This window comes from Aegilops tauschii, chromosome 5 (genome assembly GCF_002575655.3).
Source record: "Aegilops tauschii subsp. strangulata cultivar AL8/78 chromosome 5, Aet v6.0, whole genome shotgun sequence".
Taxonomy (NCBI): domain Eukaryota; kingdom Viridiplantae; phylum Streptophyta; class Magnoliopsida; order Poales; family Poaceae; genus Aegilops; species Aegilops tauschii.
Window position 1 is genome coordinate 276583239 of NC_053039.3, and position 72089 is coordinate 276655327.

Consider the following 72089-nt stretch of genomic DNA (forward strand, 5'->3'; position numbering starts at 1 on the left):
TTCCATCAGCGCAACCCATATCGCCGTCCTCAGGACACATCTCTTGTCAGTCGTCCCTTCTGGACCAAGGAGCAATCTCTCATCTACGTGAAAATTCTCAAGGCAAAGAAGAACCTTTATGTGGATATGAAGACCATTGATATTTCACATATGCAGCGGGATCCAGACTACTTCGGGGAGGACCTTGCACTTTGTGATTAGTTTGGCATCACCAACATCATCTCTTTCAACAAGGACTTTGCCCCTGAACTTGTGGCCCAATTCTATGCCACGGTTCACTTTCATTCTGATGAGGAAATGACTATGACCTGGATGACTCATGGGCGGAGAGTCGAAGACAAGTGGAAGCAGTTTATGAACATTCTGGGATATGCTGATGAGGGGCTGGATAACCCTCTTGGTCTCCGGTCTCACAAGGACGCTATTGCCACTCACAAGTCCAAGTTGATTCGTTATAAGAGGACGAGGAAGACCACCAGGGGAGGGTCACCAAGCTGACATCATTCTTGGACATCATGCACCGTATCTTCCGGAACACTATGTTTCCTCGTATTGGGAACATGGATCAGGTTCACTCCTACCTAGTGGACTTGCTTCTGTTGTGCACGAAGAAGAGGGGCACGAATGGCGTGTTGGATGTGTCCCACATCATGTGGTGTGAGCTCGGGTCTGTCGTGCTTGACTGGAAGGTGCCCATCTATGGGCCCTATCTTTCTTTGCTGATTGAGAACTCCTGGGCAGCTTAGTTCTGGGGGGAGTATCTGGTGACTGGAGAGATGGTCTCTCATGGGATATTAAGCTCTAACAAAAGAAGAATTGGGCTGCTGCTAATGCACCTGGGATTGAGATTGCTCCCACCAACTCTGACGATGAGGTTGAGCACGACTATGACTTTGTTCCGTCTACTAAGTAGCCATCTTGGGCTACTACGCTCAAGAAGAAGGTGAAGAAACTTTTCTGCATCCAGAAAGATGTGCAGCACAGGATGTACCAGGCTCATGTTGCTGAGAAGATTGCCCATTAGCGTTAGATTCAGATGATGATACAGATGAGTATTTCAGTGCAAACTGGCTCAGAAAAGAAGATTTGAGACTGAGGAGGAGTGGATCTCCAAGCACAACAAGTGGACCGACTCAGATGATTCCACTGGAGCCACGTCTGCTCACATGCTGCTTCTAGAGACCACAAAGAGGATCATGAGTCTGAGGAGGAGCCCATGGACACAGACTCGGAGTAGTCTACCACCTGTTACTATAGTCACCCTTTGCCCTTTTGGTGTCTCAATGCCAAAGGGGGGAGTGGTTAGGACCGGGGGATTTGCCTTTGTTTTCTTAGGGGTTTGCCGAGTCACTGATGTCTGCTAGACTACGTCGGTATTTCCCCAAAGAGGAAGGGATGATGCAACACAGCGATAGTAGGTATTTCCCTCAGTGATGAGAAAGTTATCGAACCAAGCAACACTATGTAAACAACACCTGCACACAAATAACAAATACTCGCAAACCTGATGTGTTAAAGGAGTTATCAATCTCTTTCGGGTAACGGCGCCAAGAATTGGCAAACGGACGTGATAAAGTTGTAATAAGTTGATAGATCAAACGCCAAATAAAATAAAGTGCATCAAGGTATTTTTTATTTTTGGTTTAATAGATCTGAAAATAAAAGCAAATAAAATAGATCGCAAAGGCAAATATATTAAAGAAGAGACCCGGGGGCCGTAGATTTCAGTAGTGGCTTCTCTCGAGAAAAATAGCAAGCGGTGGGTAAACAAATTATTGTTGGGCAATTGATAGAACTTCAAATAATCATGATGATATCCAGGCAATGATCATTATATAGGCATCACGTCCAAGATTAGTAGACCGACTCCTGCCTGCATCTACTACTATTACTCCACACATCGACCGCTATCCAGCATGCATCTAGTGTATTAAGTTCATGGAGAAACAGAGTAATGCAATAAGAATGATGGCATGATGTAGACAAGGTCTATTTATGTAGAAATAGACCCCATCTTGTTATCCTTAATAGCAACGATACATACGTGTCGGTTCCCCTTCTGTCACTGGGATCAAGCACCGTAAGATCGAACCCATCACAAAGCACCTGTTCCCATTACAAGATAAATAGATCAAGTTGGCAACCCAATATCGGAGAAGAAATACGAGGCTATAAGCAATCATGCATATAATATATTCAAAGAAGACTCCAATAACTTTCATGGATAAAAAGATAGATCTGATCTTAAACTCAAAGTTCATCTGATCCCAACAAACACACCGCAAAAAGAGTTACATCATATGGATCTCCAAGAGGCCATTGTATTGAGAATCAAAAGAGAGAGAGGAAGCCATCTAGCTACTAACTACGGACCCGTAGGTCTACAAAGAACTACTCACGCATCATCGAAGAGGCACCAATGGACATGATGACCCCCTCTGTGATGGTGTCTAGATTGGATCTGGTGGTTCTGGAACTTGCGGCGGCTGGAATTGATTTTCGTTGACTCCCCTAGGGTTTCTGGAATATTGGGGTACTTATAGAGTAAAGAGGCGGTTCGGGAGGCAACCGAGGTGGGCACAACCCACCAGGGCGCGCCTGGGCCTCCAGGCGCGCCCTCGTGGGTTGTGCTCCCCTCTGAGCACCCCCCAGGTGCTTCTTCGGCCCACTGGATGTCTTTTGGTCCAAAAAATTCACAAAAAGTTTCGCTGTGTTTGGACTCCATTTGGTATTAATTTCCTGCGATGTAAAAAAAGGCAAAAAACAGCAACCGACACTTGGCACTATGTCAATGGGTTAGTACCAAAAACTGATATAAAATGATTATAAAACATCCAAGAATGATAATATAACAGCATGGAACAATCAAAAATTATCGATACGTTGGAGACATATCACTCACAAGCTTGCCTTATTTGCTCGTGTGTTTATGCTTGTGAACTCTTTATCTTAGTTTTCTTCAGTTGGTGTGAGGCCTTGTCATATGGTGTGATACATATGCTACCTATGCTATCTTATTTATGTCTTACTGCGTATGAGACTATGCTTCTCTGTGCTCTGTATATTATCTTTGCTCACATGCCTATTACTTGCACCATGCTTTGTTTTCTTACTATGTTTGTCCCTAGTATTGCTTCGTCTCTAAAATATAGGGGGAGTGGTGATCCTAGTGTGTGCACTTTGCATTCCAAAAGCATACTCAAATAGTGCACACATCTAGGGGGAGTCCGTCTATATTTTGTAGATGATGGGTTTGCATATTATTTTTTGATATCCCGTGTGCAAATCCCGTGTTGTCATCAATCCACCAAAAAGGGGAAGATTGTTAGGGCATATTTTACCCTTAGCAGTTTTGCTGGTTGATGAAAATGTGTTTTGCGGACTAACCATGTGCATTGAGTTTTCAGAGATTATTAGATGTGATACTTCTCCAATGTATCTATAATTTATGAAGTATTCATGCCATGTTTACAACATTTTTATATGGTTTTGGTATGATTTGATTATAACTAACCCGGACTGGCGTTGTTTTCAGCAGAACTACCGTGGTGTCGTTTTTTGTGCAGAAATAAAAGTTCTCGGAATGAGCTGAGAATTTACGGTTATTTTTTATGGACCAAAAGGGACCCCTTGAAGCACCGGAGCTGGACCAGGAAGTGGACGGGGAAGCCACAAGCTCGCTAGGTGCACCCTACCCCCAGGGTGCTAGCTGCGAGCTTGTGGGCCCCTCGGACACCCCCTTGACGTGAGACCAATGCCAAAAATTCCTATAAATACCCAAACCCTCAGAAAGAACCCTCGATGAGAAATTCCACCGCCGCAAGTCTCTGTAGCCACGAAAAACCAATTGGGACCCTGTTCCGGCACCCTGCCGGACGGGGAAATCATCACCGGGGGACCTCTTCATCATCCCGATGGCCACCATGATGAGCAGGGAGTAGTTCATCCTCGGGGCTGAGGGTATGTACTAGTACCTATGTGTTTGATCTCTCTCTCTCATTGAAAGTGCAACTATCCCCGATGGGCCATGCAAGAATACCCTAGAACACACGCAACACCGGATAACATACCAACACACAGCCTTAGAGCATGTTGGATACTCCGGCAAGTGGCCAAGAGCGGCGAGGACATCCTCATCAAGAATACCCTAGAACAACACCCCATAGAAGACGACGACCCCAAAGTACTAACGGTCTTTGAGACATTCGCCTCAAACAATAGGCGCAAAAGGGCACTCCGCGAACTCGCCGAAGTCTGTCAAATAGCAGCAATAAACCCTTGGAACGACACGGCTATAATTTTAATGTCGGGGACGAACCAAAACACAAGACAGTCCGAGCACCAGCCGCCTTGGTCCTCAGTCCAATCGTGGACGGCTTTCGGCTCACCAAGGTTCTCATGGACGGCGAAAACGGAATAAACCTCATCTATGAAGACACACTCCACAAAATGGAAATAGACAGGAGCCGCATCGAGCAAAGCAGCACGACCTTTCGAGGAATCATTCCCAGTCGGGAGGCGCGGTGTGCGGGAAAAACAACACTCGACGTGGTATTCGGCACGCCGGAGAATTATCGGTCCGAAGAGATAACCTTCCAAGTGGCCCCTTTCAACAGCGGATATCACGCCCTCTTGGGGCGAGAGGCATTCACACGCTTCCAAGTTGTACCTCATTACGGGTACATGAAGCCTAAGATGCCCGAGCCCAATGGTATAATCACTCTCGCCAGCGATCCGGACGTAGCACTCCGCGCCGAAAATAAAACTGCATCCCTGGCCCTAGAAGCATTATCTGAAGCCCTCGCGGCCGAAGAATTAACCGCACTGCACTCCACGATGGACAAGGACGATGTGATCTTAGACAAATGCCCCAAATCCACCTCCTTCAAGTCAGCCGAAGAAATAGTCAAATTCCAGGTCCATCCAACGGACCCCAAGAAGGCAGCATCTATTGGGGCACAATTAGACCCAACGGTCGACGCCGCGCTACGGGATGTTCTTCGCGAAAACTGGGATATATTCGCCTTGCACCCTTCGGACATGTCAGGAATCCCGCGCAAGCTGGCCGAACACAGCCTCAACATATTAAAGGGATATAAACCGGTCAAACAAACACTGCGGCGCTTTTCCGAACCCAAACGCCAAGCCATGGGAGAGGAGCTAGCCAAGCTAATCGAGGCCGGATTCATTAGAGAAATAAAACATCCGGACTGGCTGGCAAACCTGGTAATGGTACCAAAGAATGATAAATCCTGGCGCCTGTGCGTCGATTTTAAAGACCTCAATAAGGCTTGCCCTAAGGATCCCTTCCCCCTCCCCCCGCATTGATCAAATCATTAATGCTACCGAAGGACATGACTCACTGTGTTTCCTCGATGCATATTCTAGATACCATCAAATCAATATGAAGGAATCCGATCAAGCTGCAACAGCATCCTTCACCCCATATGGGCCATTCTGCTTCAACACCATGCCCTTCGGGCTCAAGAACAACGGCGTCACCTACCAACGCATGATCCAAACATGCCTGGAGAAACAGATCGGAAAGAGAGTCGAAGCTTATGTGGACGACGTCGTAATCAAGACAAGGCACGTCGAAACACTAATAGACGACCTACGTCTCACATTTGACAACCTCCGCGCATATGACATTAAGCTCAACCCAAAAAAGTGTGTTTTTGGCGTCCCCGCAGGAAAGCTGCTGGGCTTCATCGTTTCCAATAGAGGAATTGAAGCAAATCCAGCCAAAATCCGAGCTCTGTCACAATTGGCTACACCAACAGACCTTAAACAAGTCCAAAAACTCGCTGGTTGCGTGGCAGCTCTAAGCCGCTTTATCTCCAGATTGGGAGAAAAGGCACTGCCACTCTATCGCCTTCTACGGCGAACCGATCACTTCGAGTGGACGGACGCGGCAACAGCCGAACTGGAAGAAATAAAAACCCTTCTAGCAAGCAACCCAATCCTGGCCGCGCCAAACGCCGGCGAACCCATGTTGCTATACATATCGGCAACACATCAGGTGGTGAGCGCCGTGCTCGTCATTGAACGAGAACAGGTCGGACACAAATTCCCGCTTCAGAAGCTAGTATACTACGTATCCACTGTCCTCACACCATGCAAATCCCGGTACCCCCCATTATCAAAAGATAGCATACGCGGTCTTCATGGCATCCCGAAAGCTACGACACTACTTCCAGGAGTGTTCGATCACGGTGGCTTCCAAAGTACCACTCAACGACATAATAAACAACCGCGATGCCACGGGTCGAATTGCCAAATGGGCCATTGAGCTCCTTCCATTTGATATTACATACAAACCATGTCGAGCTATTAAATCCCAAGTACTGGCTGACTTCGTCGCTGAATGGACAGAGTCCGAACTCCCTAAAGAGTACGACACATATTCCAATTGGGTTATGTATTTTGATGGCTCCAAAATGCTGGCAAGGCTAGGAGAGGGCGTCATTTTAACGTCCCCACTGGAGACGTCGTTCGGTACGTACTCCAAATACTATATACAGACTCCAATAACACAGGCGAATACGAGGCCTTATTGCATGGTCTCCGAATGGCTGTCTCCATGGGCATACAGCGCCTGGAAGTGCGCGGGGACTCAAACCTCGCAATATCTCAAATAAATGGAGATTTTGATGCCAAAGATCCGAAGATGTCAGCTTATCGTAATGTCGTCCTAAAATTGTTGGCTCGATTCGAGGGACTCGAGTTCCATCACGTGGCCCGAGAAAGTAATCAAGCGGCGGACGTCCTTGCTCGCATCGGCGCCAAGCGCGACCTCGTCCCACCTAACATCTTTCTAGAAAGGCTTTTTAAGCCATCCGTGGTGTGGCAGGGGGAAAGCGGCAACACTAGTCCGGATCCGAACACAACCCAAGATTCCGAACACACCGATATCATTGGAGGCTCAGCCACCAAAATAACACCGTCGGCCCATCTCATTATGGCAGTCATTGCCCCATGGACCGAACCCTTTTTGGCCTACCTTAATAGGAAGAACTTCCTGAGGATCATAACGAGGCCTGCCGCATTGTCCGGCATTCAAAGGCCTATAGGGTTCACGACGGAGAGCTCTACAAGAAAAGCGCTACCGGAGTCCTTCAAAGATGTATCTCCGGGTGAAAGTGCAACTATCCCTGGGTGGTTTTGGTAATTCCTAACAACATATAGCTCATTGAGCTAATGCTATTTCAAGTAAGATATTTCAGGAAAGCTCAATGATTAGCATGGCATGGATTAGAAAGTGGACCCTTCAAAATGCTAAGGACAAAAGATTGGCTCAAGCTCAAAGCACAAGACTCTACATTTTCTATTTTAGTGATCCAAGATCACATTGAGTCTATAGGAAAAGCCAATACTATTAAGAAGGGATGAGGTGTTGCTTAATGAGGTGCTTGCTCAAAATGCTTAGTGATATGCTCCAAAACCCTCCACTACTTTCTCATATCCACATATGTCCCCCACCAAATATCCAACTCAGCCCCACCGATTCTTTCTATCCGGCGCCACCGAGTTCAGTTGACATAGCCAATACCAGAAACCCTAGTATTTTCGGTCTCACTGATAGGGATCTCGGTCTCACCGAGATGGGATTGTAATCTCTCTGTTTCCCTTCGTAATGTTTCGGTCAAACCGAGATGAGCGATCGGTCCCACCGAGATTGCAATGCAAACACTCTGTTTCATTTTCGTAATGTTTCGGTCCAACCGAGATGAGCGAATCGGTCCCACCGAGTTTGCCTGACCAACTCTCTGTTTGACTATTACCAAAATCGGTCCCACCAAGTTTGTGTAATCGGTCTCACCAAGATTACGTTATGCCCTAACCCTAATGATATCGGTCCCACCGAGTTGACATGTTGGTCCCACCGAGAATCCTAACGTTCACATTTTGAACTAAATCGGTCTGACCGAATTCTCTGAATCGGTCCCACCGAGTTTGGTAATTTGTGTGTAATGGTTAGATTTTGTGTGGAGGCTATATATACCCCTCCACCCACTCTTCATTCGTGGAGAGAGCCATCAGAACATGCCTACACTTCCAATACATATTTTCTAAGAGAGAACCACCTACACTTGTGTTGAGGTCAAGATATTCCATTCCAACCACATAAATCTTGATCTCTAGCCTTCCCCAAGTTGCTTTCCACTCAAATCTTCTTTCTACCAAATCCAATCCTATGAGAGAGAGTTGAGTGTTGGGGAGACTATCATTTGAAGCACAAGAGCAAGGAGTTCATCATCAACACACCATTTGTTACTTCTTGGAGAGTGGTGTCTCCTAGATTTGCTAGGTGTCACTTGGGAGCCTCCGACAAGATTATGGAGTTGAACCAAGGAGTTTGTAAGGGCAAGGAGATCACCTACTTCGTGAAGATCTACCCTAGTGAGGCAAGTCCTTCGTGGGCGATGGCCATGGTGGGATAGACAAGGTTGCTTCTTCGTGGACCCTTCATGGGTGGAGCCCTCCGTGGACTCGCGCAACCGTTACCCTTCGTGGGTTGAAGTCTCCATCAACGTGGATGTACGATAGCACCACCTATCGGAACCACGGATAAAAAATCTCCGTGTCAACATTGCGTTTGCTCTCTCAAACTCCTCCCTTTACCTTCATATGCAATTGTTTTACATTCCGCTGCTATACTCTTAGAATTGCATGTGTAGGTTGATTGCTTGACTTGTGCTAAGTTGTTAAAATCTGCCAAGAACTAAAATTGGGAAAAGGCTAGATTTTTATTTGGTCAAGTAGTCTAATCACCCCCCCCCCTCTATACATACTTTCGATCCTACACTCATGTTCTTGGTTTGGCACGATCTTGATGTACCGTGAGCTTTGTTAATATATTTGGATCTTATGGTGTTCTTCCCTCTCTACCTTCTTGCGATGAATTGAATATTTTCCTTTGAGGTTTTCTTATGTCGGATTGAATCTTTTGGATGTGAGAGCACTTGATGTATGTTTTGCGATGGGATATCTGTGGTGGCAATGGGATGTTCTATTGATTCACTTGATGTATGTTTCGGTTATCAACTTGCGGATTCCCGTGGTGATGTTGGGGTAATCTATGCATAGGGGTTGATACGCGTTTTCATATTCATTTCTCTCATAGAAATGTTGCGGTACTCTTTCAAGTTCTTTGTGTTGGATTGAATATTATGAATCTGAAGTTGTTTGATGCATATCGTATAATCAACTCACAGATACTTGTGGTGACATTGGAGTATCTAGGTGACATTAGAGTTGGTTGATGTGTATCATATGGTGTTATTTTAGTACGAACTCTAGGGCTGTTTGTGACACTTATAGGAATAGCTCAATGGATTGATCGGAAAGAATAACTTTGAGGTGGTTTCATACCCTACAAAAAATTTCATCTTATGTTCTCCGCGATAGGAACTTTGGAGTGATTCTTTGTTGCACATTGAGGGATTGTTAGATGATCCAATTATGTTATCATTGTTGAGAGATTTTGCACTAGTGAAAGTATGAACCCTAGGCCTTGTTTTCAAGCATTGCAATACCATTTCTGCTCACTTTTGTTACTTGCTATCTTACTGTTTTTATTTATTCAGATTATAAAAATATATTTCTACCATCCATACTACACTTGTATCATCATCTCTTCGCCGAACTAGTGCACCTATACAATTTGCCATTGTAGTTGGTGTGTTGGGGACACAAGAGACTCTTTGTTATTTGATTGCAGGGTTGTTTGAGAGAGACCATCTTCATCCTACGCCTCCCACGGATTGATAAACCTTACGTCGTCCACTTGAGGGAAATTTGCTACTGTCCTACTAAACTTTGCGCTTGGAGGCCCAACATGAGTCTACAAGAAGAAAGGTTCCGTAGTAGACATCAAGATGGCACGAGATGGTTTGTTTCCCCTCGGTGATTAAGAGTGATTTCTTTTCGATGGATTTGAGTCAGAGGAAATCTATACTATTAAGAGGGGGTCCGCAGTCGGAAAGGTTAGGGTGGAATCAACATGTACACATGCACCCTCTTTCCTTCTCGGCAACTCGGAGCTTCATCCTTATTCTATTTTGGAGGCCCTAGAAGCAGGTAAATGGCTGTATCACTCCAGCGGTACTGCCGTCCTCTAGTGCTATTGCCACTACCGCTTTTTTTTCGTGCTCCGTAAATGAGCGGTAGCAGGGTGGTAGTTCCAAGCGGTAGTACCACTCGTGCGGTAGTGCGGCTCGTGCTACTACCCCACCATCGCAGGTTTACTGGGCTCTAAGGAGCTAAGCGAAAGTACTGCTTGTGTGGTACTACCAGCCTCTTTGACCACTTGCACTACCGCTTAGTTTCTGCTTCTGTTGCCCTTCACTACAAGAAATATGTCAACTAGTGACCTTCTGTCAGTGACCCTAGAAGAATTGGTCATAGATCTACGCCATTTGAGACCAATTGGTCAAAAGCTGTTCAGGGGGCTCCAAACACTAAACTATATCGACCATTTTGGTCAGAAAGGTCGTAATTTCCTTACACGAAAAGGTCACAAAGCAGACAGCACTGATCCGCTGCCTTATTTCTAGCTGGTCATGACCAATATAGATGGTCATAACCTTGTAAGTTGTGGTGGATTGCTATGACTAGGTGCCACCTCATCAGTTTTGCCTATGTGTCATGTCCATGTGTCAATTTTTGCCCTAGGTTGTGAAGCAACGTATATTTCTATCATTCCCAAAATTCCCAAAAAAAATTGGGCATTCTTTACTATCCAAATCATTGCCTCATGACAATCTTCAACTCCATTTGCCTGGTAAATATTCCTCGGCAAATTTCCAAAGTTTTTGTTCAACTCGAACTATTGTGAATTAAGTATTAGCTAGGCATGTCCTAATGAGCTAAATTTTTGCCACATCTTCTATATTCCCAAATCATAGCTCTCCACAAAATTTGAGCCACATCTAACAATACATGTGAGTGTGGCTTCAACATTCATATTTTTGTCCAGTGTGGTACGTTGCAAAGCAAGTGACACCTAGGCTCCTCCATTTGAGCTGCAAATTTTCCAAGATAGTGTCCTTTGTAGATGATCATCCTCGGCCAAAACTCAGGCCCATTGGCCATGTGCATTTACCGTACCACTAACCAAACACTTGGGTGCTAATTCATGTTTGAGCATTGTTCGGTCTCCTCGTGAGATTCTTCTGTTGTTATTTTCCTCCAAGCATCTACGTGGGGAGTGCCAAACCTACTAGACATGCCTAGGCTTCCCAGAACGCATGGCAACGCCACGGTCACGTGGTGACCACGCGGCGGGCATGCGAGTCTACACGCTTTGGAGTTGGGGCCCTGGGCCACCGTCCAAACCTCAACATATCACCACCAAACCATGTATTTAGGCTTAAATAGATACTTATGTACCTAGAAATGATTTTTGAAAAAAAATAAAGAGCAAACTATAAGGCAGCTGCAGTTCAAATTTGACCCGCTTCCTACTGAATCGGCGGAAATTTGTCTTTTTCACCAGAGGTGGATAAAAAAAATTACACCCGCCATTTTTTAAATTGTGCATTAAACATGGCCTACTATTTTATAAAATTGATTTGGTCCATTTTTGCAACAATTATTTGGTAGTTCCTTCACAAAAAAACCTCATTTCGGGCACTCAAAAAATGGAAAATGAATTTTTCGTGCAAAGAAAATGAAAACTCCCTTAGGCAACATTGTTAGGAATTCCAAGATGCACCCTTGTGCACAATATGAGATCATTTGAACAAACTATGCCATGAATGTGGCCATAAGATTGATCATTTGGCTTGAAAGCCATGAATCTTCACGCATGATAGCTCATTTCTAAGAACACTTTTTTAAAATAATTGCCGTATTACAAGTTTATTATTTTCCTAGTAACTTGGTCACGTATAATGACACAATGCGAAGGTTTTCCAATTTTTTGATTTTTTTGAATTTTTTATGCCCGTTTCAAAATGCGGTCAAAACGGCAGGCTTGACCGTTCCTAGCTAGTTGTTGAATCTTGGAATTTTTTGATGTTTCTCTGATTAAATAGATAGTTATGTACCTAGAAATGATTTTTGGAAAAAATAAATAGCAAACTATGAGGCAACCGCAGTTCAAATTTGACCCGCTTCCAACTGAAATGACAGAAATTTGTCTTTTTCACCAGAGGTGGATCAAAACTTTTTACACCCAACCATTTGGTCATTTGTGCATTAAATATGGCCTAGTATTTTATAATAATTATTTGGTCCAATTTTGCAACAATTATTTGGTAGGTTCTTCACAAAAAACCTCATTTGGGGCACTCGAAAAATGGAAAATGATTTTTTCGTCCAAAGAAAATGAAAGTTTCCTTAGGCAACATTGGTTGCCATCCCAATATGCACCATTGTGCACAATATGAGGTCATTTGAACAAACTATGCCATGAATGTGGCCATAAGATTGATCATTTGACTTGAAAGCCATGAATCTTCACACATGATAGCTCATTTCTGAGAACACTTTTTTCAAAGAATTGCCGTATTACAAGTTTATTGTTTTTCCTGGTAACTTGGTCACATATAATGACACAATGCGAAGGTTTTCCAATTTTTTTATTTTTTTAAATTTTTTATGCCCGTTTCAAAATGCGGTCAAAACGGCGGGACTGACCGTTCCTAGCTAGTGGTTGAATCTTGAAATTTTTTTGGTGTTTCTCTGATTAAATAGATACTTTTTTACCTAGAAATGATTTTTGGAAAAAATAAATAGCAAACTATGAGGCAGCCGCAGTTCAAATTTGACCCGCTTCCAACTGAAACGGCGGAAATTTGTCTTTTTCACCAGAGGTGGATCAAAACTTTTTACACCCAACCATTTGGTCAATTGTGCATTAAATATGGCCTAGTATTTTATAAAAATGATTTGTTCCAATTTTGAAACAATTATTTGGTAGGTTCTTCACAAAAAAACCTCATTTGGGGCACTCGAAAAATGGAAAATGATTTCTTCGTCCAAAGAAAATGAAAGTTTCCTTAGGCAACATTGTTTGCCATTCCAATATGCACCCTTGTGCACAATATGAGATCATTTGAACAAACTATGCCATGAATGTTAAGGTAGATTCTTTTTTGAAACATAATTTGTCTTTTTGATGAGAGGTGGATCGAAAGCATTTTACATGTTAAGATTTGGTCCACTGTACATAAAATGCAGTCTTATAGTTTTGGAAAATGGTGTGGTGCCATTTTCAAACAAATATTTGGTAGATTCTTCACAAAAAAAGAAGTTTGTCACTCCGAAAATAGAAAATGATTTTTTCCTAGAACTCATTTCTCAAAACACTTTTTAAAGATATTTGTCTTATTCCAATTCCAAGTTTGTGTTTTACTAAAAACTATGTCACATTTGGTGACACAATGAGAATTTTTTTTTGAATTTCTCATATCAGAAAACTGTTTATATGATTTAACACCTTTTTTGAAACAACATGATTCAACACCTTATTTTTAGTCGATTACGACCAATTTAGAAGGTCATAACGTGTACTGAGTTCTGATTGGTCCATGGGCATGTCACGCGGATCGTGCCTCAAACGCCGTCGGATGCTCCCGGATCCGACGACAGCCCTTTCTCCCCCACCCCCCCTCTTTGTCTAAAAAAAGAAAAGAAAAAGAAAACTACCTCACCCTCTCACCCCACGAACCCTAGCGCTCTAGATCCGCACCCCGCCGCTCTCACCCTCGTCTCCCACATCGCCGCCGTCACCCCCGCCGATCCCATCCCTCCCCTTGTCTCCCTCCCTCCCCCCTCCTCTCCGCTCCCCCCACCTATCCATCTCTCTCCATCGACCCCTCTATCTCCCCCGGGACTCATCTTCGCCGCTAGGGTTTACGGTGGCTTTGCCCCACGCTCGCCACGGCTCTTCGGCAACCAGGACGCAACGGCGTCGACAGGATCCGACGGGCGCGTTGCTCCGGCGATCCGGTGACTCAGGTGAGTCCCTCCAGTCCTCCTCGTCGCATCCCTCCCTCTCTTCCTCACCACGTTCCCTCTCCCTCTCAGATCCGTCGTCGCTCGAGGAATGGAACGCCATGGACGGGATGGCCACTTCCTCCCCTGCTCCGACGCCATAGAGGTCGCCTTCTCGCTGCAGCGTCTCCTCACCGCCGAGTCTCTCTGGGGTGGTCTGGTGGCTGTGATCTCGACCCGCCCCAATGGATTGTCCGGCGTTGGCGTACACAGCGGAGGTGCTGCTGTTCTGCTATGCCAACCCCATCTTCCAGCCCTCCGTCGCCCCACTAGCAAGCTGCAAGGTGACCGTCTGGGATTCTGTTGTGTGCATTTGTGCACACTTGTTCATTTAGCTGATCTGGGATTCTGTAAGGAAGATCATCACAATTATAGATTTGTAGTTTCTTTGGTTGAAGCATCTGTTCTAGTTTCGTCGGCTGTAGTGTGTGTTAAGAAAATGTAGTGATGGTTTAGTTCTTATGTTTCAAAAAATTATTTATCTGTGATGTGATGAAAACATTTAGACATTGCATTGTTGCATTCTGAATTAGACAATGAATAATGTTTTTATGTTGCTAACTTTTTATTGTTGGGCCTCGAGGATGACAACGCCTCGCAGCACTCGCGCAAAGGGGTGCCCAACTCCAGTCTGTGTTCCAGCCAGAGTTTCACTAATTCTTGTGCAACTCACTGTAAGTCAGAGGGCAGTTACAACATAATTTTCAGAGCAATTTTGTTTGGTTTGTCTTTGTTGGGTAACATCAGTTTTCTAGATAGTTTTAGGGGTTTGTCAACGTTAGGTGATACTGTGAAAACTGCAAATCTACAGATTTATAATGTAATTCAACTGCGCATTTACACTCTAACTCCGTTGTAGAACTATAAATATACTAGTGCAATTCAACCGATTCACTACTGTAAATTACAAATGAGGTTCACAAACTTACACTCATTTATAGTGGTATAATCTACAGTTCTTACAGTGGTTATATGCAGCAGTTTTTTTTTCATAATTTTCAAGATGTACTCATGTTAATCACATTGCAATTTTTGTTCTACTGCTCATCTACTTTGTTCTCATGTACACCACCCTCTTTGTTCTGTTGGTTTGGCAGCGGGTCTAGTTGAGTGCAATCCATTTGGCCACTGTAATATTTACACAGTATTTTTTTTTGAAGTCCTAGTAGTAATGCCACTGTAATATTTACACAGTGTCAGTGTAAGTTCTATGTAAATACAATCACCGATTATCTATAAGTTCCTGTCACGATGTCACTGTAATTTTCAAACAGTGTGTATGTAAGTACTGTGTAAATACACTGTAATTTTTAGAAGTTCTAGTGCTAATTTTGACTTAAGTTGCGTGTATGTAGATTGTAACTCTTAAGATATCATTGTAAGCACACTACAAGTAGACTCTTAAGTAGACTATAATGACTGTAATTATCACTATAATTTTCTCTCTCTCAAATGACAGTGTAAGTTCCGTGTGAATCCACTGTGATCATTGTTTTCATACTTTCTATAAGTTCTGGTCATAATGTCACTGTAATAATCACACGGTATGAGTGTAAGTTCTGTGTAAATGCACTTTAATTTTAGAAGTTCCAGTGGTAATTTGACTGCAAGTTTTGTGTATTTAGATTGTAACTCTTAAGATATCACTGTAGCTGTAAAGTAGACTGCAAGTTACCAGCAGATTATAATGGCAGTCTAATTATCACTTTAATTTTCTCCCAAATGACTGTAAGTGGACTGTACGTTGACACCACTGATGTCAGACCTACAAACAGTAGTTTGATGGATCTGTAGGTTTTTTTGGGGGCTGTGGTATTGCGATAGTTGTAGCTCACATGTTTGAAACCACAGGTCCAGCTCCAACCCGATTAGGATTGGCCTTTTAGCAGCATATATTTACCAAGTTAGGATGTTGGGATAGTTGGATTCCCATTGTCTCTTGTAGCACCGAATGCTAGTATGTGTTTTACTAAAGTCATCAGATAGTTAACTCACTGTGAGATGTCCACTCTTGTTTTGTTAACAAACATGAACTGTTAAGTCATCTATTCCTGGCTGTTGCTTTTGTTCAATATATATGTGTGCTTTCTGTTCTTTTGCAATGTCCACAAACTACTCTGTTTTGTTAATTATATGTTCGATGAGCAACCAGAGCTTATAGTGTTGATTCTGATGATTATGTATGTTCGTAGGGATATGAAAGAGAGGTTGCAAAGGCTGCAGCCGAGGAACATAAGAAGAAGCCAGTGGTACTGCACCCAGCCCTGTGCTCCTGCTTGGAATCTCTGCGGCACGTGTGATCTGACTGGGTTGGGTTGGTGTCTGGTTGCAGGACAAGGTGGTGAACTCGCTGTTCGAGAAGAGGCCGAAGCAGTTCGGCATCGGCGGCGCGCTACCGCTCATGCCCCCTACCATTGACCTGAACAGTGGCATTTGAACATGTAGCGACCAGACCACAAATAGTCTAGTCTCTGTGCATCAGTGTCATCCCTGGATCGGTAATGCTGACACGCACAGTACTTGAAGGATTTATAACAGAGTAGCAATCACACACTTATTACATCGAATAGTTCAAGAGAGAACTCATTACAAATAAATATGGCTTAAGGCCATCTAAAAACGATAACAGCGGAAGGCTTGGAAGATAAAGTGAGTCCATCAACTCCAACGGCATCACTGAGTATAAGACCACGACCTATGGCACCTTACTCGTCGTTTGAAAAGTCTGCAACATGATACGTTGCAGCCCGAAAACGGGTCAGCACATGGAATATGCTGGCAATGTAACACATAGAGAGTAATGAACAGAATAATGCTATCACTACATGCATATATGGCTGGTGGAAAGCTCTATGGTTACAGTTTTGAGAAAAGCCAATTTTCCCTACCACAAAGGAATAAATTTTGTTTAACTATCATGGTGGTTGTTAAACATTGAGAAGGTACCTCCAACTCAATCCCAATTAAGAACGTGATTAACCCAATCAAATTAAATTAAGTAACATGATGATGAGATTCACATGATAATCCAAGAACTAGATACTCAAGATGTCCATAACCGGGGACACGGCTAACCATGATTAGTTTGTACACTATGCAGAGGTTTGTGCACTTTTCCCCACAAGACTCGATCGCCTCCGCTTGATTTCTCGCACTACATGGTGTTTGAGAAACGGATGACCGAGACACAGTCTTTCAGAAACAATACTCTTTACTCCGGGTGGACAGTTACACCTACTTTCCCCTACATCTGCTAGCCCACCTCTTCAAGAGGTCATGTAACCTACTCAACTATGCTAGAGCCCATAATAGCTTGTGGCTGCACACGGAAGGTTCTAGCATGAATAATCTCATGATCCCTTTGAGCCTGGGTGGCGGTCCATAGGATGATCACACGGGTACTCCGGGATATCCAAAAATATAGGCAACACTGGGTTCTCTAGGTGCCTCAATCCACCCAGATGTAAATTAAAGTAGCCACCTTAAGTTGATCCATTAATTAACAATCTCACATCTGTCATGAAATACACTCAAACCCAATCCACGTCTACGAGCATAGCATAGCAATATAAGCAAACGTAGAAGTAACTCCCAAAGGTTTGATAGTAAACAGGGCAATAGCTACTACCTCATCTACTTCCCAAAACCCACATATTAATTAGATCCTAATCATGCAATAGTTTGAGCATTGATCTAATGCAATAAAACTGGGTGGTAAAGAGGTATGATCAAAGTGTTACTTGCCTTGCTGATGTTCCGTGAAACCTAGAGACTCGTAGTAGCACGCTTCGCACTCCGGGTACTCTATCGCAAACAAGCAATACATACATAAGCAATCAAGCAAGGGTGCACGAATAAAACTCAAAATAAGAGATCTAACCAGAAAGTTCAACTTAAGAACTCCGGTTTGCAAAAAGAATCAAATCGAACGAAGCAACGAAACTCAAACGGCGAAAGAAACAAGCTTCGTTTACTAATCTGGACCTAAGTCAAATTTTACAGTAGCAAAAACTTGTTTGAGTTGGTTAAACAGAAAGAGGGTTTCAAGATGAAACTCTAGGCGCTTGAATCGCCTGATTCCGATAAATGAGCGAAAAGTTATACTAAAACGAAAAACAGATCGGAAATCGCGATAAAAAATAATCGCGAAAAATCCGAGAAAAAGAAAAACTGACAAACAGGCTAACGAACGAACGTTCGCTGTCTGCGGTCAAACGACGGAAACCGTTCATTAAAACGAACATACGAACGGGCGTTCGCTATTTAGTTAAACCGGAAAAAAATAAACCGATCTAATAAAAAAACGCATCTCGGTTTCGAAATAAAACCGAACGGTTTTTTTTCGAGAAAACCGGCGGCTACCTCGGTTCGCGTGATGGCGGCGGCGGCGAGCAACTCCGGTGGGGCGGCGTCGGGCGAGGGGCGGCGGGGCTCCGGCGGGCAGCGTCGGGCGGCGGGACGGGCGGCGGTGGCGGTGGTGGCGGCGGGGTCGGCGACGGGCGACGGCGGGGCGACAGCGTCGGGCGTCGGCGGCGGGGTCGGCGACGGCGGCGGCGGATCCGGCGGTGGCGGCGTGGATCAGTTAGGGTTAGGGTTAGGTGGCGGCGGCGACTTGGGCTGGCGGCGGGGTCGGGCCGCGGCTTATAAGGCCGGCCGGGCTGAGGTGTCCGGGTCGGACACGGCCCGTAAGGCGGTTTGCGATTTTTTTAAAAATTAATTTCGCGCAGAAAAACAAACAAAAGAAATACTAAACGGACTCCAAAAATCCCAAAATAAATTTTCCCTGTCCTCTAAAAATAAGCCGGACAAGATGAACATTTATTTGGGCCTAAATGCAATTTTGAAAAACGCGTATTTTTTCTAATTCAAATAAAATCAAATAAAATCCAAATAAAATCAAATATTTGTTTTTAATATTTTTCCTCCCAATATTTCATTATTTGTGGAGAAGTCATTTTATCCGCTCTTATATATTTTGATATGAAATATTTTCGGAGAGAAAAATAATTAAAACAAATGATCCTATTTTCAAAATTTGAGAAAACCCAAATATGAAAATAACGAAATCCCCAACTCTCTCCATGGGTCCTTGAGTTGCGTATAATTTCTAGGATCGCAAAACAAAATGCAATAAAATATGATGTGCAAGAATGATCTATGTATAACATTCCAATTTGAAAATTTGGGATGTTACAGAACACCACCACTACTAGTATAATTTAGCTTTATTTTCTAATCGGTAGGTATCTAGTACTAGTAGACTTGTGGTAGCCCAGTGATGGTGTTGTTCTTCTAGTCCCAGTTTCAGACTTTCAGTTGTGCAAGGACTAAGTTCAGTAGTTGGCAGTTTAATCTAGTATGTGATGATGAAAGGACTAAGTTCAGTACAAATATTATGTTAACTCCTTACAATTAATTTCGGATCCCTTCATCTGAGAATTTAAGCATGTTATCTACTCCATGCAGAGCAACACACATACTAGTAGAAAATAGCATGTCATAATGGATAAACACTGGTTAGTAAGGAGTTAATTCTGTGATTTCTTGACTGCAAATCTAGGCATACGAGCTACTATAATTATGCAGTAGGAAAGAGCATGTCCTGATGCTTTAGATTAGCATGCAGTGGAATTAGTTCTGGATTCCCTGATTGCAAGTCCAAATATGTGAGCTAGTAGTCACGGTGGTGTACCTACACAGCTTTGCTGTTAACTGCTCGGACTGAATTAATTGATGTACCTAGAGGAAATAAGCAGTAAACTAACCCAGATCATTGTTGGGAATGCTGGTCATTCTCGCTGTGTGAGTACATTTTCTTATTGCCTTGTGTCAATGGACCCGCTGATCTGAAGTCAGTCCTTAATGTGTGGATGGTTGTGCTGTTTTGCAGGTGTTTGAGATGGTCTTCCTGTTGGTGCATGAGGAAGAGGAAGTGAAGTCATTGATTTGTCCACCGAGGAAGAGGAAGCATGAAGTCTTTGATCTGTCCAGAGGGTAAGTCCTCGGTCTGTCCCACTCTTCCTTTGCTATGTGATTGTGACCTCCATGTGTTATCTACTTATCTGGACACTTTGGTTCATATACTATTCTTGTGATTTTCCAATGCTATGTCAAGAAATGAATCTGTAACCTTTAATGAATTCAATGAATGACCGTGATGAGAACGAATGAATGAATGATATCATACCAACTTGTTTTTGCCCTTGATTAGTATCATTTGTGGTAGCTCCTAAGCAACATGATCTTTTTCTTGCTCCGAGTTCCTAAGTGTGGTGTTGTACTTTTGTTAACTAGATGGACAAATTTTTAAATTTGGTGAACATTAGTAGCTTAGTTGTGCTTGATTGATGTACTGCTAGCTGCTACTGTTAATTGTTACTGCCATGATGTTGACACTGCTTAGAATATATTATGCGCCTTAATTCTAGTAGTATTTGTTGTCAAAAGCATGATTGTATTGTGAACCATCAATTTCTTGGAGTATTCTTAGAGCTTGCTGGTATTTACTTTTTTCCACCAATATAATACTCCCTCCGTCCCAAAATAAGTGTCCTGAGCTTAGTACAAATTTGTACTAGAGCTAGTACAAAGTTGAGACACTTATTTTGGGACGGAGGGAGTATTTGCTAATATTTACTCATGGTTGCTACTGTTATCCGTGCCCTCATGCTTTAGGATCAACCCCTAGCTCCTTGTGTATTTGTTTATTATTCTGTTCAATATTCTTTTCCTAACTGTTGTATGTTCGACGATATTGCTTTCATTCTGAATTCACAGCCATGATAATGATCATTTCCTATCTTTTACAGGAGCTCTAGGCTCAAGAAGTTGGAAAAAGGGAACGCTTCATCTTTGTAGCTAATTATATGTTCCTGGATGATGTGAATGGCTGTTATAGTACTTCATAGCAGCACTTTTGTAGTTGTTCTATATTCCTGGATGATGTGAACTATGGCATGATTGTAATATATATAATATACTCATTTTGGTCGTCATTTATGAAAATTTGTGTGATTGGGGCTCTCTTGACCAAAGTACTGGTTATTTATTGCTGATACTTTATTGTTGATATGTCGGAAATGAAACATATACTATTTGGGCCCTAAAAAAGCCACAAATCAAACAATTCAGAAAAAATGAACAAAATTACTAAAAGAATCAATTGTGAAAAGGCAATGGCCAAGTAAATAAAAAGGCTTAGGCCCAAAAACGAAATAGATCACAAAAAGGCCATGATCCATGAAATAAAAAGGCTAAAATGTTGGGCTAGGCCCATGTAGCTACCGAAAATTAACAGAAAAATATATGTTAAAAAGGCCGAATTAATGGGCTCGGCCCGTGTAAAACACCGAACAGGACCGGGCTGAATCTTCTCAACGACCTTTTCATTTGGTCGCAATTTTGCCACGTCAGCTTGCCATGTCGGATCCGACGTGGCCTGGGCAGAGAGCTAGCGACCAAAATAGAAGGTCCTTGAACTAGTGACCTTTTGTTTTGGTCGTGGAATTCCACGACCTTCTCACAGAGAAGGTCGTTAATTTCACTTTACGACTGCTAGCTTTTGACCTTCTGTTTTTGGTCAAAAAAGGTCGCAAATGAAAATCAATGACCTTTCAGTGACCAATAGTGGTGGTTGCAAGTTGACATATTTCTTGTAGTGCTTCTCCACATCAGCGGAAGTAGATCGGTAGTATCGCCCTGCGTGGTACTGCCGTACTACCTGCCTCTACTACCACGGTTCTACCTCCTTGTGCAACATTAAGCGGAAGTACGCGCTGGTGGGAGCAGCAGTACCGCTCCGGCGGCACTACCACATCTATGACGGTGTCAATTGCACGTTGGGGCTAGTACTACCGTGCACAGCGGCAGTACCACTCACCCGAGTGGTAGTACTGCTTGTGCACGACTTGTGGGCAGAAAACAGTTGGATTTTCACCCACCTATATAAAGGGGGTCTTCTTCCCCAAGTTGACCAACCTTTTTCCCCCAAGCTCCATTGTTGCCACAAAGCTCATTCTCACCCAATATCTCTCCCTAGCCATCAAATCTTGTTGATTTCCTAGGGTTTGCTTGAGAGGGCCTCCATCTACACTTCCACCAAGAGAAATTTTACTCCCCCAACTAATCCCTTGTGGATCTTGTTACTCTTGGGTGTTTGGGCACCCTAAATGGAAGAGGCCACCTCGTAGCCACAATCCATTATGGTCAAGCTTCGTGGTGGTGTTGGGAGCCTCCAATTAAGTTGTGGAGAGATCCCAACCTTGTTTGTAAAGGTCGGATTGCCGCCTTCAAGGGCACCACTAGTGGAATCACGACATCTTGCATTGTGCGAGAGCGTGAGGAGAAGTATAGTAGCCCTAGTGGCTTCTTGGGGAGCATTGTGCCTCCACACCACTCCAGCGAAGATGTACTTCCCCTAAAGGGAAGGAACTTCGGTAACACGTCCTCGTCTTCATCGACTCCAGTCATGGTTTTTCTTACTTTTACTTTGTGCAAGCTACTATCGTGTTGTATCTCTTTGCTTGCTTGCTTGCTTGTGATGTGATTGCTGTTAGCATCATATAGGTTGCTCACTTAGTTGCATATCCAGACAACCTATTTGTTGCTTAACCTAATTTATTAAGAAAAACTAAACAATGGTAGTTGCCTATCCACCCCCCTCTAGTCAACCATATCGATTCTTTCATCTATGAACCTAGATGTAATTTTCGTTACCTCTAGTGTTCTTTGTAGTGCCTTGACAGTGATGAATAGATCATTTTTTTCAAACACGTCGCCTTATAAATCAACCCCACTATCATCTTGTAACACCCACGATGCGGCTATATCTCCCACGTGTCGAGGCACGACTTAGAGGCATAACCGCATTGTGGTTTTGTCGCAAGAAGGGTCATCTTCACACAATCCCATGTAATGAACAAGAATGGGATAACGAGAGTTGGCTTACAATCGCCACTTCACACAATACATAAATATAATTCATACATCATCCAAAATCCACACATAGACCGACTACGGTCAAATCCAAAAGAAAATAAGATAACCCAAATGCTAGATCCCCGATCGTCCCAACTGGGCTCCACTACTGATCATCAGGAAAAGAAATAGTAACGACCACGTTCCTCATCGAACTCCCACTTGAGCTCGGTTGCGTCATCTGCACTGGCATCGTCGGCACCTGCAACTGTTTTGGTAGAATCTGTGAGTCACGAGGACTCAGCAATCTCACACCCGCGAGATCAAGACTATTTAAGCTTATAGGAAAAGATGGTGTAATGAGGTGGAGCTGCAGCAGGCACTAAGCATATATGGTGGCTAACATACGCAAATGAGAGCGAGAAGAGAAGCAACGCAACGGTCGTCAACTAGTAATGACCAAGAAGTGATCATGAACTCCTACTTACGTCATTCATAACTCAAACCGTGTTCACTTCCCGGACTCCGCCGAGAAGAGACCATCACGGCTACACACACGGTTGATGTATTTTAATTAAGTCAAGTGACAAGTTCTCTACAACCGGACATTAACAAATTCCCATCTGCCTCATAACCGCGGGCACGGCTTTCGAAAGATAATACCCTGCAGGGGTGTCCCAACTTAGCCCATCATAAGCTCTCACGGTCAACGAAGGATAAACCTTCTCCCAGGAAGACCCGACCAGTCTCGGAATCCCGGTTTACAAGACATTTCGACAATGGTAAAACAAGACCAGCAAAGCCGCCCGAATGTGCCGACAAATCCCGATAGGAGCTGCACATATCTCGTTCTCAGGGCACACCGGATTGTCCAAGCTTCCGATAGGCGAGCCCAGAGTTGCCCCTGGTGGCCACCGGCGACTGACAGGTTGGACCAATACTCAGAGGAGCACTGGCCCGGGGGTTTAAATAAAGATGACCCTCGGGCTCGCGAAAACCCGGGGGAAAAGGCTTAGGTGGCAAATGGTAAAACCAAGGTTGGGCCTTGCTGGAGGAGTTTTATTCAAGGCGAACTGTCAAGGGGGTCCCATAAATCACCCAACCGCGTAAGGAACGCAAACTCAAGGAACATAATACCGGTATGACGGAAACTAGGGCGGCAAGAGTGGAACAAAACACCAGGCATAAGACCGAGCCTTCCACCCTTTACCAAATATATAGATGCATTAATTAAATAAGAGATATTGTGATATCCAAAAATATCCATGTTCCAACATGGAACCAACTTCAACTTCACCTGCAACTAACAACGCTATAAGAAGGGCTGAGCAAAAGCGGTAACTTAGCCAAACAACGGTTTGCTAGGAAAAGGATGGTTAGAGGCTGTCATGGCAATATGGGAGGCATGATATATCAAGTGGTAGGTAGCGCAACATGGCAATAGAACGAACAACTAGCAAAGCAAAGATAGAAGTGATTTCGAGGGTATGGTCATCTTGCCTGCAAGGTTCTCAGAGTTGTCGAAAGCTTGATCCTCGTAAGCGTACTCAACAGGTTCCTCGTTCACGAACTCGTCTCTCGGCTCTACCCAAAACAAGAACACAAGCAACGGAACCACAATCAATCACGGGAAATGCACAAGCAACATGATGCAAAACATGCATGATATGCGGGATATGATACGCGATGCATATGCGTGCTCCGGAAGAAAAATGATGAACAAGGCAGTAAATTGGAAAACCAAGCATGCCACTGGAAATATGAGATGATTTCGGTCGAAATCGATATAAAGATCACCGGAAACGGATGCACGGTTTGCAAATGGCAAGCAAAACAAGAATGACACGAATCTGTGATTAACAGCATGATAGCACTTAGAATGCAACAAGAAACTATGCTACAGCACTCCAACATAGCAACAAAGCATATGGCAGTAATCTACAGGAGATGCTTGACAAAAGATGTACACTGAGCTACGGCTAGATCACAACATGACAGGTTCAAACAAGCATAGCAAAAGTGCAAAAGATATCAGGTTCACAGACTTGGTGAAATTACTGGACATGCCTGAAACAATATCAGGTAGCAATGTTCAGAGCACGAAATCAACATGCTACAGGAACTTAACATAGCAAAACAAGGCATAGAAGTAATATACTAAATGCATATGACAAAAGTCCCTTACTGACCATAAGCCAAAAAGGACCAGAAGATATGATGGCAACCATGTAAACATAGCAAGTTTCGTTAACAAGTTTCAGACTTGGCAGAAAACAGAGAATGACAGAAACAATAATATGAAGGCATCTTGGTGAGATTGATGCACTCACCACAAAGCAATGCATGACAAAACAAGCACACCTACAGCAAGATGGAATGTTTATAAAGCTATCCATGTCAAGAACAAGTACATATCATGTATGAAACAACTACAACAAGCTTGGCAAAATTGAATATCATGTTAACAATCTGCCAGAAATATTTTATAGCAAAAGTAGAGCAAGATTGAGTCATGCTATGGCACTCCATAATTGTAAACAAGGGCATGAATGGATCAACTACAACAATAACTACAAAACATCCTTACTGAACATCACCAAAATAAGCATGGATCTCTCTGTAGACACATGAATACATAGCAACAAAATAACAACAGTCACAGACTTGGTAAAATTACTAAGTCCCTGAAACAGAAACATTACGAAGCCTAGTTTGCATGCTTGTGCTAGTCACCACAGAGATCACAAAAATACATGGCATACACCTCTGTAAATATGGCATGGCATACATCAAAACGCATGTAGAGCTCATGCCCATAAGATGCACAGATTAAATGCAACAAAAATAACAAATCCTCAAGTTCTGATAAGTAACAGCAGATAACAGCAACTAGCACTCTTGCACCAGAGATTTGGGCATCAAGATGGACCCAAATGAATATGGCACAATGGAACAAAATGAAGAGCATCGCGAGACGAATATATCGATATATTACACGCACAAAACGGAGCTATATGCAGAGAGTTATGATGCGATGAACATGAGCATGTACTGCAAAATATTTAGGACTTGGAAGATTTGAGGGGAGGAAAAAGTCAACCCTACGGGCGGCGGATCTGGATCGAGCTCGGGGCGAAGCTCGCCGGAGCTGCTGCTCTCGCCGGAGCTAGCTCGGGAGAGGGAGGCGCGGCGCCGGGGAAGCGGGGCTCGGGGGAGAGGCGGCGACCGGCGACGGGAGGAGGAGAGGGCGACGGCGGCGGGGTCCTCCGAAAGGCGCAGGTGCGCCGGCGAGGGGGTGGCCGGAGCTGCGCCGGCTCGGCTCCGGCGGACGGTGCCTCAGGCGCGGGGAGGCGCGGGGCGGAGGAGGAAGAAGGTGGGCTTGGGGGGCGGAGCCGGCTCGGGCCGCGGGGGCCGGCTGCGGGCTTCCCGGGCCGCGGCGTACGGGCGGCGGGGCTTGCCACATGGCGCGCTGCGGCTGGTTCGTCCGGCGCCGGGTGGACACGTCCGGCGGCGCGGAGGGGACGAGGTTAGGGTTTGATCTGCGAAGATTTCGGGGGGACTCACATATATATAGCTAGAGGGAGTTAGGAGACTCCAAATGGAGTGCGGTTTTCGCCCACACGATCATGATCGAACGACCTAGAGCATGGAAGAGACTTAGAGGGGTTTTGAGCTGTTTAGAGGGGGGTTTTGCTGCAACACACAAAAAGACTTTGCGGTTACCCGGTTAACCGTTGGAGCATTAAACGACGTTCGAATGGAGCGAAACTTGACCGGTGGTCTACCGATGGTATACCAAGGCTACTTGGCAAGCCTCGGTCCATTCCGAGAACGTTCAACACCCGCTCACGAAAAGAAAACAAGAAGGGTGCGCCGGAGGAGGTGGGAGTGCCGGATTGCAAAACGGACAACGGGGAAAATGCTCGGATGCATGAGACGAACACGTATGCAAATGAGATGCACATGATGACATGATATGGGATGCATGACATGAACAAAATGCAAAACGAAAAACAAAACCCGACCACGAAGGGAAATATCATAACACATAGCCGAAAATGGCAAGAGTTGGAGTTACAAATATGGAAAGTTACATCCGGGGTATTACACATCTCACGTGGTTTAGAAGCACAAAATCCCTTGGTTATATGATTCTCCAGTAAAAAGAAGAAGAATAACAATCTTGATCTAGCGGTTTGAGAAACATGTTGGGACGAAGTCGCACTTTGTCCAATATGATATGTGAGGAAGGAGATAAATACCATGATTGTATTTTTTCGTGTTGTTATACTTTTTCCTAAAAGAGGGGTGTTATATATTACAAAATGAAGACAACTTACATTTATTATTTTATTATATATGTTTAGTTATTTTAAGCGCATGTATATATACACGGTTCTATTAAAGGGAGTTTTGATCATGATAGTACGTCGTGGTTTTGTTTGGTTTCCTATGTTTTTTTGGTTGGGTTTCCTTTTTCGATAAAGGGTGTCTTAATTGATTCATAATGTAGCATCGAAGTGATACAATCATAATGAGCATACATCCGTCCTCTGCATAACTAAGATGCACACAGCCAACACACACAAACAAACACCCCGACAGAGAACAAAGTCATATAAGACCGAAGTTATACCTAGGTGTAGAAAAAAGAAAAAAACCAAAGCGAAGAAAATAATGATTGACGATATATTACAATGACCATCGGCACCAACCATCTCTTGACAACACAAGGACTAGGATAAATGTTCTTCAGAAGCAACGCCTTTAGGAAGGGAAGGCCACGCAAGCGTCGCCGTCATCGGATCCAACCATAGAAGGCTAGATCATGGGTTTTCACCCCGAAGATTAGGTGTGAGCAAATTCCAAGCAATGCCTTCATCAGGCTAACGACATAAAGAACGCCGCCATCGCCAGGTATAACAACTAGGGTCAGACCTAGGGTTTTCACTTCGGAGCCCGAGACTAGGTACTCGAGAAGCACCACCCAATCAAAAGGTATCCTCTGTTGTCTCCTCCACTTGCCCCGATCCTAGCAACTGCATATGCACACGGTCTTGACGCGAGCAAAGGTCATGCCCACGTGAGCAAAGCCAATGAGCCGCGACAAGTGTCGCTCGCCACAGCATTACGAAGTCATTGACGACGAGCAAGGACACCGACACCACCAAAATCCCAAGTCTGGGATGCTTCGGAGGCCCTGCGCTGTCTTCATAAGTGGCAACCGATGATTGATCTGCATCAGACGACACCATCATGTCCTGCCACTAACTCCATCATCCGTGCATGTGGCAGCAGATCATATCAAGGGAAAGGACATGACCACCACCATGCATCGACTGCGAGCCATCCAACGCATGCTGTCAGCCCACAAAGGAACCCAACTCTGCATCGCCGACTATAGATCTAGACCAACCTGATTCATCACTAGTCGACACAGCCGCCATATCAAAAGGTCTCCGTCTAGCCGGTGATGCAACTTCGGGGCATAGCTGGGCGAAATGCAACTGCTGCTTGGCAACATCAGAAGAGCACCCAGGAGCAGCAACCTTGGTATGGGCGTGTTCCCCATGTTGAATCATGGCAGCTACACACCCTGTGCAGGTTTCCTGCCTTCAACGAGGCCGCCGTGCAGCCAAGATCAAGCTGCCTCCGCGTAGTGCGCCAGCGACGAGGTTGCAACCCACATCCACGATCTGGCGCTGCCGCTGCAACTTCCCACCTTCACACGTCTAGCCGCTGCTCGTACCTTGCCAAACGCCGCCTAAACGCCAAGGGAATAGAGCCCCGCCGCCGCCGTCGGCCGCGCGGGCAAGCCCGGCGGTGCCGACCGGCGGCGGCGAGGGGAGGACACACGTGAACGATCGCCGAGAAAAGCGGATCGAGAGGCCTCCCGAGTCGCCCTGACGGACGACGCGGGGGTGGTTCACCCGACGGAAAACTAGTAGACAAACGATATCTCGGTTGGGTTTCCTATGTTTGTTGGTTTCACGCTAATTATGTAGAGTATGAATCTTTGAATAAGAATTATGGAGAATGCCATTTTTTGATGCAATGATTATATTATTTATGTAAAATATCATCAAGCGTTGAACGGAAGGATCACGTTAATTATGAAGAGTATCATTTTTTAGATGGTTGGATCACATTACTGTAATTGTAATTATGAAATCGTATCATCTTTTGGAGAGAAGGATCACGATTAATTATGAATGGTAGTTTGTGGTAATATGATTTCCTCGGCGATGCATATGCATCATCTAGTTTCCATTTCCCCTAAAAAAAAACCATCTAGTTTCCATAGGTTAATATATAAATAGCCCTATTGAGTTGGGAAAGATGCCCCGAAATTACATTGTCCGTTGATAGAAACGAAACGGTTACGCCGGGGCAGACTGCCGTCGGTCGCCCATCGGATCCAATCTGATCCTCACGGCAATTGGCACTTGACGAGGCGGAGTTGAAATTCCACACGGCCTCTCTCTTCGCCTTCGCCTGCCCCCTCTCGTGCTCGCGAGCCGCGTCAAAACCCTAGCCACCTTCTGCCCACCACATGCACCGCGGCAGCGACCGCTCCGGCGACCCCTCCGGCCCCGCGGGCGGCGCTCGCAGCGGCGCGGACGGCAGATTCGCGCGCGGACCCTCGCGCTGGTCCGGCGGCGGCGGGGGTAGCCCCCCGCCCCACCGCTCCTCCCGCGGCGGGAGCAGCGACGGAGGCGGAGGCGGAGGCGGGAGGTTCCATCCGTACCGTGCGCCGTCTGAATACGTTGTTGGCGGTGGTGGAACTGGAGGGTACAGAGGCGGCGGCGGCGGCGGCGACTTCGGTGAGACGGCCGGTGGAGCGAGGAGCCGCTACGGAGGCGGTGGCGGGGGAGGCCGTGGAGACTACTCAGGTTTGGTGCAGATTCTTGGTTTCTGCGCTTTGGTGTTTTCTAGGTTTCCTCTAGATGTGGAATTTTAGCTTGTGTCCGCACGCGAATATGTTTTGGGCTTTTGGTCCGCTGTGGAATAGGTTTTGAAGTTGATCTTCCGTGACCTCTGGAAGATTTTACACCATATTCAATCAATTGTTGTTAACTTGCCGTAGCTGATCAGTCAATGTTGGGATGAGACAAACCGGGCCACCATGTATGGTGCTAGCATGTATACCATGTTGGCAAGACCACCCACCTTTTTGCATGAAGGATGAGCTTAGACTGGTTTTAGATGTACATGCTGTAGTTTGCATGATACACAGGGGATTAGATTATTTACCCCACTTTACTAGGGTTTGATGGTTTGTCCAGGGTTGTCTTAATGGCGGGTGGTCCCAGCCCCCCGTCATTCTCAGGGGAAGGGGGGGGGGGGGGGTGGTGGCAAATTATCAAATGGGGAATTAAAGTGCGGGTTAAGATCTAATTTCTCCATGATGCACACAGTTGTGTTCTGTCTCGTACTCTCGTGGTTAAATCATATAATGGTATGGCCTACGAGCCTATCTTGTGATGAAGCTTCAGATAAGCTATTGTAATAGCCAGCTTCAGCTAGGTCATATTTTTTTAATCCAGATGTTGACCTTCAGTCATAACCGTTGAGCTGAATGATATGTTTTCCCTCCTAGTAAGCAGTTTATGTACCAATTTGAACCCATCCAGTTTTTATTTGTATTGGTTCCAGTAATCAATGTCTGTAGAACTTATGTTTGTTAGCTGATTGTACTGTTATATCTCATTGAGCTTTAGTGGACAAATAGTTGAGTTTGTTTTGCACCCTTTCATGGGCTACTTAATTGATATTCATGTGGAAAACTTCCTGCAGATCATGATAACAAAAGTGGTTATGTTAAACTTTTTGTTGGATCAGTTCCAAGAACAGCAAATGAAGATGATGTGAGTACAACTTCCATACTTGTATCTGCCATTTTGTACCTGCAGATTTGTTAGTACGTCTACTTTACATAATTTCAGAACTTGGAATTCTGCTTTGTTGTACATTAGCTTATTTTTCTTTTATCATGGCTTATTGCTATTCATGAAACCATGCCAATGTTTATATAAATTGGAAGTCCTATAAGTTAGCTATAGGTGGTAAAAGGGGCATTTTCTGTGTTAAGAAAATCTACATTTAAAAGAGAGCTAGCGTAAAATTTAGCTATCTTATTTGCATAACTCATTTTTTTTTACAAAGTTGCATCTTCTCAGTTACAAGCTCACAAAGTTGAAAATTAAAGTAGCTCAGCAGTTCATATATTTTTCTTTCTTTTCTTGTTGGCATCCTTATGATCGGTATTTGTTCTCTTGTTGTGTGTGCTTTTTTTTCCTTCTGAGAATCAACAAATATGTTGTATTTTTTTGTTTGTGAAAGTCCACTCTACTGTCTTCAGGTTCGACCTTTATTCGAGGATCATGGAGATGTTCTTGAAGTTGCTTTGATCAGGGATAGGAAAACTGGTGAACAACAAGGTGAGCCATAAGTATATTTTTCTTATATTATCAATATACCAGTATCGCTTTCTTTTCAGGTTCTGAGAGTATTAGGAGCAACAAGGTTGCATCTTCTTTCAGTTAGATTTGGCGGTTGTTGAATTTTGTTTCCTGCGCTTCCGTTCTGTTTCTTCGTCTGGGTTAATAGAAGGCAAGAAAGGAAGCAGCTAACTCTTGGCTGGTTACTGTAATCTAACTAGGCTCCACCCTGCTGGTACATAAGGTAGCAGATTTGAACAAACAACTTTGTTCAGGTCATAGCAATCTTGTGCTTGTTGCCGTGTTCAATGTAGTATGACCAGAAATAACTAAGGGTGCTGTGTTACTGTTGCATCTATTTGTTTTGAATGCGATGCAAAAGGCCAGAGGACCTCCTAATGAATTAAGATTAACTTTTCATTCTTTTCCTTCCATGGTTTCAGATTTCTTTTATATACTTATTATCATGAGTTGCACTGTATGGAATTCCTGGTTGAATCCCTTAATGTGGTTGCCTGGGTTTGGATGATGCTGTGTGGTGTTGTCCTGAGTTGAGTGATCTAAATTGATGTGCTATTATTCGTTTTATGTGGGATATGATGGTTGCATGTTTAATCTGGAGCTGTGCTTTGATGGACATATTACACTGTTGTTCATTTCAACTATACATGGTCACCATGTGAGTGATGCCAAACGCTTGGTTGCTCTGAACAAAACGTATCTCATGAGTTCAGGTTGTTTGATTGGCGACGCTGTGTCTCAAAGCAGTTTTGGATGTTTGTGTATCACAATGATAAATTCTCGATCCACTCAGTAGGGATCATACATTCAAAAGAATGGTGTTGCTGGGCTCGGCGACTGTGATTGTGGCACTTCACACCTATTTGAATTATGAAACACATTACATCCATTAGGAACGTTAACTGCTGTATGATCGACTTGTTCTGGTAGGGTTTAATGGTGTGATTTTTGCCCTGTACGTTCGAGTTGATGGCACTGTTGGTATTATTTCTGATACCAGTGAAGTGTGACATCTCTTTTGATGGTTCTGGCATTCTTGTTCTTACTATCTTGGCTATTTTTTCTTCTGTACCATTGCATGATGCTGACATTGACATACCTAAAAGTTATCTTCGTTGCGTGTGTTATTGAGATCTCCCCAGCGTAATTTATGTATATGTAATTCACGTGGAGTCTTCCAACCCAAACTGTTGGACTCACAGATTCATGCTGCATGTAACTGTTGCATTCTATATCAGCCATGCAGATGAGATGAATGGCCTATGTGAAAGCCCTTGCACTTGACCTGTGGTCATTGTGATTTCTTGGAAATGATTGGTGAAGCATGTGCTCTTAATTGGAGCTGAATCTCAGTTCTAGACCTTTTTAACTCGTCATATGTGCATATACTGGTTAGATCAACAGTTCAGCTGTTGGAGTTGTATATGGATGAGCGAAATGATGCAGCCTGATCTGTATGATACTGTTGATGCATTTTGTTTATCATGTATGATTTCGTTGAGACCTTGAGTGTGGCTGTTATGAGTACACTAGTCTTGCTCAGCGCACTGCTGCATATCTTTGGGGTAACCATACTATTAGTGTTCAGCATGTAGTGCTGTATTTGAGGCTCTCTGTTGTGACAGGGTCTTACTATCGTTTATGGATCTGTCTACACGATGATGCACAGTTTCTGTGCATAAAATATTGTAATTAGGGTGGAGTGGTGGTTGGTTATACATGGTGCTTTATGCAAAACCCGCATGTCTCTTGTAGTGAAATAATTTGCTTTGCGTTTTGTTCTTGTACTCTGGTGATGACTGTAATGTTCCATTGTGGATCCAGTTTGTCTCCACTGAATTTCTAGCTGAACTTGCAGTCAGCTGGAGCATTGTAAAAATTATATTTCACGTATCATATATTAGCTACACTTGAAATTGTGCTTGGTGTTGCAGAGTGCAGCCCATTGATAATTTATCATGTGTGCAGTGTGCACGCCATTCTATTCTTCTTCCTATTGAGGGTTTCGATGGTTGTTTTGTTATTGACTTGTGCCCCTGGACATTAGAAGTGGTGGAAGTTGTTTTTTCTTGATAAAATATGTCGTTGAACTTTATTACCTGTTTGAACTTACCTCCTTGTTTCCTTCACTTCGCCAACTCCACTATGTTGTATTGCATGTACATTATATGAAGTTGAACTACACAGAAAATTTCAATGCCTTGTGATGAAATTCCATATGTTTGCATTTGCAGGCTGTTGTTTTGTTAAATATGCTACTTCTGAAGAGGCTGAGAGAGCCATCAGAGCTCTGCATAACCAGTGCACTATACCAGGGGTAACTTTTGTTTTTTGTTAGCCATCTGTTTAATGTGAATCTTTTGTCTGTGAATTATTGACTATGCGTCTGTTCTATCAGGCGATGGGCCCTGTTCAGGTTAGATATGCTGATGGTGAAAAGGAGCGTCATGGTAATACTTCAAGTACCTCTTACCTATTTAGCTTGCCTATCACTGGCCAGTTCATGCTTTGTTATGACACTGGTTGATGCAATTGTGACATTGCCTCGCGATTTTTCGCTCCAAAGTATCACTGAGTACCGAGTTTGTTTGCTGTGAATTCTTAGCATGGTTACCTTTGATCGGCACGGGAAAAATGATATAATGATATGCCTTAATACATTTACATGCCTTTTTATTACAGCAGTCTTCTCATGTTCCTGTTTTCTTCACTTGTTCAACAACCACAGATTTATCCTATTGTAACAAATAGTACTGCACTTCTAAGAACCTTAATTTTTTTAATTTCGAGCTCGGCAAAATAAAAATTTCATGAGAACTAAGTTACGCTTGACCTGTAATTATTCAGATTTTTTTTATGTACTTATTGGATGATTAATTGTTTTTCTCAACTGATTTGCTAGGGTCTATTGAGCACAAATTGTTTGTTGCATCACTGAATAAGCAAGCAACTGCAAAGGAGATTGAAGAGGTAAGGGACTTGCTCAGTAGTTTTCTTTGTTTGTAAGAATATTGTGGTTGGAGAAACTTGTCATCTATCTGTAACCATTGATAATTTAGCAACTGCACATTAAATTATATCTGTGTTCAATATTCTTCTTTATAGATTTTTGCTCCTTTTGGTCATGTGGAAGATGTTTACATTATGAAAGATGGCATGAGGCAGAGCCGAGGTTTGTTAGATTCATTCCTCACTTCATTTCTTCTATGAACTTCTGTTCCAACTTATGTCGTGACATGTGTAACAACTTGCAGGCTGTGGCTTTGTCAAATTCTCATCAAAAGAACCTGCACTTGCAGCCATGAATTCTCTTAGTGGGACTTACATAATGAGGGTAACTATTTTTGCCAGGCTGATTAGTTCTGCTTTTGCCTCAGAATGCTTACTGTATCCGTTATGCTGTTAGGGGTGCGAGCAACCATTAATAGTTCGATTTGCTGATCCGAAGAGGCCTAGACCTGGAGAATCAAGGTGGTTAAGAGCACTACTTTTTTGCATATTGCACTAGTTTAGTGGCATGGTAGCATGGTACTCCCTCCATTCCAGAATATAAGGTGTATTGGTTTCCGTGCAAGTCAACCATTTGAATGTTTGACCAAGATTATAGAACAAAATAACAACATTTGCAATACCTAGTAGGTAAAATATGAAACTACTTTTCATGATGGATCAAATGATATAAATTTTGCATTGTGAATGCTAATATATTTTTCTAAAAACTCGGTCAAACTTGCAGTCGTTTGACTTTTCAAAAAACAAATACACCTTATATAAAGGAACGGAGGGAGTACTACGTTAGACAAGTGCTATCATCCCCATCACTGCTCTCTGATTTATCTTGTTTGGTTAGGGGTGGCCCTGCATTCGGAGGTCCTGGTGTCAGTTCTCGATCTGATGCAGCACTAGTTATCAGGTTCTTTTTCCTCTTATTTGAGCTATTCAATTTATATACGGCAGAAGAATTGATTGGTAGAGTTTGAAACAAATACAGATCGGGCTTAATCTAAATCTCTGTGGAATTGAACATGGTTGGATTTTTTTTACCAACACAAATCGTAAATATGCCAGGTTCAACTAATGTACCAGCACCCTATATGTAAGGGAGGTTTGCAATCCTATGTACTCCTACTATGTTGACTAGCAAGTAATATACAAATACTCCGTACTACATAAGATATATCACCAGAGTAGCACACTTATGAAATGCTATAATGTAAATGGGACAACTGACTCAAATGACGTCTACTCCTTAGTTTGGATATCTACTGATATCCCACGTGCCTATCGAGGTGCTCGCTCACTCGTTATCAAGAGTGGGTTATGTGTCAAGTCTAATCCTCTTGAGGACAACGTGACATCTCCTCGATCACTATGACTTACTCTTTTCTCAGATGGTGCTCCACAACCACCTCAAGAAGCGCTCTGGCATTGTCACAAGATTCTTGAAGAAATCACAAGAACCTCTCTTTTATCTAGGCAAAGCCTAGTGTAATTTTTCTTTCCTTTTGTCTTCGGCCTGTACTGGTTACTTTCTTCTCCTCTGCTAATAGATACGACAGCATTCCTGTTAATTTTTCGAAAAAAAATTAGCCAATCGGCCAACCCGTCTAAAGCGGTGGCCATCAAGAGTACCAATCTCTCGGACTTTGGCTTGAACATGATCAACGCCAATAGCTCAAACTGATGCAACAAAGGCAATTGCAATGCACACCCAATGCACCAACTCTTCCCTGACCTCACGTTGCACAATTTATACACTAGCGGACTATTTGGTGGATTTGTTCACATGCTTCAGGCCGATTTTGGGCCTGCCCTGGGTATGATTAGGTCTAATCATGGCCATCCTTGAGTTTCACTATGAACATCGTCTTGGTCATTACTCGATCTTCTCTTGAACCTGACCTTCATCATATTTGGTTCACTTGTATGATTGTATCTTTGATCCTTTGAAGTTCATCCCTATGTTTTTTCTTGACACAAGTTGTCCCCCCTCTTGAACTTCTTAATCTTGATACATATCTTTATTTGATGACATTCATCCTGGAAAATCCATCCAATATCCTTCATGGATCACCTGTGAGAGCCTCATACACAGCATAACAAAACTGTTGGTACACAGTAATTTTCATTATTACCGAAACCACACTTAGAGGATAGTTGTACTTCCCAATTGCCAAAAGCATTAAACAAACAGTATATATATTCAGCAAATTCAAAAAAGAATTGCATGAATTGATGATATGTATGAATAGATACAATGTAATACTTTGGATAACAGATAGTTTGATGCTATAGAAGTTTCAGTTCGTGTTTTCTCTTTGTCTGACTCTCTAGTATAGTCTGTTATACTAAGCTTACTCCTACTGCTAGTTCTAAACCATTCTACTCACTGGTAATTATTTTGTTGTACTTAGGCCGACTGCCAATCTTGACGAGCAAATAGGCCGACACATGCCTCCTGACAGTTGGCGCCCTTCAAGCCCAAGCTCAATGGCTCCTCATCAGTTTAATAACTTTGGGTCTGACAATTCTATGGGCCTGATGGGTGGCCCTGTTACATCAGCAGCAGATAATGTATGTCACAAGCCAAGCCTTTGCTAGTGTTACTTTTTCATAGCCTACTTACCTTTGATCATTGCAGGTTACTTTTCGGCCTCAGATGTTTCATGGGAATGGTTCTTTGTCAAGTCAGACAGCTGTGCCGACATCATCTCATATGGTATTGGCATATTAGGACTTCTGATGTTTGTGAATTGACTTTGATCTTTGTTTCCTGCGCCTGGTCGTCAATGGTCATGATGCCTTTTACTTTGTAGGGCATAAATCCTTCCTTGTCACAAGGGCATCATCTAGGTGGGCCACAGATCTCGCCCTTGCAAAAGCCAACTGGCCCACCGCAGAATTTCCCTGTACAGTTGCAGAATGCTCAGCAAGGGCAGCTTCATGCCTCACAACCCTTGGGGCCTGGTTCTTTTGGCCAGAATATACCAACTATGCAATTACCTGGCCAGCTCCCTGTGTCACAACCGTTGACGCAGCAAAATGCTTCTGCAGGCGCTCTACAGGCGCCTTCAGCTGTACAGTCCAATCCCATGCAAGCTGTTCCTGGACAACAGCAACTTCCTTCCAATGTAACACCGCAAATGCTGCAGCAGCCAGTCCAGCAGATGCTGTCACAAGCACCACAGTTGCTACTCCAACAGCAGCAGGCAGCTATACAGTCTAGTTATCAATCTTCACAGCAGACGATTTTTCAGCTTCAGCAACAGCTGCAGCTACTGCAGCAGCAGCAGCAGCAGCAGCAGCACCAGCAGCAACCTAACTTAAATCAGCAGCCACATACGCAAGTTCCTAAGCAACAGGTAATTCCTCTATTACCATGAGAAAATGTTTCTTAGTCACTCTGCACAATTCCTTCTGTTTTGCTTCCTTTCCTTGCCATCATTTATGTTCTCTGGTCTGTGTTGTATTATGCATTTACATTTGACACAAGTTCAAAGTTTTTGTGTACTGTTATTCACTGTTTCAGTTTGGGTTTGCAGGGACAGCCGGTGCAATCTAATACCCCTGGTGCTCCGGCTGCCATGATGACGACAAAATTAAATGCAATTCCACAGCAGGTCAATTCGCCTGCAGTTTCTTTAACTTGCAATTGGACCGAACATACCTCACCTGAAGGTTTTAAATATTACTACAATAGCATAACTCGAGAGAGTAAGGTGAGGAATTAATACTTCATTACATATCATCTCGAAATTAAAATATTGGGAATATGATTCTTATGAGCTATTGTGTTGCAGTGGGAGAAGCCTGAAGAATATGTACTGTATGAGCAGCAGCAGCAGCACCAGAAACTTATTTTACTTCAACAGCACCAACAAAAGCTTGTTGCACAGCAACTTCAGTCACCTCCTCAGGCTCAAACAATTCCGCCTATGCAATCTATGCAACACCATCCCCAGTCACAGCAAGGACATAACCAAATGCAGATGAAACAGCAGGTACCCATTCATTTTTTTTAGCTGTAAGAGATTTTATATTTATAAAAATACTGCTCAGGTGCATTGCATTATCCTCACAGCACTTTATAATAACAATGTATGGCATCGTTGCAGTCTCCCATCATTTGCCTTGTTGTTACTAAAGCTGAGTCTGTAAATTATGATATCTGAAGTTTGAAATTTCAAAAACTTCTACAGGATTTGAATTATAATCAGTTACAGGCAACTGGCGCGATTGACCCCAGTAGGATTCAGCAGGTAATATATTGCATTATTTAGACCTCACAATATCTTTGCATCGGTTAAGAATACGAGTTGACATAATTTATCTTGGTGACTTCATATAGGGAATTCAAGCTGCTCAAGAGCGTTCTTGGAAAAGTTGACTGCAGGTGAGCAATAAACCTATATTTCTTTACTGTTTGTGACCGTACCGTAGTTTGGAACTTGTGAAGTATTCACGTGATAAGCTAATTGCTTTCTTTGCAAAATGCTGATGTGAAATTGACCACTTGAATACCTGATTTGATGTTCTGTAATTTGAAAAATGTTGCCATATAATGTAATTGGCGGTCATTAAAGTTGTGATTTACAAAGATTCTTTTTTTTACCCATGTTTACAATGAATGTTGGCATGTTATGTATGGAAAATAAATTTTAGTTCTTCCATTCCATTTTTTTTAATTTTGTTCTTAGTTGGATATTATGGTGAAGCGACAGGATTACTTTATTTGCAACCTCGGGCATGTACATGTTTCGCTGACTTTCTACCGTTTTAGGTGGATGAATGATGTGTCAGCCAAGACTACCGTCTCAGGAATGAGCTCCAGCAAAGCCTGCCGCTTCCGTCTGTGACAGTGTTTTTTTGCCTTCGCGCGGATGGCCATGTTGACTCTTGCAGTCATTGTAACTCTGAATTTAGCTTAGATTAGTGCCTAGATTGTAGATCCTATGTGTGTAAAATGTTTGCAGTCTAGGTCTTGTATCGCTGTAACATTGCCGATAAGAATGGCAGCTGTGTATCGCTGTAACATTCCGTGTTTTTATTTACCTTTTTAATGGCCAGAGCTGTCTCGTATGCATAATGCATTAGCATTGCTGTTTTTTTTTTACCTGGGATGTTGGTGCTGTTCTTCGTAAGAATTTAGATCGCTTCATTTGCCCGCAGTGGTATCTCGTAACCCGGGGCCAAACCGGCAACTTCGGAAACTTTTGTACTCTTTTAACGACCGGAAGTCAAGGTTATGGCACGATCCTTAATCAGATCTTGTTTCTGGTGGGCAGACAGGGCATTTGGAAAGGGAAAAGTCTGGCATAGCGACGGTGCCATGGCTCGATCTCATCTCTCATCGGAGTGGGGAATTTGGGAAGATAGGGTTGCCAAAGAGTTTGAGTTGAGGGAATATGCTCTCTGAGTTGTATATTGCTATCAGATACTCCCTTCGTTCTTTTATGTAAAGTGTATTATTTTCGGCATATGGTGACCAAGGCATAAAGTTATCGACATGTCAAGACGAAATTACTCTGGGCAAATTTGTTGGTTAGTGACAAGTAAATCATTTACTTCAGAAAAGTTAGAGATACTTCCTCTATTTTTATATACAAGGCCACAAACTCAAATTACAGGTATCAAGGTAAAAATTAGTACATGTTTTTTTTCGTTTACTGGGATCATTAATACATCACATGCATGCAAGAAAACTATTGATACACCACATGCCAAGAAAACTGAATGAAGGAAATGACTAAGATGGTGTTTGGTTCTCTAGTTCTAGGACTTTTTTTAGTCCCTAGGATTTTTTGAAAAAGACTCTCAAGGAGGTGCTTCTAAGGACTTTTAGCAAAAAGTCCCAAAAAAGTCCCACCCTGTTTGGTTTGCTAGGGACTTTTTCTAGTCCCAACACAAAAAAGTCCCTGGAACTAAACACCCCCTAAGTGTCATTATGAATGCATGCATGCAAGTATTAAACAAGTTGCTAGTACGAAGAAACATCATTAATTTTGCCTCGATTACTGTTGGTGGCCTTGTATAGATGCAAAATGTATATTTCACAGTGGCCTTGTATAAGTAAATGGACGGAGTACATGCAATCGACAAAGAGATACTTTCCTTCTTTTGCTACAAGGAGAGATACAGACAATCAGGAGAGAGATACTTTCTGTTTTTCCTGAAGGGCTAACAAGGTAATTATGAGAAATTAGAAAAAATGCACCTTACATTCTGGAATTTTATCGAAAAACGAATACATCTTATATAAAGGAACAGAGTGAGTATATGTTTATGTTTTAGCCGAAGGCTCAAATGACAATTCAATACCCATTACAGATGCAGAGCAGGCTTAATAGATGCAGAGCCCGACAATGCCTCCCCGAAAAACGAACTTGTCCTTAAGGAGACGAAGCTCGATTAAACCATGCTTGTATCGTAGATTTGAAGAATGTTGGAAATGTCTTCTTATGAAGTCCATGTCTTCCCAGCTGGCATCGTCAGTGACGGTGTCCTGGACTAAGGGGGTACTAACTTGTACGGCCCACAGTCCACGGGCCGGGCTTATGACCCGACGATCACTAAATGGAAGGACTACCGAAGCTATGAACCTCGGCGTGATGAAGATGAAAACCTCCGAAGACTTGGCGTACACTTCAAGGATTGCTCTATAGCTGCCATATTGGAAATCGACCATATGTATAACCTACATACCTCCGGTGCATATATAAGCCGAGGGGTTTAGACTTTAGAGGAACGATTACCAGTCTTAGGGTTTAGAACACAATCATACGATCTCGAGGTATATCAATATAATCAAAGCAGGACGTAGGATTTTACCTCTTTGAGGGGGCCCGTACCTAGATAAACATCGTCTCCCTTCGTACCCTGTTACTATTGTTTTTAGACTAACAGCTTAGGACCCTTACTCGAGATCTGCCGGTTTTAGCACCAACAGTCAGGAGGTAAATTAGCCCATTGCACGTGCCATTGAACCACATGTAGGTTGTGGCAAGGAATTTGCCATTTTTCAAAGACCAGAACAGGCTCGGTTTTGATGAATCCATCAGAGCCCACCAATGGAAGATCCACACAAGGTATTGCCCTGGGGTCAATGTGTTCTTTTTCAATTGGTTGACGTGAAACACCGGATGGATCTGGGAATTGCAGGTAGCAAGAGTTTATAAGCGACGTTGCCCACTTTCGCAAGCACACGGAAAGGCCAGTAGAACTTGCTCTGCAGTTTGATATGTGTATGCAAGCCAATTGCATTAAGACGGTAGGGTGGCATCTTCAGGTAAGCCATATCACCCTCTTGGAAAATGCGCTCAGACCTTTTTTGATCTGCATATTTCTTCATGCGTGCTTGAGCGACTGTCAAGTTAGCTTTCAGTTGCTGCATCCGTTTATCTCTGTCGTGCAAAAACTCCAGTGCCTTTGTACTGATTTGTCAGGTAGGATATTCTCACTGATGCTTGGTGGTGGATAGCCGTACAGAGCTTCAAATGGAATTTTCTGCAACGAGGAGTGGAAGGACATATTGTACCAATATTCTGCCATTGCCAAATGTTCAGTTGACTTCTTAGGTTCTGTAGATGTCATGCACCTTAAGTAATTTTCAATACACCAGTTCACGTGTTCAGTCTGGCCATTCGATTAGGGATGGTATGCTGAACTGTAGCATAGCTCACCGCTCATGCCCTTAAAAATATCCTACCATAGCTGGCTGGTTAAAATCCTGTCACGATCAGACACAATTGCCATGGGACAATGCAATTTCAGGGCATTGTCAATGAAACCAGTTTTCAGTGTCATCACTGTGAAGGGATTAGGGGAATGAAATGGGCAATTTTTTATTATATCCTAATTTTTTAGAATTGTTTGAGTTACAAAAGTATATGTACCATCTGCATCTTTACAGACTGTCTCGTTTTCACAGATCACTGTTATAGTTTCTTTATTTTCTTATGTTTGAAATCTTGTTGAGCCCCATTGAATTGGGAACCATAAAGTTGTGATAGCATACAATGGGTAATGTTTGAATATAATTATACAATAATGTTACAACAAGACATGATGGGATTTGATGTTATATGTACTAACCCCTCTAATAAAAAGTTCGGTTAAGTTTTATGTGGATGAAGTGTTCGAAGATCGAGGATGTATCAATATGAGAAGAATGAGGAGAGACAAGATGATGCGAAGCATCCTTCCATCATCCCCATGGAATCTACACAAACACATCAAGCACCACGTGGACCCATGACAAGAGCTAGAGCACGCGCAATGAAAACCGAGGTGAACTCCTTCCTACTTGACATGCATATGGACACGAGTGGAACTTGGTTGCTACCTCACCAAAATGCAGTATGTATCATTAGGTATGAAGAGGAACACTCCCAAGCAGCTAAGGAACATCACCAAGGAGAAGGAGAAGCACCCCAAGTCCATAAGGAAGGACAAGGAGTTCAAGAGGAGCAAGGTTGCAAGTCCCAGGCGACCCCGTGCGCACGGCCCCCCCGAGACCCCGTGCCCACGGGCTACCCAGGAAGCAGGCGCTGTAGCATCCCGTGCGCACAGGCGTGTACCGTGCACACGGGACCCCCGTGCGCACGGGCCCACCAGGATGGCCGGCTGAAGCTGCTGTTTTGGGCCTTCACTTCGTCCACTTCATCCCCAAGCATATATATTCCGTACCTAGGGTCATGTTTAGGGTTAGCAAAGACATATGTGTGATATTTGAGAGCTTTGCTCCTTCTACCACTCCATTGGAGATCTAGACCTCTTAGGAGAGTATCCACTTGTGGATTTCAAGACCTCCTCTTGGAGAAGATTATCATGAAGACCTCATCTCTTAGGAGTGGGAAGAACTTACACTACAAAAAAATACACTTCCGTGATGATACGTGTTTGTCACAGTAGGTCGCGTTTTTTGTCATGCATGTACATCCATGAAGATTTTATGACAGAATCAAGATAGTCATACCTGTGCTGTCGTGGAAGTGTTCCATGACATTACCAAAATTATCATCACGGAAGTGTGCACTTCCATGACGATAAATCGCGCGTCACAGAAGTGCTTTCGTCAAGGGTGACCGACACGTGGCATCCACCGTAACGGAACGCCGTTAAGCTATCGGGTCGGGTTTTGGATCTGATAACTCGTTAACAGCCCCGACCAATGGGGATTTTCCACGTGTAAAATCATCATTGGCTGGAGGAAACACGTGTCGGCTCATCGTTGGGACAGATGTCATCCACTCATTGGACAGAAGGCGCCTATGATACGTCGACACATGGCACGGCCCAACAGAGGCCCATTCCTGTGAAAAGGCGGGCCCATTTGACTTGGTCAAAAGGTGGCGGGCCGGCCCATGGAAAGCGTGTTAACGGCCTGTTCGCATATAGCCCATTTACAGCCCGCTAACCCAAGGCCCGTTACGCCCTATCCGAATTAGGCCCAGTAGCGTCATCTGGGCCATCCAATATGATTCCAGCCCGTTTTCACTTCTGGCCCATGTATGGCCCATGACGTCTTTCGGCCCATATGAGGCCCTATGTAACTCTTGGCCTATTAACGACCCGTGGTGAAACTGGTCCGTAATGAACAGTGTATCACTTTACACCCATTAACGGCCCGTGGTGAAACTGGCCCGTAATGAACAGTGTATCACTTTATACCCATTAACGGCCCGTTATTCCGTTGGGCCGTTTCCAACCCATGTTATTTTTCGGCCTTCTCAGAGCCCATTTATTCTTGGGCTCAATTCCAGCATTCGTTTACTTACGACCCGTTACTATCATTTTCTGCTTGTGGGCCAAATTCAGCCCGTGGTTACAGTCGGCCCGTTTGTGGTCCGTTAATACGTTGGGCCGTTTTCATAGCGTCATCAAATGCGGCCTATTAACGATGGCCCGTTATGGTCGGCCCATGAACGGACGATTCCAACTCTAGCCCGTTTACGGCCATAATGCGGCCTGTTATTGGCCCATGTTTGGCCAATCGATCATACGGCCCGTATAAGGCCCATTGATGATACGACCCGTAGAAGGCCCATTGTTTCTACGGCCCGTAGAAAGCCCATTGTTTCTACGGCCCATAGAAGGCCCACTGTTTCTACGGCCCGTAGGAGGCCCAGTGTCACTACAGTAAATATTAGCCCATGGTTATTGTGGCCTAGTTTTAAAAAATAGGTTATTGCAGCCACTAGCAAACCGCGGAAAAAGAACCGCACTGACTACAAGCAAACAAATAAACAAGACAACAAGGAAATAAATAAGCAAGCAACTTATGCTAGGCTATCACGGCTATTACACATATTACATCCACTGGCATCAAAGTTCGCCACCAGTGCAAATATAGGGAACAAAGCAGCATATAAACGCCGCAGCAAAACAAGTCCAGAACTGAAACCACTTGAGAAGAGTTCAAGAAACAATATCCTGGGTACCCATAATGCTGGCAAGATGCTTAGCAAGCTTATTAATTTTCTCTTGTTTGGCGCTTAAATCCTCCAGCGCTTGCTGTTGCACAAGAAAGTACGCATCTGAATTCTGCAGGGATTTCCTCAGTCCTTCGGCTTCTTGCCGCAGCACAGCTGACTGATGCCTTTCAGCTTGTAGCTGAGACTGAAGAACCCGAAGTGATTCAGGCAGCGAGTTCGAAGAGCTTGTGCCAGCGGTACTGGCCAGTAACTCGAACACTACATCAACGCAGGACTGTGGGGTTTTCTCACTGTCTACAAGATCGTTTTTATCACCTTTCTTGGAGACCAACAGGGTTGTCTCACTATCTTGAACCTTATCTGCATTACTTTCTCTACCATTGCATAGTGGGGTGCTCTTCTCCAATATTCTGTTTGCATACTACAAGAGAAACAAGCAGACACATCACAGGTTTAGCTTGTAGTATACGAAACTCATTTTGGTAAACCGGTTCAGTAGTAAGGTGGACAGGATAACAACATGAAACAAACATATATCTATGTACTATGGTCACTGTATTGTCCATATCATTCTAGTTTATGTTCCCTAATCAAGATAGAGACACAGTTCAACTCATATATTTTTAAGACACACCAGCATAGACAGAATATAAGTGTGAGAAACTACACAGCATTGGCAGCACTTGTAATGTGCATCACATGAGAACATAACTGTTTATACAACTTAAACTGAAATCAACATAGATCAAGAAGTTAGAACAGCAATCCAGTTAAAGAAATAGGTTTAAAACATACCTGTTGCGCCATTGAAGTTTCAATTGGATCCTTCAAATTCGAAAGTAGTTGGTATGAGTAAATACAGTGATGCAACAACAAAGGAGTATGGACCATAGCTACGGAATCTGACCTGAGAACAGTTGCTCTTCTGCTTTAAACATGGAGTTTGGGTTAGCTGTGGTGGTCTTCGTGCTTTGGGCACTGCAGTAGCTTTACAAACTGCTCGTGTGGGGGTACTCTGTGGTGGACATGGTGCTTTGTCAACTATAAGTGGGTTACTATCCGCTGGGGTTGCAGTTAGATGGGTTGTAGCTGGTTCTCTGCCCAACGGTGTAAGTGTGCAATCTGGAAGAGTCTCGATTATGTGTGGTGGGGCTAGTTTGTGGGCCAGTACAACCATGGTTCTATCTGCATCGACGGGTAGCACTGTCTTTTGTGAAGAACGGGTTTTTGCTCCCTTAGATACTGCCATCACCCCCTCCAATTCAAATGGCTGATAAACAAGAAAAGAAATTGAACGTATAGACATTGTATGATAGACAGATGTGGTAATTCAGATATATGTTGTCTAACCAAATAGGACAGCATGACACAATTTCACATATATGATGCCTAACTAAACAGGATAGCATGACACAGTTTCAGATATATGATGGATAACTTAACATGATATAATGGCATAATTCAACATATGATGAGCACCTAAACAGGATGACATGACAAAACTATATGATGTCTTTCTAAAATAGGTTGTTATGAAATAATTCACATACATGTTGTCTAAGTATACAGGATGGCATGATATAATTGACATAATTGATTCATATACTAAGCAGCTGGCACTCGCATGTATGATCTCTAAACTAAGCAGATAGAATTCAATATTGTGCATATGATGTCTAAACTAAGCAATGCAAGACACCATATGCATCATATGAGAAATATAAACATTGCAACTTAGAGCATACACCTCTGGTGGGATATAGGACTGGTCATCTGTCTCTGAATCCTCCTCTGAGGAGCTCCCTGTAACCATCGAGATATATGCTTCAACAGGTACCATTGCCTGCTGAAGACCTTGTTTTCACTCCAGATTTTTCCATAACCGGCTCAAATGGTTGATACACATGAAGAGTAGTTCAATATACACAGATTGTCGACAAATGGAATACGTAATGAAAAAAAAGATGGCATGAGATAATTCACATATATGATGCCTGGCTCCATGGCGGTGCATAATTCACATATATGATAACTGGCTGAAAAACATGGCATTGCATAATTCACATATCTGATATAGAAAGCAAACAGGAGGCATTCACACAAAGCATGTCTAATCTAAGCAGATGGCATGGCAATGCAAGACACCATATGCATGATATGAGCAATATAACCAAGCCAAGTTAGAGCATGCACCTCGGGGGGGGGGGGGGATACGACTGGTCATCTCTCTCTGAATCCTCCTCTGAGGAGCTATCTGTAACCAGCAAGAAATCTGCATCGACAGGTAGCACTGACTGCTCAGAAGACCTTGTTTTCACTCCAGATTTTCCCATGACCGACGCAAATGGCTGATGCACAGGAAGAGTAGATGAATGTATAAACATTGTTGACAAATGGAATACATTATGGAAAAAAATATGGCACAATACAATTCACATATACGATGACTGGCTAAACAGGATGGCATTGCATGATTCACGTATATGATGCCTGGCTAAAGAAGATGGCATTGCATAATTCCCATATACTCCCTCCGTTCCTAAATATTTGTCTTTTTAGAGATTTCAAATGGACTACCACATACGGATGTATATAGACATATTTTAGAGTGTAGATTCACTCATTTTGTTCCGTATGTAGTCACTTGTTGAAATCTCTAAAAAGACAAATATTTAGGAATGGTGGGAGTATGATATAGAAACCAAACAGGTGGCATTCACACAAAGCAAATCTAAACTAAGCTGATGACATATAAGATGTATAATGTAAGCAATGCAAGGCGCCATATGCATGATATGACCAACATCAGCATGCCAGGTTAGAGAAAACACCTCAGGTGGTAAACAGGCGTGGTCGGCTCCTTCTGAATCTCCATCTGAACAGTTATCTTCCTCTGGAATACAATCTGGAAATGCAAGAGGGGGGGGCACTTCGCCCACCATGGAGCGGCGTCTGCATGACATTATATTCGCACACAACGGTCTTCTCTTGTCCTCTACATGTTCAGTACGATTGTGTACAATATCTGACATGCATAATAATAAAAAATAGTTAGATTTTGTAAGGCCTAAGGGGTGCATGCAAAAATCAAGACTGATGGTAGCAAACGAGTGGATGGATCCAAAACTAATGATAGCAGGTAGATTATATCTTCAGTTTAAAAAGATAGACAATGGATCATCTATTGTTTGTTGCCCACCCAACATGAACCACATAGAAGACCCCAGATGAACCAGATAGTAGACAGATACTATTCGTTGCTGGCTCGATATGAGACCCATGGGCAATTCAAAACTCAAGATTGAACGATAAAGTAGCAGGTAATAATAACCGATGTATAACGTAAGCGAACACGAAAGACTGCGACCTCTCTTCCGGAACTGTGTAGTCCTTAGGTTCATCTGCTCAGTCGATGATGGTAATGCAGTTGGCATGGCTGCCGACAACGGGGAAGATGATCTGAGGCGGCGAAAGGAAGTCTGCATGGGGGATCTCTGCTGCAGTGAACGCTTCTGTCGATGGTGCACCTCAGGTGGGGTGGATAACGACACGGCAGGAGCAGGACATAACACACAGAGTTTTCTTTGACGCCTATCTGAAAATGAAGTAAATTTGTAAGGGCTCCTTAGAATTGGAGGATTCTATAAACGCAGGGACAGGAAAAGCACAGGAATAGGATAGGAATGCACGTGCAAAACAGAGCATTTGGAAACATAGGATTTCAGTCAACCTGGGTGTTTGGCTCACATGAATTGGAAGAACAGAGGAATGGAGAAAGAAAGTGATGCGACGAGTGTACAACCTCTTTGGCATAGCCTTGTGGACCTCAGCATCATTGGGTTGGACGTGGAGGATGGTGATGATGCTGGTGTGACTGTCGGAGGCGGGGAAGAAGATCCGAGGCCTCTGGAAACGGCGCCGAGGGTACTGCTCCGCTGTGATGGACGGTTCCGTCGTTGGAGCAGCTCCGCTAAGGTGTACGGCGACGAGGCTGAAGCATGACAAGACAGACAACGTTAATCTGAAGTGGGACCCTAATATCATCTGCAATAGATGATGTAAAATACATCACCAAAAAGTGCTAGATGTAAAACGCATCAGCCGCGCCACGGCCGCTCCGACAGATGCTGTAAGTAATGTTCACTCTGAACTTAACTGAAGAAAATGAACTTCATAGTCGAAACTGAATTTTGCTGTCGAAACTGATTGAACTAGTAACAGAGCATTGCAATAGATGTTTAGGGCGTTCGAGCACTAGTAGCAGAGAAGCAGTGATCTAAATCAGCAGACGCTCGAGCAGGGAACGCACTAGCAGAGAGCAAGTCGTGCAGTAGCACCGCGAGCGAGTGCTAAAGCAGCAACTCCTGTAGCTGCCGGAGGTCGTGCAGCAGCAGCAGCGCAAGCGAGAGCAAGAGCAGAGCAGCAACACGAACGAAAGCAGAAGCAGTGCAGCAGCACGACCGACAGCAAGAATAGAGCCGCAGCGCGAGCGAGAGCCGGAGCAGCTGCAGCTAGTGCCGTTGTGGAAGTCGCCGCCGAGGAAGCAACGACATGGGGGAGAGACGCCGTGGATGATGTGGCCGGCGACGGCACCGTCGACGGCGCCGTCGATGGAGACACGCCATGTCTGCTCGGTATCGAACACCGGCAGCCCCGTGAGATCGAATAAAAGATAAAATGCAGTGGTGAGTGCAGAACCTCCTTGGTGGCGCCGAGTTGGCCTCGGCTTCATCGGAGGAATTGGTGAGGGTGCTGCGGTTCCGGTGGGGCAGGTCAAGACGGCGCTGTGGGGATTGAGGTGGCGCGATAGACGAGGCGAACGTCGGGGCAACTCCTTGGAGGTGGAGGACGGGGCGGCTGATCCGGCAGGACGATGAGATCGACAACGGATCCTCATCCGGTGCGGTGGATGAGGGACGACGAGCTGTTGCGGTGGACGACGTAGTCGGGGAAGAGTCTCCGGCTGGGCGGCGGTCGGGAGGCCGACGGAGGAGCGTGGGGTTTCGCGGGTTTTGGCGGCCTCGGTGTACGAATGGGGGGGCGAAGGGGGAGGGGGGGCCAAACTTAGGGACGCGCTTGTCCGAAATGTAGGGTAAGTTACCAGCGTACCCCCACCGCTTTTGACACCGCGACGTGGAGCTTCATTTCCGGCTGAGGGGTAGAAGGGGGATTTCGCGTGTCTGGGCTGCGGGAGCGATTTCGGATGAGGAGAGAGTTCTCGCGCGCGTCCAAATTTCGGGATAACAAGGCGCGGCGCGGGTTGAAGAAGCGGGAGTTTCAAAGCAGGTGAGACAAAAGATACTCGAGCTTGAAAATTTTGGGATAACAAGGTGCGGATTCCTTGTTCGGCAGCACAAACTTAACGTGTAAAAAAACAATTCATACAAGACACAAGAGAGTCATGTCCCCTTTTACTATATTGCTATAGATGCCATTGAAAAAACTACAAGAAAAATGTAAAAAAAATCGGGAGAACAAGATTACCCTGCACAGTACCAAATCGATTCGCACTTCCCTCAACAACAACAAAAAACAAATCAATTCCCACCAAAGAAAGAGTAATGTCCCTTTTTATATGATTACATATGCCATGATCTCGAATTTCAATTTTTGAATCCACGTTATGTTGAATTCGAATATATCGTTAGGTGACCTTGCGGTTTATAATCGATGTAGTCGTATATTTTGATCTTCCATCATATATGAACATTTTACTCCACCATGTGAACATATATATTGTCGTCTACCATATGGACTAAATTTGAATCAATTTTCCTTATTTGAATACGATTGTTGTCAAGTTATACAATAATTTAAATATTATCTTGATAACAAAAAACATACATATAGCAGTAATCATATTTCACTATGAACTAGATGTACCATACGCTCTCCAATTCAAATATTTGTATCCATTTTATGTTGAATTCAAATCATAGTACATTATTGGTCTAGGTAGCAAGATGTTTGGGATAATCTAAACCCTGTTTTCATACGTATAATTTTTGGCTGAATTGGGACAAGTTTTGGTATAAGCCTCTTGCAAAACCGGAGATTCTCTCAACAAGCCTCGTGGTTCCGAGAGGGAACGTGTCACCTTTGTGTGCGAAACGATATACGCTGCCTCCCCCCTGATTTTATTTATAGAGGCACATAGAACTATATGAGTGCCCTGTTAAATTTTGGAATTATTTCGGGTTCATTTGGCCTTTTTATACATTAATTGAGTTTCGGGACTTTTAATGTGCATAATCTAAATATGAATTGCATGCACATGCTCTGGTGCACCAAAGTGGGTTGAAAAATCACATGTGTGTCCTTGGTTGAATTTCTAGGTCCCATGGAAGAAATGAAAATGAAATTCAAACATCTGGGCGTCATGACTCGGCCGAGAACATCGAGAAACTTTGATTTTAAATTCATGTAAATCCAAAACTCGGCTGGAAATCATGAAACTTGGCATGGTGTCATGTCATGGCACTAACATGTTGTGGTAAAAAATTGGGCCGATTTGGAAGCTCGTGGTTCTAAGAGGGAACGTGCCACCTTTGAGTGTGAAACGATATACGCTGCCCCCCCTTGAGTTTGTTAACAAAGGCAACATAGAACTACATTAGTGCCCTGTTAAATTTTGGAATTATTCCGGGTTCGTTTGTCGTTTTTTATACATTAATTGAGTTTCTGGTCATTTAATGTGCATAAGTCAAATTTCAACTACAAGCACATGCTCTCGTGCACCAAAGTTGGTTGAAAAATCACATTTGTGTCCTCGGGTGAATTTCTAGGTCCCATGCAAGAAATGAGAATAAAATTAAAACATCTGGGCATCATGGCTCGGCCGAGAACATTGAGAAACTTGGTTTTAAAATTCTTGTAAATCCAAAACACGTCTGAAAATCATGAAACTTGGCATTGATGTCATGTCATGGTACTACCATGTTGTGGTAAAAGAATTGGCCAAATAGGAACAGATTTTGGTATAAGCTTCTTGCAAACCGAAGCTTCTCTCAAGAAGGCTCGTGGTTCTGAGAGGGAACGTGCCACCTTTGAGTGCGAAACGATATATGTTGTCCCCCTTGAGTTTATTTACAAAGGCAACATAGAACTACATGAGTGCCCTGTTAAATTTTGGAATTATTCCGGCTTCGTTTGGCCTCATTTACACATTAATTGAGTTTTTGGTCATTTAATGTGCATAATACAAATTTGAACTACAAGCACATGCTCCCGTGCACCAAAGTTGGTTGAAAAATCACATTTGTGTCCTCGGGTGAATTTCTACTCCCTCCTTCCATCTATATAGGTCCTAATGCGTTTTTCGAGGCCAACTTTGACCAAACGTTAGAGCAATAATATATGACATGCAACTTACACAAAGCATACCTTCAAATTTGTATGTCAAAGGAGCTTCCAATAATATAATTTTCATAGTATACATCTCATGTTCTATTAATCTTGTCAATAGTCAAAGGCTATCTTGCAAAACACATTAGGCCCTATATAGATGGAAGGAGGGAGTAGGTCCCATGCAAAAAATGAGAATAAAATTCAAACATCTGGGCATCGTGGCTCGGTCGAGAACATTGAGAAACTTGGTTTTAAAATCATGAAACTTGGCATGGTGTCATGTCATGGTAGTACCATGCCGTGGTAAAAGAATTGGCCGAATAGGAACAAATTTTGGTATAAGCTTCTTGCAAATTGGAGCTTCCCTCAAGAAGGCTCGTGGTTCTGGGAGGGAACGTGTCACCTTTGTGTGCATAATTCAAATTTGAAATACAAGCACATGTTCCAGTGCACCAAAGTTGGTTGAAAAATCACATGTGTGTCCTCGGGTAAATTTCTAGGTTCCATGCAAGAAATGGGAATGAAATTCAAAATTCTGGGCGTCGTGGCTGGGTTGGAAACATTGAGAAACTTAGTTTCTTAATTCCTGTAAATCCAAAACACGCATGAAAATAATGAAAATTGGCTTGGTGCCATGACATGGCACCAACATGCTGTGGTAAATTTGCAGTCCGATTTGCGAAGGCGCACACATTAACAATCAACAAAGTCATTTTGGAACAAGTGCTGTCACGTTACAATCGGAAACACAAGTATTATTGAAACCGTGGACGTTCTACTTACTAGTACCATTTACGTGCCGCCACGCGTCCCCATTTTTTATTAGCTAGGAGGCGCCGTGCAGGGTAGCTATTTGAGTACGAGAGGCGTGCGATCAGACCCTTGCGCGTGCTTATCGGGAGGAGAGCCCTTTGACCTCCATCTGTCATCCACCTCTCTCCCAAGGTCTCCATTAATGGTGCCCGAGCCTCTGTTTAATGGCATGGCTATGTCTCACTCGACTGAGATTTAAGAGAGAAAAAAGAAAATCTGAAAGCACGGATCTTGATGTAAGATCCGACGGACCTATATAGCATCTGCTGCGACTTATAGCAAGACTGATGAATATATAAGGACGATTAAAAAAGCCACATGCGGCTACGCCCGAAATACACAAGGGCAAAAGAAGAAGGAAGACAAGGATCTGGCTCGCTGATCTCTACTTTCTTGATGCGTTGCTGCAGGCCGCGGGAACTAGTCTCCGCGGCGAGTGGCGATGAGCTCTTTCATGTCCTCAAGACGCTGCTTGAGAACATCCACGGATTCCTCCACCAGCCTTTTGCGCTTGTTGCGGAGCATGTCATTCTCGTCCATAAGTTTCTTGACGATGATGCCGGTCCTCTTCAACAAGGCACTGGTCTCCTCCTGCTGGTCTGCACTTCGGACGATCTTCTCCCTCAGCAGGTCGCGCTCGGCCCGGAGCCTCTCATTGCCCTCCCTTAGTTGCCGGATGACGCCGGTAGCCTGTTCAAACGAGGCTTTCATGTCGTCCTGCAACCTCGCCCAGCCGGAGATCTGATCCATCTGGCTATGGATGATCGCATGCATGCGCCTGTAACAGTCGTCGCCTGCCCGCGAGAAATTTTCCCAGGCCACCGCGGCGCGGCGGGACATCTCTGCTGCATTCGTGGCGCGGCGGGACATCTCTGCTGCTTCCACGGCGCGGCCGGACCAGTCTGCTGCATCGACGGCGCGGCGGGACCTCTGTGCTGCTACTTCCGCGCGGCGGGACATGTCGGCTGCTCTCGTAGCGAGGCGGGACATCTCTCGTGCTTCCGCTTCCATGCTCGCCTCTCCCTGGTGGCAATCTCTCGACCCAGAACTCACGCTGGCCATGGCAGACGCAAGGGAAGGATGCTGAATGACTTGTTTGTTTTTGTGGATGAGGAGTTGAGGAGGAATGTGCAGTCATCTTGGCATACTAGTATTTATAACCGAGTACTAATACGCTCCTAAGTGGGAAACCGTTTAGGTTGTGATCGGTGTGAACAGGTTTGCAATTCAATATAGCGTGGTACTAATACGCTCCTAAGTGGGAAATCATTTAGGTTGTGATCGGTGTGAACAGGTTTGCAATTCAATATAGCGTGGAGTAATTTGGAATGTGACGAGACGCAAGCTCAAAATTTATTGACGGTTCTAGTTTTGAAGTGCGGCACTATTCCCGGATGGAGTACTTCTTTTTCTACTCCCTCCTTTCCGGTTTTATAGGGCTTATCTCAAAATTTTAGTTTTTCCATTTTATAAGGCTCAATTTGGTTGTTCCCCAACACATGTTCAGATTCCAAGGTGCATTAAATCATTGCATGCAAGTATTAAGAGAAAATTGACCAATGCATGTACTTTATGCATGCATGCATTGCAATTAATGCATTGATAAACATAATTTTTTGAGAAAAACAAGAGCATTAATTAGGTGCTTTTGCAAACTACAAAAAATATTCCACCACTCACCATCTTGGTTGGTGAGATTTTTGAATTAAGCCCTATAAACCGGAAAGGAGGGAGTACTGCTGTGTACGTGCAATAACTCGCACCGTCGTATACATATCTTACGGTTAATGGGGCGTTCGACAGGAATAGCCGCGTGGCGAGCTCTAGGCTAGTCTTTTTTTCAGACGCATTAAACCTATCTCTCGGGACTTCTCGCACGCACCATCGTGCCACCCACAAAAACTTGTACTCTGAGTTTAGTAGTACGTTATACAGGAAGAGAAGAGGTGCACACACGCACTCGTCCTCTCACACACGCGTTTGTTTTTTCTCGAAAAGGAGGATGATGACCCCCGGCCTCTGCATCTGGGAGTCACACACGCATCTGTAGCTACGAATTGTAGTGTTCTCAACCATCCGATTGGCTCTATCATGGATGTACCTATATACTAAAACATGTCTAGATACATCTATATTTTGACAAATGGAAGGCATGTATTGTGGAACGGAGGGAGTGCTTGTCATCAAAATGGATAAAAAGGGACGTATCTAGAACTAAAATACGTCTACATACATCTCCTTTTATCCATTTTGATGACAAGTAGTACTTCTTACCCAAAGGAACTTTATATCCAACAGACACAAAATATCCATTCGACTATTGGAAATTACTGATCTGATGTCGAAGTAATTGCTGCATCGCCACCAAAACCCACCATTTCTTAAGCTAAAGTAGACCAAGGTAATCCCTATATTAGCATATTACTAAGATAAATAGAAGGCACTGTAGAAACATTTAGGACGTGAGCTTGTCAATCTGAATGTGGAGGGACACAAGCTTAGCCCCGACCAGCAGCTTGGGCGGAACTGTCAAGAAGGTCAGCTCCTGCACGTCGACGTCGCCGGGATCCTTGCTGCTTGTCACCTCCATTTCCACCTTGACGGCGTCGATCGTGCCTTTGGGCTCCCCCGGCGGGCCGTTCGCCTACAGCTTGGCCACGTAGTGCGGCAGTGGGGACGCCCCCACTCTGATGCAGACGACCGACACGGCGATAGGCGCGCCGATGTCGAGCACGCCGCCGACCAAGAAAAACGCGCGGCGGTCCTCCTCCGCGAACAGCAAGAGCCGTGGCTTCGACAGTGGCACTTGCAGCTGGAGCACCTTGCCGTACTGGATCCTGTGCACGGGCATGGGATGCGCGGTGCTGATGTGGTGGTAGAGCGCCGGCGGCGGGCCTTCGTAGCCGCAGACGGGCACGGGGCATTTGCAGGGCACGAGCGAACACACGCTCTGGTGATCGGCGAGCTTGTGGTAAGTGACGTAGAGCCCACAGCCTTCGTGCGGGCACTCCACCCTCACCGACGAAAGGACGGAGTCCACCGCCGTGTTCCGCACGTCGAAGCCACCGCCGCGCTCGCACTTCTGGCACTGCCGCTGGTTCCCGAGGCGCTCGACGCGGCAGTCCGCGCAGGCCAGGTGCCCTCCCTTGCACTGCAGAAATCAATTGAACAACACTTCAATCAAGAAACCTGCACCTTGCTCAATCAGCCGAACGGACGAGGTGTATTCAAACCTCATACACTGGAGGCGTCAAGGGGCGGAGGCACAAGGGGCAGTGGAGCACGGTGAGGTCCATCGAGACCTTAGAGAGCTCCATCGTCGGGTCCTGTTCGGTCTGCATGATCTCGCCCTCCTCGTGCACAACCATCTCTCGACTTGGGCCGGGGTATTACAAAGCTTTACCATCACATATTTTATACTACTTCAAGGTGCATTAAATCAACACATGCAAGTATCAAAAGGAGAGTCACGACATGCATGCATGCGTTGTAATTAATGCATCGGTAAACGCAAATTATTGAAATATATCGAGTGCAGTGCTTTGATGTGTCGCGTCAACTCGTACATCAACGAGAAGTTTGATTATCCTCTCCCTCGCGGACTTAACTGCACCTGCCTTTGGCTGTATGACAGGTTGGCCACACACCTGTCGGGCCCACCTGTCATACACGCAAAGGCAGGAGCGTCCCTCCCTCGCCCATGAGCATGGTGGCTGGCAAGACTAGGAGAAGCTTTCGTTACACGCTCTCCTCCCGCACGCGGTGGACATGCAGCAGTTCAATCGGTGTCAGATGGCCAGAAGCGTACTGTAGTACTCCTCCAGTGCAGTAGTACTCCATCATTGTTCGACTTCCCGAAGAGGCGAAGAGCCAAGCGCAGCCCGGACGCTCGTGTGGCAGTTTCATGTGTAGAGTAGTCTAGGATAGCGTGTACCGTGCCTGTAAGCTTAAAATCGTTGGGGTCGGCTCCATGCTATGTGGCCGTCTCGAAGTTTTTTAAAAAATTTAAAATAGTCTTCTGGCCCTACCTGACACCCTGGTGATTGTAGTTTGCACGCTCATCTGGTCAAGACAGGAATATATATTTTAATTTGTTTTTTTCGAAAAGGGGGGACTCCCCGGCCTCTGCATCAGAACGATGCATACGGCCACATATATTTTAATTTATGGTGGGTAAATGTTAGAGGTTGCAACAAATATATTGTACACTGCGGGTCTTTCAGCCAAGTTTAGAGGCAAGCATGTGGGCCCAGTGCTATGATGTGTCGCGTCAACTCATACAACGAGGAGAAGCTTGATTTTACTACATGCCTTCTCCCTCACCCATGCACGCGGTTGCTCGCAAACGAGGACAAGCTTTTGCTTAGTAGTACTTCCACAACAAGCTATCCGTCCCGCTCGCGGTGGACGGACATGCAGCAATGGATTCGACACTGTAGAAGCAGTAGTAGTAACATCATTGTTCATCTTCTCGAAGAGGCGAAGATCCAAGCGCAAACCGAATGTTGCAGTTGCGAGCATTGGAGCACACATATAGCCAAGCTCTTGCATGAGACAAAATTGCTATGGGAGCCCACTATTGTACTAGTACGTACAACTACTTGCTAGTATAGCCCTGTAAACGAGAAAGGAGTATTTGCCCTTCTAGAGGCGCAGCGTTTCCAGACGGTGCTAGCGACCGCAGGCATCGTAGCCCTCGTCGACGCCGGCTTCACCTCTCGCATGGACGACATGATGGTCAACTCCATCCGCAAGTTCACCGCCGTCAAGAAGCGCGCGGACGACCTTGCCGTACTGCTCCAGCCCGCGCGCCCAGGCTCCTCATTGCCTGCCACCCTCATCGGCCTCCATGGTGACGAACTCTTTCAAGCCCTGGTGGCCCTGCAGGTGCCGGAGGTCGCGACGAAGAATGTGCACCTCGAGGCCGCGCTCGCCATGCAATAAACCGTCGACCTGCACATCCACGTCTATGAGGAAATCGTCTACATAGGCCACTAAAAGGCAAGCGAGGACAGAAAGACGTTGGCCTTCTTCCAGCGGCTGGAATCTTTGGATGCCATTGTTCAGAAGCACGTCGACCTGGCCACGAAAGCCGCTGCTACTTAGGCGCCGTTCGGTGGGCCGGCGCCCTGAGTCGAGGAGGTGGACGTCGTCGATGGATGCATCTCTTCTTGCCTCCTGTAACCAGCACTGCATCGCCTCGTGGCCTTAATGTTTTATTAGTATAGTACTCCCTCCGTTCCCAAATATAAGTCTTTCTAAAGATTCTAGCAAGTGACTACTACATACGGAGCAAAATGAGTGAATCTACACTCTAAACTATGTCTACATACATCTGTATGCTGTATTCCATTTGAAATAGTATCTAAAAAGGCTTATATTTATGAACGGAGGGAGTATATGGCATTTTTATTCCAGTCATAACGTTTTCACTGTGAGGTGGGGCCGCAGTTGAGCAAACCCACCCCGCCCACCGGGCATCGGCCGAGTTTAGAATTACTAGAAGAGAGAAATGAGGGAGGAGAGCTAGCTGTAGCACGGACGCTGTTGTCAGATGGGACTCGTGTTTATAGAATAGGAGTACTGAGCACTCGTGCCTCTTTTTTTTTGAGGAAAAAATTAGTCGTATGTCTAGTACCACTAGTTGGGTGCGTGCGACCTATAGCTATCACCACTTTAGGTCTCCTTTTCGAACCGCGGCTACGCTTCACAGTACATATTATTTCACGCATTTATCCTCCTATATGTACTCCTAGGCTATTTCCACGTGCTCCCATTCGCCGACATGTGGGACATAGAGCATCTGGGTCGTAGTGCATGCACGACTCGGAGCATATGCCGGGGTACTTTACATTTCAGACCTCACGAATTACATGCAAACCCCCCGCAGAAGAATAAATAAATGAATGAATTACTACATGAAACCGGATTATTTTCGTGGAAACCGGAGCACGTTCATTAAATTTTGGACATAACACATTTATAAAAAAATGACCGGACCGAAACCAGTCTAAGGGCCTCTTTGATTTTTCCCGCAAAAAAAGGGCCTCTTTGATTCGTAGGATACTGAAAACACAGGAATGGGGAAAGTATGATGGCGATGAACCAAGACGAGGAGAACTCTAACTCAGTTAGAGGTTAGAGTTAGATTCTAACCCTGAACTAACTCTAAACCAAAGAGATGTATGGATGGCAGGGTTAGATTGACAATAAATGCTCTATCTCAATCATTTGACTACTTTGGACCCTATTTCCTGCCGGATTTGGAGGGTGCTTGGATACGTTTTAGTTCCATGACTAAAAGTAGTGGGACTAAAACTTGCTAGCCTCACCCATGCTTGGATCCAAATACTAAAGAGACTAAAATCAAGTTAATGAGCATTTATTATCCTCCAAACCCTCCAATCCAGAACTCGCCTGTGTTAAAGGAGAGGAGTTAAATGAGGAGAGAGATGACTAATCCACATTTTAATAGGGGTACCCCTGACTAATTTTTTTAGTCTCAAGACTAGTTTTAGCCCCTCTTTAGTCAGGGGTGCTTGGAACTTTAGCCTCTTAAAGAGACTATTTTTAGTCAGACTAAAATAAGTCCCTTGGATCCAAGCACCCTCTTGGTGTGGCCAGCTCTTCTGTGGCCTCCTCCCGCTCACAATTGACATAAACGAACCATCTATACAAATCAAGCATGCAAAACATGATAATTTTTACTTTGTCCATACAAATGAGATATCCCACTTAAACATACAAGTCGTCAATCAAGCTTCACAAAATAAAAAAACACTTCATGAAACAAAGAATGAGCTAACTCATCATGGAAGTCATTCACGATAGGGAGGGAGCCCGGAGCCCCTCACGCACCGAGGGAGGAGCTCGCCATCGTCGCTCTGGAGGAAGGCTCTGTAGAGCCCAAGCCCCGGGAACCCCTCCGACGCCGGCCCTTGCGAGTTGAGGTCGACACCGGCATGGGTAGCAGGGCCGCTTGCCGCCGACTGGGAACTTAATCTTTGGGCCTCTAGAAATAATGCAAGCCTGTAACTAAAATACCTAGAAAGGTGAACTGAATCTTTGGGCCTCTAGAAATAATGCAAGCCTGAAACTGAAATACCTAGAAAGGTGAACTGAATCTTTGGGCCTCTAGAAATAATGCAAGCCTGAAAGTGAAATACCTAGAAAGGTGAACTGAATCTTTGGGCCTCTAGAAATAATGCAAGACTGAAACTGAAATACCTAGAAAGGTGAACTAAATCTTTGGGCCTCTAGAAATAATGCAAGCCTGAAATTGAAATACCTAGAAAGGTGAACTGAATCTTTGGGACTCTAGAAATAATGCAAGCCTGAAATTGAAATACCTAGAAAGGTGACCTGAATCTTTGGGCCTCTAGAAAGATTTATTACCTCCTCAAGCAGCATCAAACAATTCCATGTGTGCACCACAAATCTATACCAAGTTTGATCAGGATCTACTTTTCCAAATCAGAATTAGCGCTAGAGCAAGCAAGATCAATGATATGGCCGTGAGACAGAGAAGGAACGAACAAACTCACCCCTCTCGCGACCTCCCTGGTAGATGCGCCGTCGCCGCGCACGACAGAGGGAGAAAAACGACTGGTGAAGGGGGAGCGGGGCGACCTTCGAAGGCCGGAGGGAGAGGGCGGCCGGAGTAGGGCGGCGGAGGCCGGAAGGAGAGGGCGGCCGGAGGAGAGAGAGGGTGAGCGGCCCTATGGGGAACAGAGAGGAGTCGTGCGAGAGGGGGGAGCAATCTGGTGCGGGCAGGGGAGATTTTTTTAGTTCTCTTTTAGTGGGCCCGAGGATAACTAACCCAATTAGAACCTCTCCACCTGGCTAGTTTTTTTAGCTGGGTTAGAGCAAACTATCTCAAACTAACCCCTCTTGTTTCGATAATTTGAGGCTATTTCAACCCAAACTAGCTCTAACTCAGGGATTCAAACAAAGAGGAGTGTTACTGTACATGCTACAGTGTGGACCGTAGCACATTGTTTTTTATGGCCATATCACCACATTGTTTTCTACTGCTGGTTCACTGGGCTACCGTGGTTCGCACTGCTGGTTCACTGGGCTGCCGTGGTTCGCACTCCTCCGACCTGAGTAGTACTGTAGTATAGTACTAGTATATACCGCATCATTCTTTGCTCCTTCTTACTACTCCGACATGTGGGAGAGCCAGCATCCGGGTCGACGTGTCATGCACCAGATTAGAGTGCGGAACGGAAGGGGGGCATCACCCCGGTCGGAGCGCCAGTAATTCATGACTATAGTGAGTGGTCATATCACAAGTCTTTCCAGCAGTAACGCGCCGTCAAATCGCACAGCCCCACTCGCTCACCCTCCTCGCCTCTCTGTCAAACCGCCTACCCGAAAACTGCCGCGCGTACTGCCCGGGAAAAGCCCCGCCCTCAACTTTTAACTACGCAAAAATAGTTCGAGCTTGTTCGTTCTATATAAATACAGTACTTACTGTATGTTTATTCACCCGTGGGGTTGTTCAATGAATGGAGGGGCGGGGAGCACAAGTGAACAATACTGTAGTACTACTAGTAGTAAGTAAGAGTCGTACAGTAGTCACCTTAAATAGAGAGTTTCTTTTCTTTAATGCCACGTACACAAATTGAAACGCTTGTTGTGGAGAGAAAAAAGATAATCACTCCACTATATATGGACGCAGGGGCCTGAGCGCTTGCTTTACTAGGGTTTCTCTCTTCATTCTCTCATCCTCTCCAGATATAAACAAGACAGCGGTAGTGACAATTTCTCTCTGCTCACCGCTGGTCATAGATCCGGCCGGATCCCTTCGGCCGGTGTGTGTAGAGGAGTAAAAGGCGCATCGTTCACGCGGTCATCGCCGCCGAGGGAGGAAACCCACAGCTGCCGGAGGGGCCCGATCCTCTGCCCGTGACGTTCTCTCCGACATAGCGCTGGCTCGGGAGGTCCTCCGACCCTTCTTCCTCCCTGCCGTATGGTCCGCAGATCCGACCTGCCGCCGCCGACATCCCGGCGACCCTCAGGTATAAGTTCTTCGAAAGCAGCCTTGCTCTACTGCCCCAGCTCCCCACGTGTCTGCATGTGCATCTTTTTCTACTCCCATCAGCTCTTCCAAAGCCACCTAAATTTTTAGTATTATTAGAGGTAAAGCTACTTCATGCATTCGAATCTAGGGCTTTATTCAAACAACGAAGAAAGGGGGGAAAGTTGTAGCATGAATCTAGGACTTGATTCAAAGAGGAAATAATATGGTGAAAGTAGTAGAGACCGGATACCCAACCGGTCTCTTGGTTGAAAAGGGAAATAATGGGAAAACGCAGTACAAACTGGATAAGGAACATATCTATTATTGGTTGAAAAAAGGATAGAAAGTGGCGGCTGGTGGACAAGTCAACAGAGTATGTCCAGGATTAGATTTGCTGCCATCACATAGTAAAAGGTCTCCAGGATTAGATTTGCTGCCCTCACATAGTAAAAGGTCTCAGGATTAGATTTGCTGCCCTCACATAGTAAAAGGTCTCAGGATTAGATTTGCTGCCCTCACATAGTAAAAGGTCTCCAGGATTAGATTTGCTGCCCTCACATAGTAAAAGGTCTCCAGGATTAGATTTGCTGCCCTCACATAGTAAAAGGTCTCCAGGATTAGATTTGCTGCCCTCACATAGTACAAGGTCTCCAGGATTAGGTTTGGTGCCCTCACATAGCATGAACAAACTCGGCATCACCACTTTATGCCTCCTTGTAGGTACATTGTGCTGATGCGTCCACTGTCGCATGTCCTTATACCAACCTTTTGCTGTTGTTAATGTAAGGGCGCATGTAAAATGAAGCGATCACACTATTACCTTAGGGACATGTCTAACCAGTGTTATTATTAATCTAATGCCTCCAGTGATAAGATGCAATTAAACTGTGTTACAAATGGCACTCCTGCTGTTTTCCCCAGTATGATAAGTAAGTTGCTCCTTTACGATGCTGAGTGTCCTGGTGTCCCCACGGTCCCATGCCCTTAAACCAACTCTTTAGCTGCTGTTGATTTACTGTGTCTGGTAAACAAGCAATGCCACCATTAAAGTAATCCCATATTTGAGGAATCTCATTGTTGATCGTAATGCTTCTGGTAACATGAAGCATTGCTGACGTTTTAAAATTTCTACTGTCCTTGCGTGATTGCCATGAACATAATTAAGATGCTTCTTTTCATTTAATATATGTTTCGTATATTCTTATTGACCATCAACTGTTTACTTTCTATCTTTTTGTGCAGATAGGGATATCCATTTCACCTTGTTGCTATTGTGACCTTTTGGTGAACTGCACAAAACACTTTTTTGGAATGAGTGTCTTGTGCAGTTCAACTAAAATGTCACGTGGGCAACATCTCTCAATTTTGGTGGAACTGCACAAAATGGTGATTGGAGTTTCCAAAATCTCCGTCAAGTTCTGCTGGTAATCTTGTGCAACATTTTATTAGCCTTTGCTAGATGGAGCCGTCACTGTCACCACAATGGCACTTTATTTTAGTGGAACTGCACAAAAGGATAAGAAAATTATAGTTGCACCTTACATGAGCCGGACAGCCAACCTTAATGTTCCTCAATTTTAGGGCAACTACTAAAGAAGAACCTGCCATCTCACAAGAGCAAGTACTTCTTGCTAACTGAATGATGCAATCTTTGCTTCATTTTAGGTGAACTGCAGAAAAAGGCGCATGAATTGAATCATGGAACTCCAGGCATACCTCATCCAAGTAGAGCTGGAGGTTGAGTTCAAGGAGGCCGCTATTAAAGCGAAATCATGCTCTCCTGTCTCCTTGTTTGTGCTGTGCAAACAGGAATACTCAACTACAGATGTTGTGACGGTCAAGAGTATTCGCCAAGTTCTTCGATTGTATGACATGGCTAGCCAAGATGGATTTAATCCCGATATTCACTTTATCAAAAGGATCTAATGGGTTGGTTCTGAATCTTGCAAGCTGGGAATCAGTGAGATGTGTAGGCATCTTTGTTGTACTTATTATTTGAATCTTATTTGTTGGTTCTGAATCTTGCAAGCTGGGAATCAATGAGATGTGTAGGCATCTTTGTTGTACTTATTATTTGGATCTTATTTGTTGGTTCTGAATCTTGCAAGCTGGGAATCAATGAGATGTGTAGGCATCTTTGTTGTACTTATTATTTCGATCTTATTTGTTGGTTCTGAATCTTGCAAGCTGGGAAACACGGCATGATGATGCAGAGGACAACAACCATAACAAACAGTTCAAACATGGTAGTATTATCTTTGTGAAAGTGCGACAAATGTGCTGATCGTGTGTGTCCTGAGAATAATAATTCTAATTGTTGTGCATGTTGATCCTGTGGCACTGATAGAACGAGCGAATGCATTGCTTGTTTTAAGTATAAATTTCTATTAAAGCTAATTAAATTTAAGTAAAGTGACCACTAACTCCTGTTATTACAGTACCAATACAGACCCGCTCGTGAACCTACGTGTGGCCGAGGGTGCATCTTCTGCCGGGCGTGCAGCGGACGAGGGAGGGGTAGTAACTGTTGTCGCCTATACACACTCAGCTTACTGTTGAATCCAGTTCCCCAAGAGCTGAAAAACGAACTGCTGCCGCCGCCTACACACTTGTTCACTCGAAGAGACTCCAATGGCGATCCGAGGGGTGAGCCTACTGGATATGGACTTCAGCAAGGAGTTACCCTTTGAGTTCGCTGTTCAGTCCTATGGCTGCACCAAGTTGAATGTGATGTACACCAACGATACGGACTCGGTGAAGCTCTGCCTCGCCTCAGTCCTATGGCTGCACCAGGTTCGAGCATTCGCCCGTTTCATCGGCAGCGCCGACTGCACCTTCGCTACGGTGGAGAGAAGGAAGAACGCGATGATTCGGCCATCTGGTGCAACAAGCTTGTCGACATCCAGAAGCAATACAAGATCATCAGCAACGGGTAGGAGAAGGACTCCGTGGTTGACCTCGCTGAGACCATCATCGACCCTTGATACGCCAACATGAAAGAAGACGACCTGAACACGTGGGAGGTACCTCTAAATCTAGCCTACATAACCTACGCGGTCAAGGACGCATACGCATGCTACGACATGTGCAGGCAGATCTTGGACATGAGGGCGTGTCTGCTTCCCATAACCGACGAGTACATGGACAGCCGCAGCGTCATGATCAAGTGTGCCAGGAAGGTCTAGATGTTGTACTTTATCTGTTTATAAGCACCTTTATCATCTGAGTGTTTCATGCATTAGCCTATGTGTCGTAATTATCTGTTTTGTCCGAAATATTTCTTTTAAAAACCCATTAACCTGATTGCTTTTTTTAGTGGCTATTTGCTTATGTATGTAAACTAGTTCACTTGTCCGTAAAAAAACTAGTTCACTCGGCTGCCGTGCTTTGAATCTCCTTCCTCCCAACATATTCCCCTCCTCAGGTGGACCCAGCAGGTCTCTGAATTTTCTCCCACTTTCTTTCTCGATGTAAACTGAGTTTTCTCCCAGTACTTTCCCCTAGAACCAACTCAACTGTCCCACGTCTAGCCTAAAAAATAATAATACCCCACGTACTATTAACTCATCAAATTAAAATGATATTTTATTTCATAAGTTGAAAGTTCTTACAAAATAATAATAATAATTGTTTATATATAACTTGGCAAGTTAACTCCTAGTGATTGCGTACATAAGCTTGCAAAGATTTTACTGACGTGCAATCATGTGTTTATGTTTTTATAACATTTCTCCGTCTAGCCCAACATGATATTTTCACCCAGTCCAGCAAGTCTGCGGATTTCGAGAAAAATGCAAATGGGATTTAAACGGGCTGCATAGATGCTACATCATTGTTTCAGCCAGCCCACCAAATGGACTAAAAAAACAAATGGACTGGCTGACATGTGGGCCAGTAGGTCGAAGCCTAAGAAGGCGTTGGATTTACATCCAACGGCCGGCATTCTTCTTCTATCTCTCGTCTTCTTCCCCCAGCGCTGCCGGAACCGCCTGCTCCAGCCTTCGGCGTCCAGAGGCGTTGTTTTGCGCTCCTCAGCGAAATGCTACCCCGCTGACGACAAGGCCATCCCTCCACTCCGCACCTCCTGTTATTCTCTGCCGAGTGTAGGCCCACCCCGCACCCGAACCAGTCAAGTTTCCCACTCCTCTCCGTCTGTGACTCCACTGCCGCGTCTTCCCCATCTTCGGGTCGTTCCAGTCTGGGGCCTCGCCGTCGTCCACCGCCTCGGTGCGCTCGGCACGGCGTGGTCAACATACGAGAATCATCGGAAGAGGACTGTACGTGGAGAGCCTGACGGCTGGGACCCATGAGGTCCATGGTCGCACGCAAGGAAAGTTCCTCCTTATTACGCATTGTACGTGCACTGTACGTGGGAAGGGCTTCTGTATTTCATGAAAAAAACGTTCCCCCCGCTGACAGGTCGGGCCCACCAGCTATATCTTCGCACGCAAGGAAGTGCCTCCTTATTACGCACCAAAAAATGAATACCCCCTGCTAGCTGGGACCCACCATAGTGGGCGGCTGACTTGTGGGCCTACTAAGTTGACGAGGATGGAGGGCTTTGTCAACTTAGTCAATATGAACGATTCTAGCTCCAGTGACTGTACGATGTCCATCCAACGGCCATAGTGCTTCTTCAACCTCTGGTCTTCTTGCTCCAGCCACCCAAAGCAGCGCCGGTCGTGCCGCGTGCTCCCGCCTCTCGTGGCCGGCTGTGATGCCACGGAGGCCTCACCGCCCCCTACTACTCCCACCGCTGGCCCAGGGTATCCCTCTACTCACCCACACCCCCTGTTATCCTGCGGTGACGGCCACCTCACGCCGCAGCCGAACCAGTGAACCCTCGTACTCCTCTCCGCGTGGGCATCCACTGCCGCGTCTTCCCCGGCTCCGAGTTGTCCCCTTCCTAGGCCTCGCCGTCGTCCACCGCCTTGGTGCTCTCGGCGCGGCGTGGTCAATGTGGTCAACGACCGACTTCCATCGGAAGAGTACTGTGAAGGAAATATGCCCTAGAGGCAATAATAAAGTTATTATTTATTTCCTTATATCATGATAAATGTTTATTATTCATGCTAGAATTGTATTAACCGGAAACATAATACATGTGTGAATACATAGACAAACAGAGTGTCACTAGTATGCCTCTACTTGACTAGCTCGTTAATCAAAGATGGTTATGTTTCCTAGCCATAGACATGAGTTGTCATTTGATTAACGGGATCACCTCATTAGGAGAATGACGTGATTGACATGACCCATTCCGTTAGCTTAGCACTCGATCGTTTAGTATGTTGCTATTGCTTTCTTCATGACTTATACATGTTCCTATGACTATGAGATTATGCAACTCCCGTTTACCGGAGGAACACTTTGTGTGCTACCAAACGTCACAACGTAACTGGGTGATTATAAAGGTGCTCTACAGGTGTCTCCAAAGGTACTTGTTGGGTTGGCGTATTTCGAGATTAGGATTTGTCACTCCGATTGTCGGAGAGGTATATCTGGGCCCACTCGGTAATGCACATCACTATAAGCCTTGCAAGCATTGTGACTAATGAGTTAGTTGCGGGATGATGTATTACGGAACGAGTAAAGAGACTTGCCAGTAACGAGATTGAACTAGGTATCGAGATACCGACGATCGAATCTCGGGCAAGTAACATACCGATGACAAAGGGAACAACGTATGTTGTTATGTGGTCTGACCGATAAAGATCTTCGTAGAATATGTAGGAGCCAATATGGGCATCCAGGTCCCGCTATTGGTTATTGACCGTACAGGTGTCTCGGTCATGTCTACATAGTTCTCGAACCCGAAGGATCCGCACGCTTAACGTTACGATGACAGTTTTATTGAGTTTTGATGTACCGAAGGAGTTCGGAGTCCCGGATGAGATTGGGGACATGACGAGGAGTCTCGAAATGGCCGAGACGTAAAGATCGATATATTGGACGACTATATTCGGACTTCGGAAAGGTTCCGAGTGATTCAGGTATTTTTCGGAGTACCGGAGAGTTACGGGAATTCGTATTGGGCCTTAATGGGCCATACGGGAAAGGAGAGAAAGGCCTCAAAAGGTGGCAGCGCCCCTCCCCATGGTGTGGTCCGAATTGTACTAGGGAGGGGGGGCGCCCCTTCCTTCTTTCTCCTTCCCCCTTCCCTTCTCCTACTCCCACAAGGAAAGGAGGAGTCCTACTCCCGGTGGGAGTAGGACTCCCCCCTTGGGCGCGCCACCTCCCCTTGGCCGGCCCTCTCCTTCTTGCTCCTTTATATACGGGGGCAGGGGGCACCCCATGGACACACTTGATATACGATATTTTAGCCGTGTGCGGTGCCCCCCTCCACCATATTACACCTCGATAATACCGTTGCGGAGCTTAGGCGAAGCCCTGCGTCGGTGGAACATCATCATCGTCACCACGCCGTCGTGCTGACGAAACTCTCCCTCAACACTCGGCTGGATCGGAGTTCGAGGGACGTCATCGAGCTGAACGTGTGTAGAACTCGGAGGTGCCGTGCGTTCGGTACTTGATCGGTCGGATCGTGAAGACGTACGACTACATCAACCGCGTTGTGATAACGCTTCTGCTGTTGATCTACGAGGGTACGTGGACAACACTCTCCCCTCTCGTTGCTATGCATCACCATGATCTTGCGTGTGCGTAGGAATTTTTTTGAAATTACTACGTTTTCCAACATACTGTATGTGGAGAGGCTGACAGCTGGGTCCACGGCCACAGTCCAGTTTTTTTGTGCTTTGCCAAGTAAGTCGCTTTGTCAGGCCTGTTGGGCTGCAAATCTTTCAAGACGAGGAGAGCTTCATTCGGTTGGCCGAGAAAATGGCCTGTCAGTAATGAGAAATGGGCTGTACATTTTTAAAACACATCAAACCCGCAATTAGTTTCAAATATCTTTTTTTCATTTCGAGATTTTAAATTACATTAATTTTTATGCGTGGAGAATTTGTTGGATTTTATATTGATATACATTTATTTTTAAAATCAGTTTGAATGTGAGTCGAAATTTCGGGATTAAAAACAGTTCGGACCGCACCGAAATATGCAAAATTTCGTATAATTTTTTAACCGTGGCCACAATATGGGCCGTAATGCTAACAAAAAGAATATGGGCTCCAAAAAAACTTAAGAATTAGCAAATGGGCTGTAAATTATTAGAAATAATGGCAGATGGGCTGTATGCTGTTGTCCTCAGATTTGAGGCTTTCCTAAAAAAAGGTTGACGCACAAGCAGTGACTGTTGGATGTCTATCGAACGGCCGTCGTGCTTCTTCAATCTCTGCTCTTCCTGCTCCAGCCGCTCAAACAAGCGTCGGCGGGACTGCCTGCTCCCTCCTCCCCGCGGCTGGCTGTGCTGCCGCGCAGGCCTCACCGCCCCACCGTACTCCCATCCCTGGCCTAGCCATCCCTCTACTCACCCACACCCGCTGTTATTCTTCGGCGACGGCAGATGAACCAGTAAACCCTCGTACAGTCGTACTCCCCTCCGCGTGGGAAACAACTGCCGAGTCTTCCCTGCCTCCGTGTCGTTCCCTTCCTAGGCCTCGCCGTCGTCCACCGCCCTGGTGCTCTCGGCGCGGCCTGGTCAACGTGGTCAACGACCGACCTGCATCTGAAGTGGACTGTACGTGGAGAGGCCGACAGCTGGGTCCACGGCCGCACGCAAGGAAATGCATCCTTATTACGCGCAAAATAATGATTCCTCCACCTGACATCAGGGACCCACCGAAAGGGCCTCTGTATTTCGCGAAAAAACGTTACCGCCGCTGACAGCTCGGACCCACCAGCTATATCTTCGCACGCAAGGAAGTGCCTCCTTATTACGCACAAAAAAAAATGAATACTCCCCCTGTTAGCTGGGACCCAGTATAGTGGCAGGCTGACTTGTGGGCCTACTAAGTTGACGGGGATGGAGGGCTTTGTCAACTTAGTCAATATGCACGATTCTAGCTCCAGTGACCGTACGATGTCCATCCAACGGCCGTAGTGCTTCTTCAACCTCTGATCTTCTTGCTCCAGCCGCCCAAACCAGCGCCGGTCGTGCCTCGTGCTCCTGCCTCCCGTGGCCGGCTGCGATGCGGCGGAGGCCTCACCGCCCCCTACTACTCCTACCGCTAGCCAGGCCATCCCTCTACTCACCCACACCCCCTGTTATTCTACGGCGATGGCAGCCTCACACCGCAGTGAACCAGTGAACCCTCGTACTCCTCTACGCGTGGGCATCCACTGCCGCGTCTTCCCCGGCTCCGTGTCGTCCCCTTCCTAGGCCTCGCCGTCGTCCACCGCCCTAGTGCTCTTGGCGCGGTGTGGTCAACGTGGTCAAGGAACGGCTTCCATCGGACGTGGACTGCACGTGTAGAGGCTGACAGCTGGGTCCACGGCCGCAGCTAGGAAGTGCCTCCTTATTACGTGCAATATAATTATTCCTCCACCTGACAGTGGGGACCCACCGGACGGGCCACCATATTTCACGAAAAAAACGTTTGCCCCTGACTGCTGGGACCCACCAGGTACATCTTCGCACGCAAGGAAGTGCGTACGGGCAAAAAAAAACAAGATTCGCCCCCCTGACTGCTGGAACCCACCAGCTACATCTTCGCAGGCAAGGAAGTGCCTGACAGTCGGGACCCACCTGGTCGAAGCGTATGTATCGTTGTCATTCTGGTCGCGAACGTGTACGTACATATATACTGGTGGATGTAGAGGCGCACATGTGTCGTAGTAGAGGCGCGTACGTGTCGTAGTAGAGGCGCACGTAGCATGTACACGTACGTACAACTGCCAGGGTGCAAGAAAGAAAATACGGCCACGTATGTGTACATACGGGCGGGGTCTCGAACGCCTACTCACGCATACGTACGGCCAGGGCTCGTGTACATGGCTGGGTCGGAACGGAGAAACAACGTCATCGTCGTGTTCATGGGGAGGCAACGGAATGCGTCGTGTTCATGGGGAGGCAACGGAATGCATCGTGTTCATGGGGAGGGGTGTGGCGTACTGCAAAACGGAGGAAACGGACCTCCTACGGTCAAAACGGGGGTCCTGTTGATCGAGAGGAGTGTGGCGTACCGCAAAACGGAGGAAACGAACCTCCTACGGTTGAAATGGGGGTCCTGTTGATCGGGAGGGGTGTGGCGTACCGCAAAACAGAGGAAACGGACCTCCTACGGTCGAAACGGGGTTCCTGTTGATCGGGGGGGGGGGGGTGTGGCGTACCGCAAAACGGACGAAACGGACCTCCTACGGTTGAAACGGGGGTCCTGTTGATCGGGAGGGGTGTGGCATACCACAGAACGGACGAAACGGACCTCCTACGGTCGAAACGGGGGTCCTGTTCATCGGGAGGGGTGTGGCGTACCGCAAAACGGGACTCCACGGGATACTGTTCATCTCCACCGTCGACCTCCTCCAGCCTCCATGGGCTACCGTCGACCTCCTCCAGCCTCCACGGGCTCCTGTTCATCCAGCCTCCACCGCGCGCTACTCCACCGGCTACTGTTCAACCACCCCTCCACCGTCTACTGTTCATCCAGCCCTGCACACCACGGGGTCCTGCTCAACCACCCCTCCACGAGCACCCCTCCACCGTCTACTGTTCATCCAGCCCTCCACCACACCACGGGGTCCTGTTCATCCAGAGGCAACGCCACCGCTCACTGTTCATCCAAACTCCCCCCCGCAACGCTCACTGTTCATCCCAGAGGCAGCATCGATCGGCTTCAGTTAACAGCAGTAGTGAAGGAATCGCTCGATCGGGCTCAGTTAACAGCCATCGATCGATCACTCGGGTTCAATAACGCGTAGCTTGTAGTGCAATCGCTCGGTTTCAGTTAGAGCCCAACGCCTCGCTTGGGTTCAGTTAGAGCCAACACCTCGCACACACGCGCGTACGTGTACGAGAGAAACGCGCATCGCTCGGCCCCCGACCTCCCACCGTAACCGGGAACTCGCTGAAATTTTCCTCGCCCTCGCTTCTACCACGGTTTTTTCCGTCATGGACGGCCCAAAGAATGTCATGCAGCTGCGTCTCCGGCCCGCCCAGGATGAAAAGCCCATTTTCTGTCATGATTT

The 72089-nt window shown here is 45.1% G+C and overlaps 1 protein-coding gene across 1 annotated transcript; it reads left to right on the forward strand.

Annotated features, from left to right (window-relative positions):
- Positions 1-29261: 29261 nt before the first annotated feature.
- LOC109754034 (flowering time control protein FCA) lies at positions 29262-39468 on the forward strand. The gene is made up of 18 exons (XM_020312966.4): positions 29262-29813; positions 30718-30788; positions 31283-31361; positions 33617-33699; positions 33781-33832; positions 34285-34352; positions 34488-34554; positions 34637-34716; positions 34789-34853; positions 35233-35295; positions 36797-36956; positions 37024-37101; positions 37199-37744; positions 37925-38101; positions 38183-38383; positions 38582-38641; positions 38731-38775; positions 39163-39468. Exons 1-17 carry the CDS (start codon positions 29474-29476, stop codon positions 38767-38769), a joined length of 2229 nt encoding a protein of 742 aa, XP_020168555.1. The 5' UTR covers positions 29262-29473; the 3' UTR covers positions 38770-38775; positions 39163-39468.
- Positions 39469-72089: the final 32621 nt, after the last annotated feature.

Coding starts and splice junctions, on each gene's coding strand:
- LOC109754034 (XM_020312966.4), top strand. CDS start 29,474: ATGCACCGCGGCAGCGACCGCTCCGGCGACCCCTCCGGCCCCGCGGGC. Junction 31,362..33,616: donor GAAAACTGGTGAACAACAAG/GTGAGCCATAAG, acceptor TTGCATTTGCAG/GCTGTTGTTTTGTTAAATAT. Junction 34,854..35,232: donor CCTAGACCTGGAGAATCAAG/GTGGTTAAGAGC, acceptor TTGTTTGGTTAG/GGGTGGCCCTGCATTCGGAG.